Consider the following 69,375-nt stretch of genomic DNA (forward strand, 5'->3'; position numbering starts at 1 on the left):
TTCCCTTTTATATAGTGGTCACGTAACAGGAGTTAAGAGTGGCCATCAACCCCATTTTGTTTGTCTTCGTCACCTTTATAGTAATTGCGTGTATTTTATGATGACCGTGGCCTGGAGTGCTGATTTTGACGCGAAGCAGACCGGAACGGCAGCTATATATAGTTTATGAAGTAGTGCTGAGGCCAACGGTCTCCCATCCGCGCAGGCCATGGTTGTGCGTGGTCGCAGTCATGGGCTATGTGTTGTAATCCTTCAAATAAGCTTTTCAGTGCTTCACTTGCTCTATATTGTCACTCCATGCGGTGTGACACACAGCATTACACATTGGCTTGCTTAATGTGAAAGTGCTAAAATAACATGAAGAAAAACTATCAAATAATTTTGAAAACTATGTGTTTGTAGAGAGCCCATCATTCGTCATGTAATTTTCATTCCTAACTGGGATTATTGAAATATTAATTATATTTTTTTAGGATTGCCTTGAAGAGTCATACTGAGTGGCCCTTGTAACTTGAAGTGAAAGTGCTTGCTGATGTAGTGTGGCTGGTGAGCTCGACCAATAATGATGACTAAGCTGGTTGATCGATAACAACGGACGGTATGTCCCTAATTCAAAGTGAATTAAAGGCAATTAAAGTCTATTCAAAAGAGTGGTTACAATCCCACGTACTCATGAGGCGGGATAATTATAACTCGAACTTTTAATCAATTATTGGACGCACGATAGTTGTGGCATGCCTGCTTTCTTCAGGCAATAGCTCTATGCCCATTCTTTTATATATAAAGAACTTTGAGAGATCTCTAAATACATTTTCACTTTACTCAATATAGCTCTCTCATACATCTATTGTTCTCCAAAAACTTAGGCCTCACTTAAGTATCAGAAAGTTCATTATCGGTTCAAGTTTGGCAACCCTTGGTTTTTCTCCTTTTTTGTTCATAGGTTGGATTCTCTACTTTGAGCAAACCTTTCGATCTAAGCAGACAAGCCAACCAATTCTTCTTTCTGTTTGTAGCTTGGACTTCGACATCATCTTTGTCAGGTCAGATTTTGGCGGTAAGTTTCTGACTAAGTAAGTACAAAATTGCCGAGAGAGATATACATAGTCTGTGCTTTTTTAAAAATTATAGTGGAGACTTAATTATCGGAATTCAAACCTTAGATAGCTCTCTCAAGAAGAAGAATTCAAAGCAGTCAACTAGCTAAGCAAAGATTGATTGGTACATGCATGCCTTATTATAACAAGAATATAAGCATATAAAGGCCAAGCCGCAAATTGAAATTTCAAAATGTGATTATAAACAGCTAGACCTGGAGCTTTTATGCGAAGTTGTATTTTTCGCACATTTCTTTTAAATGATATTGTATGCTTACAAAATGAAGTTGTGTTAGATTGGAGGTAGGCTGAAACATGGAACGGTCCAACGAGTGACATTGCAAGTAGATCAACCCACAAATCCTACCCGATCCAAATTAACAAAGCACATGAGCATTTTTCTTTCAAAGTATAGATAGGCATGAACTGAAATCTCTTAATTTTTTTCAAAGAATTGGTTGATAATCTCATAGATGATGATTATTAGTAAGTTTCGTTCGTGTTTTGAAAGGCCGACGGTGTGTTGGGTGGTTATCAAAGTTTGAGGAATTAGCAAGGTGATCTTTTTGGTAAGAAGAGTCAACAAGCAGGTTAGGTAACTAATCAAAGCCGCTAGTAACCTAGATTAGCTCGGTTATTGCTTAAGCCTACAAGTCCTGTAGAATATAAAGTCTGCCCAAACCAAACCTGACCCCTGCAATTCTTTTACCATGTCTATTTATCAACCTTACTTCTGTTCCACTAAGAAAAGCTTCATCATCCGAATGGAGGTAAGGATCAGGCCACTTCCAATTCTTTCCACGCTGAGTCATGCTGGCTCAAATTTATTTTTGGCCTGGATATGAAAGACGGAAGCTAGCTTGTTTCTAACACAACAGCCTAATTTTGATGTAGAACCTCTTCCCTCGATCAATTTGATAATGTACCTTTCAGCACCTTATACATCGAATATTATACATGGCCACCAGCTGTTCCCACTTCTTTGATGCTGAAAAACCCGAAAAATATGCAATATGCTGTACCTGTCCAACAGTTATTTCAGCCCCTAATACTACGAATATGCTGTACTTGTCCTTCTAAAGAATGGACATCTCCAAAGTTATATATTCTTCACATTCTAAATCTAAAAATTTAGAATCAGGACAGAAGTAGCTGCAATTTGCACTGTGGACTCCTTTGAACCGACAAGCTCTTATGGAAGAAGTTCTAACAGTTATTACGTCAGAATTCACTATATTAAATCTAATTAAAAGATAATTCAGATTCGGAATTATTTTAATATAATAACATAAATTAAGAATTTTATTAAAAGAGTGATATTCTCTCTTATCATTAACACATAATGTACAATTCCAGCGAACTCCTTATTTGACTGGAAGCTAAACAAAGTGTCTAGATGTTGCGTATCACGGCCTACACGTAATAATGGTGTGACCACAGCTGACACGTAGTTTGTTTTCTCCATGTCAAGTCCATTGATTTGAAGGCGATTTGCTCAGTATATCTTGTTTTCTAATATTTGTCTCGCCTGTCTCGAGGGAGGAATATGCTAGCCAGACATGCACGGCCCAGAGATCAAGCCTAGATATAATACCATTATCAACAGCCCTTCTTCCAGATTATTTTTTGGCGATAGAAAGGGACTCGTTGGCTATCCCAATATTTCAACACCACAACCGAAGTCCAGAAACAGTGTTCTGATGCAAAACTATGGACCTGACGTATGCCATCGAACAGCTGAACCAAGCAACCATGCTTTGTACCTTTCAGAAGTTCAGGCTTTAAGAAAAAAAAATACTGACATGGCTTCTCAAATATATTGCTTTAAAAAACAACCACTTGGGAGTAAAGTGCTTCTGTTGTTCTTCTTCTCGCACCTGACAATATTGCTGGTGGCCTGTGCGGCACCAGGCCCCACCTTTTGTCCGGTATAGCAGCCATGCAGGGTATGGCTAGGCTTTGCAAGTCTAACTCAGATCCACCGAGGACCAAAACGAGTTACAGAATCCAAGCAGGGTGTTCGTTTACTTCTTTATTTATTAGACCATGACTTGCTGCTGTCTGTGCAGCAACAGCAGTCCCCACAGGAGTCAGTATATCATAGCTTTACATAGACAAGGTATTCCTCTGGAGCGTTCCAGATTAGCTATAGATAAGGCCTTGAAGCAGATGAAGAGGTGGGATAGCATGGCTGTCTCGTCTTTATCCCAGAATAGATGACAAGCATGCTATTTTGACTTGGGAATCGCCAGCTCTTCACAGGCTCGGACAGATTGGGATAAACTTCGATGAATCTGGATCCTTCGGTTCTCCAATCATGGCTGTTCATAAGATGGGGCAGCATGTGACTGGGACCCATCCAATCGCAGTCGTCAAGGGAGAATCTGAGCTGCTGGTAGACAGTAAAAAACCAAAGCTAGAATAGAGAATGAGAGCTTTGATCCAGCAAACGATCAGGAAAGACATGGAGTCCATGGGATTCAAGCAGGGCTCGAGGGATCACTTTTAGCAAAACGTTTCATCACCTTCTTCCAATTAAATATCCAATACGAATGTCCTAACATTAAAATTTTCCTAGTGTTGTACAATCAAGTTATAAACGTTGTAAAGGAAAATGTACAGTCCTACCAAAGTCTGTAGTAATACAAGCCCAACTCCAGGAGTTGCCTTTAACCACAGAATCGCTCTAACATACCATATTTAATAAATTTCTCACTTGTCAAATCTGTTTGCTCATTTTATGTCAAGGTGTAGCGATCCCGGTTGTAACTCATCCTTTCTTTACTGGCCTCTGCACATAGGATTTGTTTGGATCTTCTGTTTTGAGCTTCGGGGGCCGAATCTCTCCTTTTTTACCCTAGGGAACAAGATGCAAGATTTGTTTTTTCAAGAATTCCACCATGGCAGTCGCAAATTTATCCAGAGGTACTATGCATTTATCTTTCTTACCTTCTTTCCAGTCTTCATGAAATCTCTCCAGCTGGAAACCTGTGAATACAGGTAAATCTGGTAAATGAGAAGAATATGAAAGAGCAGGGTAAAGCACTAGTTCCACAATATACCATGATTACTAGATTTGTTGTATTCAAATTTAAATACAGCTTTTATCAAAGATCCATGGAAAACAGTTACATGACAATGAACAAGCTTTATGCAATACATCCAATATGCGGATTTGGTTAATATAATCTTTTAGGGAGCTGGGGGAGCTATGATGACACCATCATCTAAGCTTAAAAACTGCAACACTTCATTACCAACCACTCAGAACAAGAGAACTTATTGGTAGGAAAGCAAAAGCACTTCATGAAAAAAAAATTGTAATGCAAATTTCCCAAGTTCACCAATACTCCTAATTCTAACAAAACCTTCACCATGCGACCTGGCAATCTAAGTTTCTGCATGTTCCAAGTCATTCTTTGTTAAAAAAAATGAAGGTACATTATAAGAAGATATACATCAGAATTTAGTCAATTAGAACTTTAGAGGTTATGTTGATCTCATCATGCCCATGTTATCATCATGCGCATGAGCAACTTTGCGTACCCACTGACCGTGAGTGTGCTACATTATTTTCAGAAATATCTATCAACTTAAAAGGTTAATCTGAGAAGATAGGCTGCATAATCTATGGTAAAGTATAATATATGGTACTGTGTTAGGACTAAAAGCCAAAAAAAGAAAAGAAATTATTCTATGTACTGAAAACTTAGTTCTGTTCCAGATGATGCAACCTGTAACATATTTCTTCCCCAACTTTGCATCACAACCATTCTTCAATTGTCATTAAGCATCATTATCCATGCCCCTCACAGAATGCCTCCTTTAGCTTGGGTTGCACATGTCCATGCCATCTCAAGCAATGTTCATTAATACTGGTCAAATCCATAACCTTTGTTTATGCTCTGATTGCTATTGAAACTGTTCTTGCCCAAACAGCTAATTACTTTTGTACGTGCTCCAACTCTCTGATTCAATTTGCGAAAAACAGGTGAATGTCATATTCATAAACTATTGACTCCATTTACCTTTTCAATCAATCAATCAGCACAACTCCTCCCCTCTTTGTGACATTTCTTTGTGATGCTTGTGCAGTGCTTTGCAACTCCATGATCAAATCTTATCAACAAAACAATCTCTTGTAGCACATATCTATACATGGTCTATGGATGACCCCTTGGGTACTCCTAGCGTTTAACCTTTTATAGATGGAAAATTGACCATTACAGATCCTACCGCTCCTGATCCATCTCCCATTTAGTGCAACTAACAACTCAACAGATGCAAGACTAACAATCCTTTTACAAGAAAATTTATATTGATCAGTTATGCTTTATCAGGGGAGTCAGCTGTCATGTCAGTGCCTAATGAGGTGTCTATAAAACTCTCGGTAGGGAATGCATTATTCTTGGAAGAATTCTTAATATTTTTTATTCACAGTTAAATGCTTTTGTATCATTTTATTTATGAAATGGACCGTTGGTGTCAATCCCTTTAATAAGTGGATAGGAGATATGTTATTCAAGGATTGCATGTCTCAAAGACAAACAAAAATATCCATAAAGGACCCACATCCATTTAAAAGTCATACTTTTTAGGATTTTCTCATGCTCTACAACATCGTTCTTTTAATATTCACCCATTATCACATACTGAGACCAACATACTGAACAATTTTTAGCCCACATGAATGATATACAGCTCATGGTTTTTAAAACCCCGCATATTTCTGTCCTATATTTGCTACAGGTTTCACCTCCAAACATGGATACTTTATATTGAGGAAAAAGCTTGTCAAGTAACAGCTCTTGGGACTCCTACCGATTCCAAATTATGTTGCTTCCTGTAAGTACTTTTCATAAATCCTCCAAGTGCCAAAGTTACATCCCTTGAAAATTAAAAGAAGAGAGATGTGAATAAGCATTTAACAGAATATTCAACTCTATATTTTTTATGTTATTTCCCATTGAAGGCATCTCTCATATTGCTAAGCACAATTTTAATAAAAATAACCATATTTTCAGCACCCATGAAAGCTAGAATGTTCAGGAATAAGTAACATCCTACATGTTCAAGATGTAGAATAGTTTTATTAAAAGGTGAACAAGTGAGATCTCAGACATGGTAAGACGTAGAGTTCACCTCTAATTTTGTAGACTGTAGCTTTAACAATTAACAAAATAAGCAAGATCTAATATATTATTATAATTAACAACTGATATTGATCAATAGAAGAAGGTATAGGTAGCATGTAAGCTGACATAGGTTTACTTCTAACAGTACCAGATGCAGCTGAACAAAAAATAGGACAGAAGACATAGACCCTCTTAAAAGAGATCATAGAGGCAGTTCCTATAAAAGATTTCTTTATAATTAGACTGAATGAAAAAAGTAAACATATTATACATACAAAATATTTAAATAATTATGTATGTGCTTGAAAGCAAGACAAGATAAACTAGCCTAGTCAAGGTTAGCATGAACTCTGTTGTAGTGGTACTCAGCTATAACTTGGGTTTTAATTGCTCGACGACTATAACAAACATGAAAGTTTAGACTACATCTAGAATGGTAAATTTGCAAGCTCCAGATTTCTACTGATTGCAAGTCAGTTTAATAAACTTGTTTACAAGAAGAATCCTGTTAAAGTTAAAAAATAGAAAGCAAACATACTCGCTTATCTCTTGTTTCTTCCCACTGTTCCTCATGCTCACGCTTCCTTTTCCACATCTCCTTAGTCTCTTCTTCTTCCTTCTTCAGTCTTCCTTCCTCTTCCGATATCTGCTCAATGTAAAATTGCATTTTGAAGATGTTTAACGATCCATTAACTATTGTTAATTGTTAATGAAATGAGGACAAGGAACACTGAGATAAGGTTCTAGCAGACCCTCATTTGCATTTTTCTCCGACGCCACTCTTGCTGAGTTAAAATTTCACGCACTTTCATTTTCAATCGCTGCTGGAACTCTTCTGATTTCTCATACTGCTGCTCAAATTTTCCCTACATATAGCAGTCAGAAACTTCTTTTGGTCAGAGTTCACGTACTAATCTCATTCTCTCATTCAACCTTTCTACAGTAATACAGGAAAAGAATATGCAAGCTCAAATGTTAACTGTCAGAAACATGTTTTATTTATTCATATCCTCTGCATATAAAAATTTCAATTTAATTCAGATATATGCAGGCATGAAGGGAAAAAAATCACAGTAAAAAAGAATGGGGATTAAACAACATTAGCAAAATGGAAATGACATAAAGAACACCATTAAATTTATATAAGAAAAAAAATTACATTACCCAGTTATGGTCCCAACAATCTAGGGTCTTGGGAGGGGCAAATAGGGACAAACCTAACATGTGGCTTTTTTTTTTTTTTGCATAAAGTGGCTGCCCTAGGACTCAAATCCACACCATTGCGCTTGTCAGTCCTCTACCTTTTTAACATTGTACCAAGTAATGACCCATATTAGACTTGACACTTCCAACAATCCAACACTAATTAATTCTCCTACTTGAGCAACTTAATGGCATTGATTTTCTTTTAATATGTTGTATATTCAATTAATCATAGCTTAATATAGTAAACACTCTAATGTAACATAAGAATTAAAACTTGAATAAATAATGCATGCAAGACAAGAGAATGCATGTAACTTATATATTACAGGAATGCCATATATAGCATACAGAACTGTTCCTAAGTGCTAATGATATGAACACTTTGAATAAATAGACTTGTTGATGATGATGACTTTGTGGAAGCAATGTACATGCTGCAACGATAGAGCTAGTTCTGAATGTGTTCAGATCAAACCAAAAAATGCGGAACCGAGCCGAACCGGTGGCTCACTGGTACAGTTCAACCATTGAAAACGGCTTGTTGCCGGAGCCGAAAAAGGAGAAGAGAAAGAGAGTAAGCGGGGGAGGGTGAATAAGGGGCAGCAGACGGCAGCGGAATGCCACGGGGGGGCGATGCAGGCTAAGGCAGCATCCCCCATTTCTTTCGAAACAGTGGACGCGGCTGCGGATAAAAAAATGTAGAATTTCTTAAGTGAAGTCGGCAAACCGATTGCCGCCTTCACTTAAAAATTTTCAAATTAAAAAAATTTGCAATTTTTAAGTGAGTCGGCAAGCGATTTGCCGACTTTACTTAAAAAATATCAAATTTTTTTAGCCGCGGTCGCGTCTCTTTTTCGAAAGAAACAGGAGATGCAGTTGCGGCCTTGGCCTCAGTCCATCCCCCGCGGCCCTCCGCCGGCGTCCGTCGCCGCTCATTCTCCCTCTCTCCCCCGCTCTCTTTTTCTCGTCTCCTTCTCTAGCTCCGACGTTTTTCTCCATTAGTACGAGCCGTGCCGGGCCCGTACCGACTCGTGCTGCCGGAGAACCGGTACGGTGCCCAGTACTGATTCCTCCGAACTTGGTTCAGACAAAACTCAATTGCATCCACTAAATGGTAGTCAAATATCTCAAGCAATCTTAGGCAATAGTCCTGAGCAGTTGCCTAGACCACTAGGTGATAGACTTGATACAATGTCATTCAATCAGTTTTTGTCAAGCAATTCACTGATACTATCAGATTTTCGTACTACCCTCAAAATTAAGAATTTCAAAAATCTTAACACATACACAGCATTTTAGCTCTAGTGATAGATTGCTGAGTTTGCTTAGTCATCCATCTTGCTGGAAGCTCAAGCACGAATAAAGTTTTGAATGAAATATCTATTGCAGTTGCTGAATCAACACTTAAATTTGTTTCAAGTACAAGCTGGTTGCACCTCTGGCTGAGGTAGACTCTTTCGAAAATGTGAAAATATAACTTCATATTCAATCCTGCAAAGCTAACTAAATTAAAAAAATTTAATCCTCAAAGAAGGAAACCATAGACAAAGAAACAAAGGTTCTCAAAAATCATAAAGCATGTGTCTCTTAGGTTCATACAATAATAAATTTCAAATATAGAGTACTCCCAAGACAAAACAATGAACAAATGGCTTTATTCTATACTCAATTCTAAATATCAAGGGTGTTAGTTAAAAACTAAGTACCATGACATTCAAAAAACAAAGGGGTCAAAACCTTTTGATGCCTGAGGGCTAATATTCAATCAACCTATAAGAAGAAGCAAAATTTTCAAGCTTGAACATCAGATACATCGACAATAAAGTAAAAAATATGTTTACAAAAAATTGCTCCATATAAATGCCCAAGCTCAAAAGATATAGCAGAAAATGAATGAAACACCTCACTTTACCTCATCAACCAGTGCTTTAATTTTGGAAGCGCTATCTTTCTTCAACTGTTTCATCCTCTGCATTCTTAGTTCTTCTGCAGTTCATAATGAAAAAGTATACATTGTTCTATCTGATAGGACAGCATGCAAATACAGTTGTTCCAGTGGTATAGAAGAAAAGAAACAGGGGACTCCTAATATCATCAAAAACAGTAATGAAAAGCAAAAATTTAATGGCAACAATACTTAATCACTTGCTGCTAAAGCATAGCAGTACTTGACAAAAATGATAAGGGGCATGTCTAAAAGGTAAATATAAACCCACTAATCTGAGGGACACAATATTATAAGCATGAAAGAAAATGTTCTCCAATAGGGATAAGTTGCCTCCGTATGCCAAGCATACCAAGTATAGCACAGACATTGTACAAGATAATGAAACAACACCACCTTAAAGACAAACATTTTACCATGGTTGTGTGAAACTGTGGATGGAAATTTAGCACATCAGCAGGGTCACCACTGAAATAAAAACTTTACCTTTCAAAAGAAGCATGGCAATTCCAAAAAATTATTTAATGTCTAGACTATCTTTGAACAACATACCGAAATTGCTAGTAGAAAAGATAACAGATAATCAAAGGAGAAGGAAGCACAAGCATAGAGATCTCTGTGCAAACCTTTTGCAGCATTTATTTGACTAAGAAGATATTCCCTTTCCTGTGGATCGAGTAGTAACTGCTGGGCTTTTGCCAATGCTGTTGGAAGCAAAAAATTTAATCGTAAATAACACTTTAAAACAAGATAAGTGAAAAGGAACTGAACAGCAGTGGCCAAAAAAAGCTTTTTTCAAACTATATAGGGAGAGAAAAATAACACATTAGCCATCACATATTTGCATATTAGAGTCATATAATTTGGAGCAAGATGCTGTGTGACTAAGAAAGCTGAAAAATGCTGATACTGTAGCCACAGATTTTCTACTCTTTCATTAAAATGCACCAAACTTCAGTGGAAGGAGAAGAAATGATTGCACGCTTCGTGCTTTCAAAAGAAAACATGAACAAGCTTCAAGCAAAATGCCATCAATATGCAATATAGATTTATTACGCTTTTCAGTTTACTCAATCAACAGTTGACTGCAAATATGAAGGTAGATGAAGAGAGAATCTAGTAGTCGACCAATAGATATTAAGTTAGTATTGGTTGAGGAAAATATGGGTGTGTTTAGCGATTGTTCATGACAAGTAGGATTGGAGGAAAGAAGTAGCATCTCTCAGAACAGATCCACAAACTGATGATTGTTTGCGATTTTCCATAAACAGGCAATCACAAAACATGATTATATGCAAGGTTTTAAAAAGTGGCCACAGTATGATGGCAGCTGGGGCACCACATAATACATAGGTTGTATGTGGGTGCATATGCAGGCAATATATGCAGTCAGTAATTCCCAAAAAAAAAACCTTTACACTTATTCAAGATCCTATGTCAGAAGAAACTAACATGTTAAGCTAAAGAAGTAACATGCCCCGATGAACCATGTTCAAATATCAAGTCGCCAAAACAATGAAGAAATTGACCTATTACTAAATGATGAAAATCCAAATACAAGCTACAAAGATGCAAGGCTTATAACCAAGTTTGGAGTACCATATAATAAACAAACAAACAGTATATAACCTATTAGTCTTCAAAAAGACACTTAAAAGTAAATGTGGAAGTGACTCATCATAAAATGATTGATCATCACCAAAACCCATAAATATTTGGGTGGCATGTGCATGATGCCTTGACCGGTTGACCTATGAGGGTGTCTAGCAGTGCATTGTGCCATGTGATCACCAGAACAATCAGGATATGCATGAATATATGCGGCCGCATGAACTTTACCAAAAATAGGTTAGGACCTGCTTTTCTGTAATGTTCATGTTTTAGGTATGCTGATCAGTGAGGATTTCCAGAACAGGTCCAAGCAAATCGACCAAGCATACAATTTTATAAAACTCATAATTTCAGGTTCTGCATAGATCAATCTGACAAAAGTCCAAATAGTCCTTAAAAGGAAAAAAGAATATTTACACCTTGTGACTTAAATATCGTGCTGGGATAACCTAAAGAGAACATTAGAAGGTGGATGGTGAATATGGGTTTGGAGACAGGAACACTGTGGACGATTCAATATTTTAGTTCCTACAGACCTATTATCTAGCTATGTCGAATATTTCTAAAAATCTGCTCACTCTATTGAGTGGATTGAGTGCATCAAATAAACTATTTTCTTCATCAGAAAAGAGAGACAACATGAAAAGTTTTTAAGGTGATATCTGGATAACAGCTAGCCACACAATATGAAATAGTAGTTCGAAATGCATATGTTTGGATCAAAAGGGAGAGAGATGAAACCACAAAATGACCTAGCATAAGACGGAGAAATAAAATAGAAAGGGAAAATGCATTATTTATTAGCACATAAGTATTGAAACAAGGGAATAAAGCTGACAATTGAAACATGAATTTTATCTTCGTAAGATGCGAAGTAGCTAGGAGATCGAGAAGCCTCAAAGGTAGCTCACTCTGCAAGTAAAAGGGTAGAAGACCATAAAAGAGGGCAAGAGCCAAGCTGGAAAAAGGAGAAGAAAGAAAGAAATCAAAAGAAGAGCAAGGGGTGTCTGACTTGATGCAGTTATTTAGTTCATTCCATGCACTTAAACACTAATTTCTATGATTTTCCATGGATAGACAACCCAATTTGTTGACAATTATTGTACTTCACATCCCTGTGCATTGTATTTGTTTGACTGAGAAGTGAGCATAAATGTGTGATTTCGGGCTGTCTGTATTCTTCTCTTCAAGTGGTCATGTGACAAATTCACAACTTAAGTGAGTCCACTGAATTGGTATTTAAAACACTCACTCTAGCGTAGGAATTACAAAGGTTATTCGAAGGATTGAATTGAAACAAATACTCAATTGAAATAACATCCAAAGGCTGAGATAAAATCATGGATCTACCTTCTAGATTCATCTATTTCACACCACAAAGATATGTGCAGTAGTCCTAGGAAAGCATGAGCAGGAAACAAAGCATATACAAAGTTACAAACAACACATCTCATGATAAGAGCTTAAGAGGAAATCTTTGATGTTAAGCTTTACACTAACACAATTATCTGAAAGACAAACAACAGCAAAAACAGCTTGAGGATAGCAAAAACAGTGGTCAGACATAAGAAGGGAAAAAGTCTATGGAAAACAACAGGTTGAAGAATTGAGTGGTTTGAAAAAAATAAACAGAGGATGAAAGGGAGGAGAAAAGATCGACAAGAATGCTTACCAATAAAAAAGATTACGGACATCAAACTTAATTGTTATCCAGTTGAAAAGAGACATAGAAAGACGGATAAACCTCAAAGTTTGCTCAAGATGTCATATCATAGAGTTTAAGTCTTATTATAGTTTAAGTTCTAATAAATTAATCTTGGACCTAAGAAAAGTATAGACTTTAACTCGAAGAAATTTCTCTAATATCTACAACAGGCTCATATTTATGTTGCACAAAACCACTGAGCCTTACTTGTCCTATGTCCATTCCATGCCCATTTAAGTGATGGACTTGGGCAAACCTCACATCATAGCCTTACATTCACATCACATATAATAAAGAAGTACATGGCTGTGTTACCTGGAAGACTGAATGAAGGGTGTGACTGTGCTGGAGAGCTTGCTAACTTGTACTTTCTGAGCAAGACTGTCCAAATTTTAAGCACAAATATCTTTTCATATCATAAAGAATGTTTTAGGCCAAAAGACAAAGGGTTTGGGCAAGAATGATTTTTCATAAAGAAGCATGAGTAGTTAACACAAAGGCTTGACTCATACGTGAATCACAAGTGGCCATTGATATCATAGTTGGTGCACGTGTATTGACTGTCAAGCATCAAGGAGCATGCCTACATGGGAAAACACCATATCAACATCTGAGAAGATGGTTTTAATGGAGCAGGTGGCAAGAGGGTGGACATAATTAGGATATTGTCTGGGTCTGTTGATGAAGTTGAGGTTCAGACATGGGGCTGCCTAAGAATTGAAGTGGGAAGGAACCTTGGATCACATTCCATGATATCCACATGGATTAAATGAAAGGAGTCATGTCAAGTTGCTAGGTAAAGCTTAACATTTTCTGATAACATGGTGACAACCAATAAAGATGTCATGGGTGAATAGGCAAGATGTGCAAGTGGCAATAAGCACAATCAAGGCATGATAAATCCATGAGCATAAGAAACAAGGTTCAATTCTAAGAGAAAGTGAAGGGAAAAACTGAGACTATTAAGATCTCAGATTCACAAATTGATTGATTTAATTAGACATGGCACAAGTGGTAGCACCAAGCAAAGCTCTACATAAATGGGGCTTTGGAGACAAGGTGTCATGGGAATGACAGGATACCAACAAGTTAGAAAACTTGCTTGGCAAGAGGACCAGTACCAAAATGTACTAGTTTCCAATATAAAGCAATTCCTAAGCCTTCTAAACCATTTTTCAAACAAATAAAACTTATAATTCTTCAGATAAACCTAAAATGAGAAAAATCTAATAACAAATAATTTTGAATTAAAAGACTGAGTGATAATTTTCTTGTTTAAAACTCTAGAAACTTCGGCAATCAGAACTTTATCTTATCAAAATCATTACTACTGATCTCTGATTCATAACAATTCTCGTTTATTGTCATACTAAAATCAAGAAACTATAGAAAAATATTATTGACAAAGGGAGCGATGAAACAGCACATCATTAAACACAACAAAGACAAAACTATGTTTCAATTCACTCCACTATCCAATATAGAAGAAGCATATTTAATTTGGAGCACCTGCAAAAGCCTCCTTTGCTTGTGGATGCTTGCACTTGTCAGGGTGAACCAGCAGGGATAACTACAAAATTAAGCAAACTTAGAAAATATCAGACACCAAAAGGATTCCCAATAGTAGATAGAGAGAGGCAATCTGTTTATCAAATTCAAATATGTAATTTTACCCTTCGATATTGCTTCTTCACATCATCGGCTGCTGAATCAAAAGATAACTTTAGATGCTCAAAAGGATTTAACTTGAAGCATGAAAGTATCCTGAGGAGGGAAATCATTGTTCAGAAAGTTAAAAACAAAAATACAGCAGCAAGATAAGATCATAATAATTAATCACCCACTAGACACCACTTTAGAGTTGTGCCATCTTGTTGGCATAAGGTGATTGTCAGAAAGCAAAAACATTGGGTGAAATGTATTGGAAGATTGAGATTCTCCAAATCATGAATCTCTGTCTGGTCTGCTAGTTCGCTAGATTAGTTTGCACCGAGTTATTCAATATGAACTCACAGATTATCTGCAAAGTGCATATTGTATTTGGGCCAAGTTGCAAATTTACTGAGGCAACATGTAAAAGCTTATATACAGATGGTCATATGTGTAAAAGATCATATGTGACCCCTCTACCATCTGGTATACATATTATTTATAAGCTGAATTAACCAAAGACAAGAATGGATAATACATCAAATGTATAAAACTAAAAATACTTTAGTGGGACTTAGAGCATGATTTACTCTGCACACCCCGCTTCCCTTACCTCCTCCTGCTCCTACAAAGGAGAGGGTAGAAAAATCCAAAATTTCATGTATGCCCAACCTAAATCAACATAAATAAGGCCATGGGCTGCCCATTTCCAGCCATTCTTTTAAGGCTCCTAATTCGTGTGTCAATCTTGAGTATGCCAATTTAAGGCATCTTATATGAAGAATGCCCATTGACAAAAAGTTTAAGTAGTTATTGGGAATCAAATGGGAATAAATGCTATGAGTTGGGGATTTGGGGTGTTCTCCAAGTTATTCAGCAAAAGGCTATTTTCTATCTTCTTATTTCTAATTTTGGAGGAGACTCTGCTTATGCTGCTTCTGAAGTAGCTAGGCTCTAGTTCGTCCAAAAGTGATAGATTGCTTGGTACCACATTGCTCTTAAAAAAGAACAGCCTAGAAGATTGGGAGTTCCAGTCTCAAACAATGTGATGGAAATCTGGAAATTTCAAAGCACACACAAAAAAAAATCCTGAATTGGAGAATATTTAAGTTAATATGAACAATAGCGGTTGCATGTCCTTTAGAAGTGGATACTCCAATTTTTCAAGGCTTGCAGTTTTTTGAGGTGTAACTGATTCTTTGTTGTTGGAGACAATTTTCTCGGACTACTCTTAGACATTTTCCTAAAAATTCTCTTTTCCAATCATCTTGGAATGGAAAGCTAATTTCTTTAATTATATTAATAATCTTCCATTTAGTTGTGCATTGTCTTGTCCACTACCATCCTATGATTCCAGGAAAATTCAGGAAAAGAAAAGATGGCCAGCTACTATATGCTAAGAAACGCCTACTTATATTCTCTTAATTTGCAGGTTTTCTCATCCTATTGTTTTGCTTCGTTCAATCTTGTGTTAAGAGTATTTATAGACCCGTCTATCCTAAAACTTCACAAAATTCTCAAAGTTGACGCTTGACAATATTAATTACTTAATACAGACAAATATAAGGGGAAAGGAAAATCCTAACCATCACCTAGTAGACCAGACTCAACTCTCCCTATGAAACGGCTGAACAATCAAAGAATGCTCAGTCCACGATCATTTCTCCCTCAGCTATTCTAACCTTTCAATTATCGGATTCTCAGTTTCTCCGACCTACCAAATTGTTTCTTGGAAAAAGAAAAAAAATCAATCCGAAGAAATAATTCTCATGTGATCGATAAAAACTTCAAGGAGATATCTTACGTTCGAACTCTCACCAACGAAAATTTCGTTTATATTTCCTTTAAAAATTTCCACTCGAAAACTGCAATCCTAATTTCTCAACAGTCATTCCGGGTCTACAATAACAAGGCATAAAACTTAAATCAAATCAGTATCAATTTTCGATTGAGCTAAACCAGCGGTAATTTAGACAGCAAACAAGAAAGAACTAGGGAGAGAGAAGGGGGTCGGATTGAGACCTGATGACCTCATTGTCTCTCTCGACTTCGCTGACCTCGGCGAGAAAGGTCTTGAGAAGCAGATCCTCCTCCGTCTCGGCGGCGGCCATCAGAATCGCGAGCTCGCGCTTGGCTTTCTCGCCTCGTGCTCCGATGGGAACCAAGCGACCTCCGGTCCGGGGAGAGGGGTTTTCTTAGTGGTGAAAGAAACGAAACGGGTTACTCGGAAGGCCTGAGGGGGACAGCGGACGGACGGAGGATTTGGTTTCGGTCCCATCCGCCACTCGATGTTGCTTTGAGTTTCGCGCACCGACGATTGGCACAAAAGAATATGTGCTTGGGAATTGCCCGTCTGCATCAACCGTCACTTTTTTAAAAAATATATATATATTTTAAGAAAAAAGGAACCCCCCCTAAATTTTCACTATCCAAATTTAAATATTTAAGCACCATCAAATATTTGAATTAAAAAAAAAATTATCACCAAATTCAGAGATATGTTCACCAGGACAATCCCTAATTTATTTAACCATCGAATTTTTAAGATTTATGGGTTTTTTTTTATAAAACGCACAAGTTTGGACACACCACTTCGCATACAGATAGCCAACTATATATCTATGTCAAGAATCCTAAATCCAGAATTTGTTATATTCTATTATTGGGGTCTCCAGATGATGAGAAATGAAGGAAAAGATAAAATAGATAAATAAATAAAAATCGCATTAATGTCACATGCTATAAATTTTTCTAAACTCTCGTTTTTTTTTTGTGTTAAAATGGATGATTTATACCGTTCTAGTACGGACACATTCAAAAAGATCGAAAAACAATATATTCCGGAGCGTTCTAGGCATCTCCCTCCCTCCGACCCACAGAGCACCTCCAGAGTAATTGGCCATATACGAGGTCATCCAGTCCGCGGTTTCGTTGACCTCTCTGTACACATGTTTAGTCTAGAAAACTACGGCTTCCCTAACCATGACTCGGATGTCATTCCCAGAAAATAAGCTCCCTGCAACTGCAGGATGATTCTTTTGTTTCTTGGAAGAACAAAACTAGTGGTTGATTAGGTCGGTTGATCAGGAGATAGGGTTCAGCTATTGAATAAGTTTATTGAATAAGTTGGGTTGATCAGGAGATAGGGTTCAGCTATGATGAGATAAAAATAAAATAAAGGAAGAAAGCATTAAGAAAAGAAATTTCTTAAATTAAAGGCCTCTTTGGATGGTGAATCTATTATCCCCGGTCAAATCATTCTTAGTCGAAAACCATATATATATAAGGAAAGTAAGATGACAAAAGATCTCAGATATTCAAGGAGACAATGGAGGCCATTATCATGATTTTTCAAATATATAATAAATAAACTTTTTATCGAAATGGTTTATTTGGGATTATACATTCTTGGGGTGATCATGATTCCTTGGACTCTCCTTTGGATATGGTAATCAAATGTCCAAACAAGCTCTAAAAGTTTGAACTAGTCCCGGAACTCAATGATAAAAACTTGTGCTAAAATTCCTACAAAATGGCAAAGTCATGATAGTCCTTATTCACGGCCTAAGTTAGTCGAACATTGGAAGGGCGGAGTTGAAGCTAGAATTTTTTTGCATGTAAGGTACCATAAGTCTTTAAAAAGTAATTTACATTAGACATGGCTAGTACTATAATGTTCGGCTTGATTCGCCAAGGCCATTGGATTTGACCATAGCTCATTGTGTACTCCGCAGGAACATGTTATATTGTTACTACAAATGTATCAGAAGATAGGGCTTTCATTCCATAATTAAATAAATAATATTTTTTTCTGGACTCTGACATTTACCATTTTTTATGCCAAGTTACAGCATATTATAACCAAGTCCTCCATATGTACAACGTTCTTACTAACTACTTTTACAAGAATGGATGCCAAGTTGAACTGCAGTGGAGCCAGCAAGGTCTTTATATTCAACATTTAGAACATACATCATACAATCAAATATGTTTTCTAAATTATCGGTTTTAATTAATATAAGAATTAGATGTTTTTAATAAACTCATAATATGGTTATGCTCTCGTACTCTTCCAGTGCATGAAAAGCAAATTATCCTCGGCTAGCTTGCCTGAAATATATTACTCGAGTATTTCTTATGAATAAGGTATATGCTACTTTTTCCTCCAAAGATAGCACAAGTTATATCCTTTCTTTTAAACATATCATAATCTTTATTTTAATTTGATATCCATACGTTATATGTACCCTCCAATCATGTAATGATTTCATCAACTTAATAAAATCCAGTGCTTTTCAGCCATTCTTTTTCTTATAAAAAAAAAGAATTTATTAAAGCCACCATAAGTGCCCAACGAATTTTTGTGAGCTTGGGTCGACCTACACTTAATCCAGTGAAGCCCTCGATTACTTCAAATATTAAAGCCACCATATGCTGCGTGACTTGATAAAATTTAGGTTAGACTTCATAAGACTCATTCATGTGAGACTTGTAGCAGATTCTGCACGGGAACATCAAATTACCAACCAGAGCAAAAATTCATTGGAAAATTATAGACCTATAAGAAACCATAACATCACGGGACTTACGGGTTGAACTTGATATGGCAGTCACTTGAGAACCAGGCTACCGTGGTTCGGTACAGCAAGACAACGAGACATCACTGGCAAGATACTTTCAAGGTGCCCATAAAGTGAGACGGGTAAACATTTGGGATAACCAGCACAAAAAGACCCTGCAAAGTTGCAAAAGATTGTCCTATATGCATCGATATCAAATTGCTATTCTAATTCACAGGACAGCTTTGCAAAATTGCTTCAACATCCCATGGGGGGTTGTTCTTGACCTAAAAAGAAAAAGAAAACAGAAAAGCCATTTGGATCATAAGAATCTTCAGTTCCTTACTAGGAAGGCAGATATTAAGCCCCCATTAGATTGGACAGCATCATCATTGTTTTACAAATACAAAAAACAAAAAGGAAAAGCCATTTAGTGACTATAATTTTAGATCTAGCGCATAAGTCAAAACGTATTTACATGGAAAGAAAAGTAATTGGAACAGTTGTCATGAATTTCATCAGCCACCTAAATGCTTTCATCAGATATTACAAGCAAGTTTAAGCTGCATGGATGCATCATTCAGCAATGAGTTGGATTGAAGATCATTTTCCAATGTTTAAATATATATGATATAAGGGGGAACACACACACACAGCTGTAAACAAAGTTAAACCTGTACAATTCTATCTTCTTTTGACAGGTTAGTCAAGCTTATACGTCGTATACAGGCATGCGTTCCTCAATGGAGACACGGCATATAGGGCATTTCTTACATTTCTCAGAGCAATGCCTGCACGATATCAACAAAATATGACTCAGGATTCAAATAGCACAGCCAAATTCATTCCTCAATATGTAAATCCCAGTTCAATCACTGCATGACACATGACAATGGGTCCTAATTTTCCTAATTTTTGGTGACAAATTTGGTCCAAAAAGCATTTGTCTTCTTTAACATAGTTCTTTAAAGTACCTAGAATACCTTTTGAATGCCAGCAAGATAAGGGAGACAGGTTCTTTTTTCTTGTTTGGTTTCTTTACCTTGTTCTTTTTCCTTTTGTAATCAATGCTTACATTTTAGTGGTAGATATGATAGTTGATTTTAAAGTTTGTGGTGTTGATGTTATCCTATGGAATATGGACAATCAATAGAATTGAAGTTGATGACTGCCCAACCATGCTGTTCCAAAATCATTTTTTTTTAAAAAAAATCCTGGAATATTCTTTGAAATACCTGGAACACTTTGAATTCCTCCAAGATAAGGGAGAGATTCTTTTTTCTCCTTGTTCTTTTCCTTTTTTCGGTGAATCATGATAATTTAATGGTAGACATGATGAAAGGTTTTAAGGTTTGTGGTGTTATGTTATTCTATGGAGCATGGATTGAAATCTATAGGTTTGAAGTTGACTGGATAAGCAAGGATGTGGATAGTCCCCTTATCCATGTCCAAGATGGCAAACCCAACAACTCAAAATCAAAGGACCGTCCAAATTTAGGATCCAATCCGTGAACGTAATTTACACTATAAAAAATGTTATGTTTTTAGTAGTCTCTAACCTAATCATGGGGTAGATATCAAAATGGATGGTTTTAATTAAAATGGTGTATATTTATTTAATCATCAGAACCTAGTGAATTTAAATCTACCTATGTTTTTAAGATGTGTATATCATGGTCCATAAAACGATTTTTCAATTCACTGTATTAATACAATTGGTACTGTTCATTTTTGTACCATCTTGATGCATAAGTTAGAGACCACCAAAATATATGAATTTTGGTTTCTAGGAATTTTCTATAGTGTACATAATATTTAACACTTTGGATCTTCAATTTGGATGGGACTATCATTAACTTTAAAATTGTTACTTCATTTTTCAAAGAGTTCATGTAAAGTGTGTCTATGTATATATGTACATAAAGAGAGGGAAAGAGAGAAGGGGGATTGTCGGGCATGGGTTGTAGAGGAGAGGGCAATCAAAGCTCATTCGTAGGTGGATTGTCAAGGTTGTTGGAATTGCCGAGGCAAGATCTAAGAAGACCATAAAGGTTAGCGTAGGTAGAAATCTACCAAAGCTATCACAAGAATATGGTCTCTCAAGGCCATAAAGGTTTTTAGGTCAGCGCTAGAGCAAGATTTACTAAAGTCGCAAGGGTTGCTAGATAGCACAAGGGAAGAGGAGAAGAGTGGCAAGAACAGAGGAGAAGGCCAGTGTATGGTAAAAAAGGGAAAGGAAAATGATAAAAATGGGAGTGCAGGAGGTGGATGTAGGGATTTTATTTTAGATAATTGAAACTAGCTTATATGGGAGCATAATATTACCAATTTATTTAACTAGGCAGGGCACACCACAACCAGTCCATAGCCTAGCTCCATTTATTTCCAGCAATAAATCCTAAACCAAAGGCTAGTTGTAGTCAGCTCGCCTATCTTGTATAAGGCCCGACCTAATAGGCCTCGAGCCAGACCCGGCCCATTTCTACACCTAAAGACAATAGGCAGATGCTAGAAGAAACATGATGTCTGACAGATTAAAGCACATGAATATACTTGCAAAGAGTGCGGTGCCGGCAAGGAAGGAGGACCGTGCATATTTCCCCCTCAAAGCAAACCCTACATAGGATCTTTTCCTGGCAACAAGCAACAAGAAATTCATAAGCACCATATCTTCAAAGACAATTCTAGGAATTAGCAGAGAAGATTATTTGTAATAAGTAGAAACAGTTGATTTCAGCAACACAATGCAAAGTAGCCAAGGGGACATGAACAATCGCTTAAAAAGAAATAAAGGATATTTGCAATAGGAAAAATTCAACATAATGTGAAAAGATTAAAAAAAAAAAAATCAATATCAACATTTTTGTTGATTACATGAAAATAAGAATCAGAAAGCTCAATTAATCACAGCCACTCCTAGTGGCACTGTCGCACTATCTTACACTGAACTATAATCACCTAGTTATTTAAATGATATGGATATTTCTGCGAGATTGTAAGTGCAAGTTGACAAGATCCAAAACATAGGCCATGGACCATGGGGGGAATCCTATACAATTTACTTGAAATACATTAAACTGTACATGTAGATCATATCTCATTCATAAAAGACCGAATTACATTATTATGCCAGATATTGTCCCGTATACTGAAGCTAAGTTAATCAGAAGTATTATATCCTTGTAGTAATGGACCTAAACAAAAGTAACATAAATTATTGGTTCAATATGTGATTGGCCATGAAAACATGGCATGCAACTTTTTCCAGGAATTATATACTACGATTGGACCAGCATATATTGCAGTTGTACTTAAACAATAAACATATAAAGTGGCATTATGGTAGAAAACATATTAAACACAGAAGTTTCAAATTGACCAACACAAGCAGCAGAAGATCCATACTGGCACTGTTATGAGATGAGAATTTATGCTATTATCTTCTATAGAAACATGTTGTGCATGCCTTATACAGAAACGGCCTTTACCAAATTCAAACATTCTATTAATGATACAAACATTTCAATATTTGTCGTGGCATAGCATTTTATAATAGGAAGCAGAAGTATTTGACAGATAATATTTCATTTTGTTAACAAGCAAATCGTGAAATTATCTTTACTTATGTTGACTGATTAAAACAATCAGACTCTTGGCCAATGCACCTCACTTGATTCTCTTTTCCAGCACTACTTTGAAGGGGCTTAAGGGTGTATTTATTTTAAAAAGAAATTGTGTCTTTGTGAAGGTACTTAACAGTTATACTTTTAAAATTTCTCACTGTACACCTTGTGTTTATCTCTAAGTGTCACAATCTTCTACTTAAGGTATTCCTCTTGCTTTATAATATTTATGAAATTATACACTCAATATGCTTGGAATTCCAAGTATCCTCAAGAGATATGACCTGATACCGGAATCAACTTATGCACATATTCCCATTTCAAGTGGTTGTGGTTTATCTGTACTCATACTAGTGTACTCTTGTTTTCATGGAGTGGATTTACATAGTTTCAGGGTGAACACCACAGATACCAGACCCAAGCCCAAACAGAAAAGGTGGAGGTTTGGCATTAGATCAACAAGTGGTCATAAGAGGCATGTCAAACTACAAAAAGAAAAGAGAAAAACGAAAAGAAGTACCCTTGATGGTTACGGCAGTCATTGTTTTCAGGATGTTTCTAAATACTATATGCAATTTCTCAGTCCTTTTGACTTATCTATGTCCTGAGATTTTAGGGTTGAATGGATCTAACCCCTAGGTAGGGTTGTCAAATAAGCAAGCTGTTCCTGAGATACTCATGCTGTGCTCGAAATTAAGCTCAAGATGAACTCGATCAGTGCACAAGTGAGCCGAACATGCAAGAAGTGTTCGAGTCAATGTTTCTCGCACCACCTCAAACCGCTTGGTTCAAGACATACCGACTGTACAGGGTTGGAACTAACACGAAAACACTACTTGGATCGGTACATGACCCATACCATCTTGTACCGCCCAAAATCGAGGTGCGCAATGTATTGTACCAATCCATAGCACCTAGTTTCAAGCGATATCATGATAAAAAAATGAGAAAAAAGAAAAAAAGCTCGAGAGCTGCCTCGGTACAGATTACATACCAACCTATAGTATATAGGTAATGTACAAGTACAATTTCCAGTACCAAGATTGCGGTCTTGATTCGAGTCAATAATATAAATAAGCTGAACATGAGCTAAATGCAGCTTGCTCATGTTAGGCTGAAAATAGCTTGAAATACCTTATAGATAAAACAAATAAGCATAAATAGATATTAATAAGAGAAGGACAATGCTAGGAAAGAGTATCTACTTAAGTCGAAAGTCAATATTGAGGTACCCAAGTCAAAGATTCACACCCTTAATCATGATCTATACCATTGAAAATGCCTAGAACCAAAAATCAAATATTTGATGATCTCTAACTATACATCAAGTAGGTGCAAAAATTGTATGGTTAAAATAATATAAGACCATATCTTGCTATGATCTAAGCATTAAAATCTATTGATTTTCAATAAACATGTTTTAATATGTATAAATCATGATGAATAAAGTGTATTCTCAATTTAAATGCTTTATCATGTGCAAGCTCCACCATACCGACGTATCGGTGGGCACCGGTACCATACCAAATCGAACCGGTACTATACCGGTTCGGCTGGGAAAGAAAAAAAAACTGACTGTGTCCGTGTTAAAGCCACAAAGTGGCATTAAATGCCACTATGGCATTAAATGGCCCACGCGGACTGCCCTGCGTGGCCTCGCTGCCCCGCTCAAGGAACCGCGCGCGAGCGCGGTTCCCTGCGCGTGGAATCGTGCGCGGGGGCGAGCTGGGCACGCGATTCCCCACTCGCGCTCGTGCGCAGACGCTCTCTTTTTTTTCTTTTCTTTTTTCTCTTCTTCCTTCCCGAATGTTCTCTCCTTATCCTTTCTTCCCCTCTCTCCTCTCTTCTCTTTCTCCCCTTCTCCCGCGAGCAAGGACGGAAAAGAAACCGCGAGCAAGGGGGGTGATCCTCGTCGGGGTGCTCAGGAGAGAGTCGGCCCGAGGCCCGATGCAAACTGGTACTCTTCTTCTCTTCTCTCTTCTTCTTCCTCTTCTTTTTTCCTATTTCTTCCTCTTCTTTCCTCTTCTTTCTCTTCTTCCCTACCGGTGCGAATCGTTTTCAAAGGTTGTACCGTACCAGTCTTGAGCGGTACCGGTACGGTACGGGCTGACCCGGCCGGTACGAGCAGGTTCAGCAGATCCTGATCATGCGCTTTAGCACACTAGCACAATGGAAACCATTCATTTTTTTGTCATTTTAATGTATTGGCTAGAAACCACCCAACACATGATTTTTGGTTTCTATGCACTTTTAACGGTACATATCATTATCAATGTTGTAGATCTTCAATTTGGATGCCCCCTAATTAATTTTAGACTTGAGAGTAGATACCTTCTCTTGAGAGAAGCATAGTCCATCCCTATTACTAATGCAATATTTATATGTAAAAATATTTTTAACCTTCTTAAACCTATTTATTATAAATTTTAATGTTTATGTAACTTAATAAATGCACTCGTACCTTGGCTATCATAATTTTGTCATTTCTTTTTTAAAACTAAAACCAAGAGATGTGGATTTAACTAAAAAAAAGGAGCGTCCATAGATAAAGAACTTAGTTGTAAAATAGCCTAGGCAATGTTAGGTGATAGACCCTCCTAAAGCCTAGGCAATAGCCAGGCAATTAGGCGACCCCTATGCAAATATTTTTTTTCAAAATTTATCAAATGATAATATCTTTCAATTGTTAAATTAAATATGCATTATGCTTAATAAATTATCCATATTGTTTGAACCAAAGACACATTGATAGCAATTAATGCATGAGTTCTACTTAAAATACAATAAATTAATAAAATATTTTTTGATTTAAGCTTAAAGAACACAAGTATACAATATTTGTTTCCTTAGCTCAAATAGTAGAGCGCACATTCTCTATTGGATGTGGATGTGGGTTCACTGGGGAAAAAGCTAGATGATTTTAATTGTGATGAAGTCAATCAAGCAATGTAAACTCAATAAGGGCATATAAAGAATATGGATATTGTAAGAAGAAAATGTTTAATATGCCATATGCTTAATCTGCCAAACAAGCTAACATTTAAACAATGACAAAAGAAATAATAAAGGCATGTAGTAAACAAATAAACAAAAAGAAAACATGTCTAACATACAAGTAGTAAACTTAAAATATATATTAGTAAGACATCATTTGATCTAAAGTTAAAGAAAACAAGTATACACAGATGAGCACCTTGTTATTAGTAACTTGCTACTATGATAATATTAATGGCACTATAATGTTAAATATAATATTAAAAAAAGAAAACATAGATTAATACAAGGAAAAAATTGGAAAGTGAAAAAAGTATGTTCTCATTTTCCTAAAACAGAGAGTCCTAAAACCAAAAATCCCTAATCCATTTACTTAATTCAAGCACATTTTTAACTTACCAATCTAACTCGACATAAAAAACAAATAGAATCCATGATAAGAATTAATACATCATCACTCTGTAGATCATAATTTATTAGCAAAATCTAGCAGTGTGATTGCATAAAAAAATACAAGAAATATCATCTATAAAACATCAGTTATAATTTCTGATTATTTTTAATCAAAGAGAGGGAAAGAGGTGAGGAGGAAGTATTATTATTAATCAGAGAGAGCCTGTTTTCTAGAAAACAGAGGGTGGGGAAAAATAGCATTTAGATATACCCACAGGCATCCAACCTAACCTTAACAAAAAAGGGGAAAAAAACCATAGGCAGTCAGACCTTCAACAGATTTAAAAAATGAATCCCCAACCCATAGTATGCTGAGTGGAGAACCTCTTATTAATTAAGCATTTCATGGGGGGAAGTGGAAGAAATAATGAGAGAGACATGGACTTACCCTAAGGCCTCTCAAATCTCAATTCACCTCAGATCCCTGCAGATCACCGTTGATTGCACACCCTCAACTACCATCATCACCAAGAAGGTAGTGGAAACCAAGGTTTACTGCACCGATCGATATCGATGCATACCAACCAAACTATACTATACCACATACCGGAAACATACCAACCAAACCATATTGTACCAACACCAAACTGGTTCAAGGGCCAACCGATACTCGATACACCGAACCAACCTCCCTACCGAGTATACTAACACTGTAATAGAATAGTACTGGTACGGAGTCCAGTACTGAGACGGCGAATCTTGGGTGGAACAAAGCCCCATTTGATGCCCTGGGTAGAGAGCCGGAAGAGGAAAGGAATGCGATAAGGCAAATTGTAAAGAGATCAAAGAATCTTGACTCTTCTTTTCTTAAGCTGAGCTCACTCAATTGGGTCAAGCCCGGCTCCCTCATCGGGTTGGATTCTGTCACGAGGCTAGGGCCACCATACTAGGCAAGCCTAAGGAATTTGGGTGACCAGGAACATGCCTAGGCTAGTGGAGTAGTGGGCAATCAGGCAAGCAACCAAAGGATTTAGGGTAGAGGAAAGCAAGAGTCGTCCGGACAAGCCTCGCCTAGGAGGACCCAGGCTTGGCTAAGCGACCAGGCAAGCCTCAATGACAACTATGATGAGGAAAAGAGTTGAATCATCTTAGTCATTAGATCAAGGAAATGACATAATTACCTAAGGCTTTTGGGTAGAGGAGACCAAAGCTTGGCCCTGATTCTCCACAACGAGTGGATTACTTCTCAACTCTCTTCTTCGTCCGTCCTCTCTCACTGATGGTGGCAATTTCAAGATCTAGAAAAGTCGGACCTCTTCCTTACCTCTCTCTCTCTCTCTCTCTCTCTCTCTCTCTCTCAGCATGTACTTCCAGATTTAGCAGCAATGGCAGCCCTCTTTTTTACCTTCTTATTCAAACTGAACCGTCTACTCTTTTGATGGATCCCTTGCAACCACCTTTGCTGAGAAGCCCACATCTCTTGGAGCCACCTTTGCTAAGAAGCCCATCCCTCTGGCCATTTCTCATTTGAGCTTAATCTAGCCAAGCTCAAGCTCGTTCAGTAGGAATTAACTAAGCTTGAGTTGGATTTCATAGCTCAAGCTTGGCTTAAGCTAAGCATTAGCAATTTTTGAGCCGAGCCAAGCTGAGTCTATCTAACTTATATTCATCTTGTTTACCCCCCTTCTCCTAGCCTTAGGCACAAAACCACATTTAACACTAACGACCAAGGTTCATTGTCTCAGTATCAAACCCCGTACCGGTGCCACGCTAGCATAGTGCTGATACAGTACGAAATTTCTTTGGCGTATCGAGTATCAGTACGCCACACATACTCGCACCAAACTGAAATGGTATCGTACGCTCCATACCGTTCGGTTCGGGCCGGTACGGCATACCATGTAACGACCAAAGTTATCTGACGCTTGTAAAGAATATTTGAACCTTCACCATAAAGAGTAGACATCATCTTCTAAACCATCTTGGTGATCCTTCCTATTGAAATTTGTTTCCCCATTTGATCCCTTTCTACTTGACATCCCTCTTCTCCCCCCTTTTCACCCAAATTCTCTTCTTCCTTTCTTTATCTTTACCTTCTTTACTTTCTTTCCTTCTCTATTCCCTCTTGCCCCAAACCACCATGTCCTTTTATTCTCCTCCTACTCCCTCCTCTTTCTTCTTTTTTTCTTTGCCTTCTCATCCTCCTCTACTATATCACTTCCCTCTTTCTCTTTATTCTTTTATTCTTTCTCTGATTGTTTTGGTCTTCTCTTCCTAAAATATGAATCCACCTTTGCAAAATTGAATTTGAGTGAAAACCTGCATTGGACACATCTATTCAAACTGACAATATCTAGAAGGCAGCCTACAGACAGTACAAATTCGTAGCTCTCTTGGAGTGTTTGAGGTCTGTGCACATCATAAGACACCCATATCTTGGAGGCAAATCTAACAGCCACATAGTGCATTGGAGTTTGAAGTGCTCCAATCAGCCAACCAAATCATATAAGTTCAATCACATTGGAGAACCAAGGCGTTGCTGTACTTCTAGAATAAAAATTCTATCAACCTGTGATTTATGATGATAGATTTAGCTTCAAGTTAAAATAACAATCAACTCCTAGTAAGCATCTGCAAGTTAAATTTGAGTGAAATTAAGTAATAACTAACAATAGTCCAAGTCTTATGTTGTAAGTATTAAAAAAACTTTGGTGTTAATGAACCAATGCTTAGGAACCACAGCTAAGAGTTCTAGGTCAAACATATTTGCTAGTATTTTTTTTAGCTTTGTAAAGGACTCCATGGAAACCCTCCTCTTCTTGCAATGGACTTCATAAAAACCACTCTATCAAGTCCTTTTTAATCTTCTTCCTCTTTAAAGCCAGTCCATCACTTGACATCTACAAGCATCTTATTCTAGACTTGAAAACTAGAAATCCTTTATTAAATTTGGAAGAAAAAAGGCAGAATAACTTAATAAACTCCTTATAGTAGATTCCACCTAAGAAATGCGCATCGAAATTTATAATTGCACTATTTCTTGGTTCCACAGCTCGAATTACAGTGATATTGATTTCATCGTAGCATAAATGTGGGCAATTTCAATTAATTCCATATATTTTGACAAATCTCAATTCACCTCAGATCCCTGCAGATCACCGTTGATTGCACACCCTCAACTACCATCATCACCAAGAAGGTAGTGGAAACCAAGGTTTACTGCACCGATCGATATCGATGCATACCAACCAAACTATACTATACCACATACCGGAAACATACCAACCAAACCATATTGTACCAACACCAAACTGGTTCAAGGGCCAACCGATACTCGATACACCGAACCAACCTCCCTACCGAGTATACTAACACTGTAATAGAATAGTACTGGTACGGAGTCCAGTACTGAGACGGCGAATCTTGGGTGGAACAAAGCCCCATTTGATGCCCTGGGTAGAGAGCCGGAAGAGGAAAGGAATGCGATAAGGCAAATTGTAAAGAGATCAAAGAATCTTGACTCTTCTTTTCTTAAGCTGAGCTCACTCAATTGGGTCAAGCCCGGCTCCCTCATCGGGTTGGATTCTGTCACGAGGCTAGGGCCACCATACTAGGCAAGCCTAAGGAATTTGGGTGACCAGGAACATGCCTAGGCTAGTGGAGTAGTGGGCAATCAGGCAAGCAACCAAAGGATTTAGGGTAGAGGAGAGCAAGAGTCGTCCGGACAAGCCTCGCCTAGGAGGACCCAGGCTTGGCTAAGCGACCAGGCAAGCCTCAATGACAACTATGATGAGGAAAAGAGTTGAATCATCTTAGTCATTAGATCAAGGAAATGACATAATTACCTAAGGCTTTTGGGTAGAGGAGACCAATGCTTGGCCCTGATTCTCCACAACGAGTGGATTACTTCTCAACTCTCTTCTTCGTCCGTCCTCTCTCACTGATGGTGGCAATTTCAAGATCTAGAAAAGTCGGACCTCTTCCTTACCTCTCTCTCTCTCTCTCTCTCTCTCTCTCTCTCAGCATGTACTTCCAGATTTAGCAGCAATGGCAGCCCTCTTTTTTACCTTCTTATTCAAACTGAACCGTCTACTCTTTTGATGGATCCCTTGCAACCACCTTTGCTGAGAAGCCCACATCTCTTGGAGCCACCTTTGCTAAGAAGCCCATCCCTCTGGCCATTTCTCATTTGAGCTTAATCTAGCCAAGCTCAAGCTCGTTCAGTAGGAATTAACTAAGCTTGAGTTGGATTTCATAGCTCAAGCTTGGCTTAAGCTAAGCATTAGCAATTTTTGAGCCGAGCCAAGCTGAGTCTATCTAACTTATATTCATCTTGTTTACCCCCCTTCTCCTAGCCTTAGGCACAAAACCACATTTAACACTAACGACCAAGGTTCATTGTCTCAGTATCAAACCCCGTACCGGTGCCACGCTAGCATAGTGCTGATACAGTACGAAATTTCTTTGGCGTATCGAGTATCAGTACGCCACACATACTCGCACCAAACTGAAATGGTATCGTACGCTCCATACCGTTCGGTTCGGGCCGGTACGGCATACCATGTAACGACCAAAGTTATCTGACGCTTGTAAAGAATATTTGAACCTTCACCATAAAGAGTAGACATCATCTTCTAAACCATCTTGGTGATCCTTCCTATTGAAATTTGTTTCCCCATTTGATCCCTTTCTACTTGACATCCCTCTTCTCCCCCCTTTTCCCCCAAATTCTCTTCTTCCTTTCTTTATCTTTACCTTCTTTACTTTCTTTCCTTCTCTATTCCCTCTTGCCCCAAACCACCATGTCCTTTTATTCTCCTCCTACTCCCTCCTCTTTCTTCTTTTTTTCTTTGCCTTCTCATCCTCCTCTACTATATCACTTCCCTCTTTCTCTTTATTCTTTTATTCTTTCTCTGATTGTTTTGGTCTTCTCTTCCTAAAATATGAATCCACCTTTGCAAAATTGAATTTGAGTGAAAACCTGCATTGGACACATCTATTCAAACTGACAATATCTAGAAGGCAGCCTACAGACAGTACAAATTCGTAGCTCTCTTGGAGTGTTTGAGGTCTGTGCACATCATAAGACACCCATATCTTGGAGGCAAATCTAACAGCCACATAGTGCATTGGAGTTTGAAGTGCTCCAATCAGCCAACCAAATCATATAAGTTCAATCACATTGGAGAACCAAGGCGTTGCTGTACTTCTAGAATAAAAATTCTATCAACCTGTGATTTATGATGATAGATTTAGCTTCAAGTTAAAATAACAATCAACTCCTAGTAAGCATCTGCAAGTTAAATTTGAGTGAAATTAAGTAATAACTAACAATAGTCCAAGTCTTATGTTGTAAGTATTAAAAAAACTTTGGTGTTAATGAACCAATGCTTAGGAACCACAGCTAAGAGTTCTAGGTCAAACATATTTGCTAGTATTTTTTTTAGCTTTGTAAAGGACTCCATGGAAACCCTCCTCTTCTTGCAATGGACTTCATAAAAACCACTCTATCAAGTCCTTTTTAATCTTCTTCCTCTTTAAAGCCAGTCCATCACTTGACATCTACAAGCATCTTATTCTAGACTTGAAAACTAGAAATCCTTTATTAAATTTGGAAGAAAAAAGGCAGAATAACTTAATAAACTCCTTATAGTAGATTCCACCTAAGAAATGCGCATCGAAATTTATAATTGCACTATTTCTTGGTTCCACAGCTCGAATTACAGTGATATTGATTTCATCGTAGCATAAATGTGGGCAATTTCAATTAATTCCATATATTTTGACAAATTTGGGAATTAGATGTGCCCCCCCCCCCCCCCCCCCCCCCGCGCCCAACTTCCCAATTATGATTCAACATTCTAGATAGCTTAAGTCAAGCAACAAGTGACTATGACTTCCTAATGAAGAAACTTAAAGAGGCATCCCTTCCCCTCTAAGAGCATGAATTTTAATTCAGGTACATCAAGAGATAATTGATCATACAATTAAGTTGAAATTACAACATCATTAGATAATCATGTGGCATGATTGGGTGGTGTACATTTTATACATTACTCCGGTGGCATACGTCATGTAGACAAATTGTCACCAGTCGCCACTATATAATTAAGCTAAAGGAAATCCCTTTGAACTGATCTGTAGCCTTCTCTTCAACTACACTAACAGCTATGCCATAATAACGAGGGGATGGACCACCTTCTCAATATTGCCCTTTATAACCATTCTTCGCATATTTTGTTGAATGCTTAAGCCTCCAATGGGGGGTTGTCAAGTTGGTAGATTTAATGCGCGCTATGAGATATGCAGCCATTAACAACCAAATGAATTAATCATAAGTAAAGAAACTCTGGAATCACTGAATCAGGTGCATTTAAGTGTTCTGATAGTAACAGATGATTTATGGTTGGCATTGGGACTGGCAAACATTTTCAAGCACATCACTTGATATATGTGGGGAGGATAAGAGGATTTTTTTAATGCTATGCATTTGCAGGCCAGATCTAACATTAAATTTGTAGCGCTTCTGTTATCAACTCACAAATTTCTTCACTTGATTTTTCACCTCAAAAAAAGGATATAAAAATAGCAGCTTGAGGCATTCCTAAAAAGGGTTAAGATTATACCCACGAACAGAAAAACATGGCCTGCTTACAAATGAAATTATGAAAGTTTGAATTTTAGAAAACTAAACTCTTAGACAGATTCACAAATCAAAACTAATAACATAAAAACCTGATCCAAGCAATTAATATATATTTTATGTTCCTTTGGGTGGAAGGTAATTTTGTAGAGCTCTTGCAAATATACAACCAGAACAATCAGGCCAAGCTGATTCTTGAAATCGAAGAGGGAAATTCTTTCTTATTCAGAAAATTCCTAAGTAGTTAATTTTGAGTTAATGTAGAGTATACAAAATTATGAGTCATTAAAACTTAAATATATAACATCAATTATTATAATAGAATTACTAAGTAGTTAATGAAGTTAATGTAGAGTATACAAAATTATGAGTGAATAAAACTTAAAAATCTAATCAATTATCATAGTATAATTTATCTATGGAGGAGGAGAAGAAGCAGAAGAAGAAGGAGAAGGAGAAGGAGAAGAGGAGGAGGAAGGGGGGAGAAGGAGAAGTGATGGACCAAAACTCGTTAGCATTTAGGTTTGAATTACGGATCTGATCCAGCGAATGTATTGGTTTTATTACCGCATTTGAATCCATGAGAATTAACCTTTTTCAGTTATTTCCCAAGGATTTGTCTTGAATCTGACAATTCTAAGCCCATATCATGACTAGTATCTTAAGTTGAGTGCTAAAAGTGGTATTAGGACCTCAACTTAAATAGATTCGCTTAACAGAGGAAAGTTACGATCAAATGCAACAAGATCGATGCATGGAAGTAGTTCATTGAAAAGTAAACAAGATTATAGAGCACTCAAAAAAAATAGACAGTATGCTAACAAACATATACTAACAAAAAGCATCGAACATCTAGATGTAATGTTTTCAGGGGCTGTTTAATAATCAGCCAGTTCCATTAAACAACAACTACATAACCTGATTTTCTGCAGAACAAGTTTTGTGACAAAGCAGGAGGAGACCAGCTTTTTGTAATTCATATTTAAAATTTATGACTTGTCAGTTTTCTCCAAATAGGTTTTAAATTAAAGCAACTGAATATATGTTTTCGTAAAACTCATTAACTTTTGGTTTTATTTCAACTTGTTGAAGTTAAACCTGGCAATAAAATATCTTTCCAAACCTATAATAAAAGGGAAGTACAGCAGCCTGATCCCCAAGCAATGAATAGCAATTAATTCATTAAACTTTTAGTCAGGCTTAGAAGCATTACATTTTGAAGCCTTTCATACTCTTGCTGGCTGAACTTTGTGATTTCAGTTTGTTCTCCCAAAGCTGCTTGTAGCCTCCAAACCTGACATTTAAGGAAATAGTGGAAATGGAAATAAAATAAGTTTTTGTAAATATTGTAGCATATCATAACAACACAGCACAAAGCTGTGGAAATGCACCTCTTCAGCAAGATCCTTCTTAGGCATTTTCTTCACCACCTCAGGTGGGTAACCACAAAAAGTGTTATACCTGCATACCACATTAAATAAACATCAGAGAGAAATTAGCTATAGCTTTGGACTTAGCTTGGAACACCTTGAGCCCCATCTATCATAGTACTATCCTTCTTCTCTACCCTTTCCCGCATCACCAACCTACACATCAAATACATCTAATATAAGGCCAACCACTACTTTTTCATGGCTTAGTTTTCCTTCGATGTCCACCCAACCCCCACCCAAAAAAAAGAAAGAAAAATACTCCTCTAAAATTATAATATCAGATCAAATTCTGCATTATTTCATAAAGAAATCACAAGAAATATCCAGCAAACTTGCTAAAAGTCTGTAAGCATGTCTGTCTCGCTAAGACAGGATGGATCAAAGAAAAAGGAAGCTTGACAAAAATTAAAAAGTAATTAAACTATTAAAGGATTTTCCAATGAGCCAATATTTTTCTCATCAAGGATGAGAATGACATTATCAGTCGCCAATTTATGATTAAACCTTGAAAAATAAATAGGCAACTGGTCTATATAATTCTGTTTGCTCAAAGATCACATTGTCGGGTGCATCTAGGTAAGCAGACATGAAAATGCTCTGGAAGCACATGTCACCCAAGGCAATTTCAGCATTCTAGCTGGCAGGCCACAAAAAAGTTACATTCAAGTACGTTTGGAATTATGCTGTCAACTACTATCTGTTCACTTCCAATCCCGATATAAATTAGTAACTACCTTCCATCTAGTGAGAAATTAAAATTTATGGCTATAGATGCAGTGATGCATACCCAGTGGATTCAGCATGAAATAAGCGAGCTTGCTCTTCTTTGCTACCTTCATCAATAGACCACCAACCCAGCAATCTGTGTTTTAGAGCACAAGATATGGCAAGCATGCAACAGTAAACTGTTATGATAATTCCATTTCAATATGTTTCCTGACAATGCATGTCAAGTATAAGAGAGTAATCCTCAACTAACACATGAAGCAACACTACCTTGAACCATGATGCAAGAATGCAAAGCAATCATAAGTTCTTGATGAAATTGTCTGATATCTATTACTAATTGATCCACTGCGTAGTAAAAGAACAAGCTTCTCCACCAATCTTGATATAGCAAATAGGACGCCGGCACCTTGTAAAAGAAATATTGGCAGGAAAAGAACCAAAATTGGAATATGTTGGGCACTAGGTGGTGTTCCCTGTAACCATGAACAGACTAATCATGATTTGGCTACTAGTATCATGTAAATACACATTTATGTGAGAGTAGAGTTGGGTGTGGTGTGCACTCAGTATTGAAGTGACAGCATAATGGAATCTAGTGAGTTCAATTAAATAGTCCACTGCTACAGAGGAGAGATAAGGAGTGTATAATTAGTATTTTGATTAGTACAAAGTTATTTGTCTGCATATTTTAATTTGCAGAATGATGGCCCATTCTAGCTCCTTATGTTGACCTATTGTTCGCCTTAATTTTATGGTGGTGTTATATGATTTCTTTACTTATTCCAAATCACATGATACCAAAGGGACCAATCAATTCTAAAACCTCTTTTCACCTGCTTCAAAGGCATATATTTGAATGGTCAGTTCTTTGTTGGAGATTCTAACTATTAGAACAAACATTGTGGACTGCAGAGCACTCTTAAGGTTCAACATCGTCCCAACGTCTACATCAGACATTTATCAGAACTGGGCAATGACCAAACAATGACCAAAAAAACAAGCAACAACCATTCTATGGAAATTGAATCCAACTCAACAAGGTCCAAAGTACTTGTCTGTATTGTAGGAAAGGATGTTTTGTGGAGCAAAGTTCGCCGGACCGACCGTACCGGCATACCGGTGAGCACCGGCACCGGTACGGTTCCGGTTCGGTACTGGCTTGGAACCGATACCGAACCAGAGCTGCGCGCACGGACATCAAAAAAAAAAAGCAAAAAAAAAAAACAATGCATTCGCACACGTCCGCGGACGCGTCAAATGCCACTGCGGAGAATCGCGCGCGGGCGCGCATTCTCCGCCGCGCGTCCGCACGCAATTCCCAAAAAAAAAAATCACCGCGTCCGTAGCATGGACGCGTTAAATGCCACAGAGTGGTTTTAAATGCCACTCTATGGCATTAAGAGGCCCACGCGGGCTCCAGACGCGCGGGCGCTCTTCCCCGCATGCCCACGCTGGGGAAATTATGCTTGGACCGGTGCGAACCGGGCGCGCGAGAAAATTGTGCTTGGACCGATGCAAACCAGCCCAGTTCGCACCGGTACAAGTACGGAACCAATCGATTCCGACCCAGTTTGGGTCGGAACCGTTTTTATACGCTGTACCGTACCGGTGCCTGTCGGCACCGGTTCGGTACAGGCTGAACCGACTGGAACCCAGTTCCGGTCGGTTCAACATACCTTGTTGTGGAGTATGCTTCTTGTTTACCTTTTCGAGTTATTTTTTTTATCTTCCTCATCTTTCATGACAGTGGGAGAATATCAATTAATGGAAATGAGAGCAGATGCAAAAGCAGGAAAGTGATAGTCTTAAATTTATGGTATGAAAACACCTAAAGAACATTATACTATAATATAATAATGTAAAGATACTGAAAATTACTAAATCACAGCAATTTGCCAGCACCTCCCTTCCTCATTCCTTATCACTGACAACTAGCTGCAAGTTCTCTATTCATGGCAACCTGCACATACCATCATTTTGCCCATAAAAAACTTCCAGACATGGGCAATCAACCAATAAGAGTAAGCAATTTGGTGTTTCTGGTTGATCAGCCTGTCTCCTATTACCAAATATTGTAATATGTAGGTCAGCTTGAAGAGCAAATTCTATACTCCAGTCATTAACAAAATCTGGCATAAATAATGAGGCTACCAGTCCTCAATATGCTCGTCCACTCTTGCTTTCTAAATGACATCAGTTTAAGAGATAATTATATAATGGACACCGTGAAATCATCATTCAGAATTTATTCTTCAATATCGTACTTCGAGAGGGCTCATGAGATACGAGCATATCAACCTGGTCATATGTCTAATTAAGTGGAACCCATAATTGTTAGTTGCTCAACTGTCAATTTGAGTAAAAGGGTAAACAGCAAATCCTGAAGATTCACTATGGCATCAAATTACTAGCAACACAATATTTCCCCATTTTGCACGCCTGACTACCAAAGAAACAATGACAACATGTTGCAATGCATCCATAACATGAGTTGAACTACTTCAGAGTGATCAACTTCATTTGCGTTGCTTGCGAGTCGCCACTAACTACTTTATTAAATAAATATGAAGAAATTTTTGCATGATGATTCTGGGGTCTGCATGCACCACCTCCTCATATTTGCAACCGTCTCCCAGAATTAAATGCCACCACTTTGCCACATATAGGCTCAAATAAGGCCATGTTCCGTAATAAATCTACTGAAACATCATGCCTAAGCTCCATTGCACAACCTTTTTCCACATAGCCTCATGTTACAACATGCTTCTGGCTTATTAATGGACATTTTCTATCATCAGCCTAAAGTATGAAAAGAATAACTAAATTACTTTTTACCTATGGAAATTTAAAAGTGCACAACACACAACGGAAACATCTAGCATAGACAGAGAAAAATATATTTCAAAAGTTTTCCAAGTAACAACTCCCCAAGATGACATCACATTTCACCGACTGAAAACAAGTTTTGACTTCATGAATTTTCTTCAACTATAAATCTATATTGATGTAAATACAATACATAATCAAGAATGGGACTTTGCAGTTTAATTTGGCTTTTCGCTTCCATTTTGTGCTTCAAGTTGACTGCAGTTTCCTAGCAAACATTGTCTACTTTTACACTTCCCAATCTAGGGGAACCTTGAAAAGCCGCTCCCTTGTTGCACAACCTTAAACCTCTAGAACAAAGGAGCTAGGCCCCCCAACCAAACAACTAGCATTCTAGGTTTAATGCCAAACCCACTCTTGTCGCTAGTTGCGTTCACCAGGTTTATGCCATGTGACTTAAGGCTGACAACAGATTGAGGACTAGTAACAGAATTTTCTCAAATTCCAACTAATAATCACTCAGAAAGCCAGATATAGATAGCATAAGACTTTTCAGTAAAGACAAGATAAAGCTGTAGAAATGTTTAATATTTTAATGACTTCCTTTAGTAATTTTTTCTCATGTCTGAATAAATATTTTGAAGTGATTTTTATCATATAGTGGTAATTTTACCGCTAAAAAATATACTAGAAGAAAATTTCATAAAACAAGAGTAGTTTTCTAGATAGACAGCCATAATGGGACCTAGTTGATGAAAGCAAGCCCAAATCAATGACATAAAAGAAAATAATATCATCATTCTGCATGTGATGCTCAGGTCCTATCTGTGAATATTTAATATAAAAAAGGAATAACTTCCACAGCTCCCCTTAAAGTACATACCTCTAAGCGCATACATAGCAAAACCTGGAAAGCTACAAGTGGAATTTTCATTATATGGCCTCCTATGTCTTGCAGACCACATAATCTATCCTGGTCATGATCCTCGATCGAAGGAAGCACAAGGCCACTATTCCAGTCACGATATCTAATTGCTGTGGAGGATGAGCTTGCTTCTCCATGATGAGGCTGTCTATGAATCATTGGATTAGACCACTTTGTGCAAACGAGAAAAGCAAAGCACTCTGCAATTCTGTACAGGGGGCTATGTCAAAGAGTTGCACCGGACCCAATAAAGAAACAATAAATGTATAGGAAAGCAAATGAATGCTACCCAAAATTTACAAATAGATCCCACCAGCCCAAAGCACCTACGTCACCTGCAGTGCATTATAATTAAAAAATAAATTTCCTGCTTCATAAATTTTAAGCCAATGGAGCAATCTACTTTATACCCTATACAGCTTCCACAAATCATTAAATCAGTAAAGCAACAATTGATGCTTGATTATAATAATCATATCATGGAGATTATCAGCAGCCAAGTCGATCTGGTTATGGTTGCAATTGCATCCTGGTGATGTCATTATGGTTTTCAAGTTTCAACAACAAAATTTTTGGTGAGCCGATATCTGCATTAGTCTAATGGGGTGTTGTATGACCTATAGATGTTTGGGTTAGCAAGCCGCTCATGAAGAGGGCTTTGCTGGTGCACTAGAACTAGTGAATAATTACAAGTTCCATGAGACATGAAAGAGTGGATCTTATCGTGCCTACCATACTTTACTGGTCTTCATTACCATAGTCTTTCCGACTCAATTTTGGATAAAATGAAGAAACCAAAGCACTAGGATGATCACAGGACTGGAAAGCTGGGGAGCATAGGCATCACCAATCAAGAACAAAATTAAATCTGTCACGAGATTTGATGACTCATTTCTGTTCCAGCAACGTGTCAAGTTCAAGATGGGCAATTTCTAGCGGACATGCACTAATTATAATGGCCAGCTTCAGTCCACTTGCCATCAATGAGCTCCAGGCTGTCACTGCATCACTGTGAGGCTTGTTTAGCTTCAGAAGGTCATCATCGCAGTGGACTTGGTCATTAATCCAATAAATTTTAGAAGTATTCCTCCTTGCAGCACTAGCACAATACCTTCATGTGGAGATGTTGGGGAGGTGACTAATTTTCAGCACGACATCGATGGGTCAAACAGTCAAAGAATCAAAACTTAGCTATGGTTGGGGGAAGATGAGCAGGGTTCCCCTCCCCTCTTTTTTCTCCAATCATCATTACTAATCACCATGGGGAAAGCTGGCACCGACAGTCATCTTGAATGGAACATCCTTGGAAGAGACCAATAACGAACATTATAGTGGAGCAACGGTGAGAAGAGCAGGTGGTAATGACAAGGCGGTTGGAAACGACAAGGATCATGCAGCGCACCACTAGGTGGAGGTCATGCGGAGAGCAGGGAACAGGCAGAGGGGCGGGTGGTGGTTCTCTACCACGTTGCCTTCTCTGACCTCGATGTCAACCATCGCAAGGCCACAATTACAACCTTCCAGCACCCCTCTCTATACAGTTTGGCCCATTGATTCAATGGTTCTAACGAAAGGTCACTTGCCCGATCAACATTATCGAGATTGGACAATCAAATATTTTGTGCTATTATTTTATTAATAATAAATGATAATTCTAGTGGACTGAGCTTAGGTATTGTGTCTCAATGAATGTGCTCAGATTGGGTAACTTATAAATTGGTTTAGGCTGTGGGCCGGGCCAAAGCCCGCCTTGGCCGAATAATTTCAGTCCTATGCAAGCCTGAAGGGACATTAAATCAAATGGACCAGGTCTGAACCTAAGGCAGGCCAACCAAAGCCCGATCCATTAGCATCTCAAACGAAACACAATAGCAGGATAACTAGTCATTTTTTTCCGCAAGTTGACTCCATTATAAAGGAGACGCATGAGAAAGGGCCACAAGTAAATGAATATTTTCAAAGTTCTTGAAAATACAACATATCAAAGTTATGATTCGAAATTGAAAATGCTTAGTAGTAGGAGAAATATTAATTAAAGCATCCAAATTAGTTGCATGTCATACAATGTCCAAAACTGCAGTGAAGATAAAAAATTTACCACTTAGCTTAAGAAGTGTGAATGTTGTAGCAGCTATCAGGAACACCATGGAGATTGCAACCCAAAAGTGCTGAGAGACAGAGTGTTGATTGATCAGCTTCAGAAAGTATACAAACAGCAAGTGATGCAGCATAAATATACTAGCATCATAAACATTCTATAACTGAAAGTTAGTATGTATCAGTAGCATATTAAGTTTAAAAGTTAAGTTGAGATATGATTGTCCAAGAAAACATTATTCTTAGTCATGGAGAACAAATCTATCATATGCGGGGAAAAAAAATCAGTAGTGTATGTGGTTTAAACAGCACAATTTTCTTCAATTGAAAATTGTATCCATTAAAAATTTGTCAGATATCCATTGCTAGGGATAAATTTATATGAAGTTTATACATTTCCACAAGAACCATATTTTCCTAGGGATTTTTTTTGAAAATATTTAGACTTAATACTATGCCACGGAAAGTATGGATAGGAATCACATGATGGTAAATAAAGTAATTCCATATGGCATTAAGTATATCGCATGTCAAAGAAACTCTAACAACTCTCATATTTGTGTTGAAGTATTTCAACAGTAACTTGTTTCAGATGCAGTGAATGTTGATATTCAAATCCTAAATGCATATTATTTACTGTTAACATGTGGTTGGCTGAGATGAAAGGACTGGCACAGGTGTAAATATGAAAGACAGTTCATGTAATTGGTTTTATAAAAAAAAAAAAGTTGAACAACAACCGCAAGATTTGAGGAGTTATGCATACGTATAACTGCCCCAGTCAATACCATTCTAGCCTAGAAACTAGAATCTGGATGTTTCAACTTTTAAAGGAGGAACTGCATATGCCTAGCCAAAATTGGTACGATTAGGCTGGTTCCAGCTGAGTCCGGGCAACTGGGAAAATTCTAACTGCTTCAGGTTAACACGTGCTAAAAGGGAATGTTCACTTTTCATAAAGTAACTTTTTAAAATATTCTTGAGAATGGACTGATTCAATTTGTCTCCTTAGATTACTGTGCCATGGAGTTGACGGCAGTTACATACATCAAACCTTGCTATCTTCTCTCTTCATCTAGACTCTTTCCAAGTATATAGCAATTTCAGAGAGGCCCTTCGCAGTCTTGTGAGCATAAACCACAAAGCATAAGGTAATTTTACCACATACCAGTTGGACATCCAGGTTTTAAATCAGGTTCTTTCTTGCTGAAAGTTGCCTTGGCTAGGAATTTTACACCAATGCTAAGAATCGACATCAAGTTGGCAGAAAATCATACAAAAATCTACTCAATCCTTCCATCAAGTCTTCTCTACTTTAAGCTTTCTCCTCTTTGGACTCCGTTTGCATGAGAAAAGGCTTGAATTATGAAGATGATGATGATGATAATGATGATGACGAGCTTAAGACTTTAAAGAGAAGAGATTACAGAATATAGGAGAAAACAGGAGGAGAAAAATGACAGGCATTTCAGAGATCTTCACTTTTGGGGGGTAAGTTATCAATCACAATTCCAGATATATGGAGTACATCAACAGAGAAATCAATATATGATATCATAATGCATTTTTTCTAGAATGATATTCTTCATGGACTATTGCTTAAATCACAAGTATAAAGTTCTGCAAAATCAAAATAAGCATCTTATAAGTTGTATGCACATTGCAAATTTCAAATTTTCTTTTTGTTCCAGAAATGCTTTTCTCATGTCAAAGATGATGATTTTTCAACTTGAATAATGAATTTCAAAAGGGACTTTTCTCCCATACTGGAGTACACATGGAATCAACAAATTGTTAGTCTACATAAAAGAAGTATTTTCTCACCTTTTTCTATGTCCATATGTACTCTAACAAAAATATGCATAAATTATAAATTAATTAGTATTTATTAAACAAAATTGCAATTTAAGAAATAGTAATCCTCAATTAATACGTTTTGAGAGTCATTTGATTTTCCAATCTATACCAGATAACGTTGCATAAATTTCACCTAATTAAGTTTGTTCTGCTATGCTCAGATCCAACTCGCAACGTGTTGGCAAGTACATAGCCACCAGAAGTGCCAACCTAGGTTGACATCAAGCTCGGTATCAATGTTTAATCAAATTAATTCTAAAGCAAATATAGGAGTCATGTAGTACTGTTTAAGAGTCAAGAAAACCACTTTTCATATCCAGGGGTTTATTTTACAATAAAATAAAGAGGCAGATAACTTCTCTAATCAAAAGGAGCAAAATAATTGAATCGAACATACTTGTGAATTGACATGCATTTGTGAATTACACCAATAGAACATCTACTTCATCATAATTTCTTGGTTTTTAAATATAATAGATACAGAAAAGATATTTGGAAGTAGAACATTAACTACAAAAGGACAAGACATGGCCATGAAATGCATCACATGCATACTGATAGCTTATCCTTTCAAAGTTGTTAGCATAATATAATGTATAAGCAATGCTAAGATGACCTTGTGCATTTGGTTGGGCTTATTTGTTCAAAAGCAATGGAATTGATTTACAGCAACTTTAGGTTTTTTCACAATTTTCAGTGTTAAAGTATGTATAAATGAAAATAATGCTCTGTATTTTTAAGATTAAATCACAGTGTAAAGATCTCCTTAAAAGAGCTTACTTTTTAATTTATTGCAGGGATAGATTAGTCTGTATATGGCTTGCTTCGTTAAATTAGGTAACATGGTGATATGAGAGTCATGATTTAGTGACTCTAGTCATCTATATTATTTTTCATCCCTTGTCATTTTCAATCTTCACATTAAATTCTTATGCGCTCATCAAAATTTGTCATATGTTCGATCTAACTTATGTTAATCTCTGAATCGACCCTTCAATGAAATAGGGCAACCATCCATTCCCTTGGAGACAAATATAACGGATTGAGATACTAACTGCACCAAAATCTAGGAGACGAACAATGATGCATCTTCTTTGCTAGAGAGTTTTGGATAGGTGCAAGTTAGCAAACCAATAGAAAAACAGAGGATCACGATGCATGAATGCTAAGAAAATAGGGAAATAGGGAAAAACAAAGCAAACTTAATAAAGACAGTCAAGAACATCAAAACAAGGAATGAGTAAATGAAGATATGCAATGGTAAAGAACGATGCAGCTAGCAAGAAAGAGAGACCAAAGGGAAATGCCTTCATCATCTGATTGTTTGCACTTTATCTTGCAGGATCAACCACGCAATAACAATGTTTAGGACATTGTTATGCTGGCATTAAAAGACAAAATGATCATGATGGAATGCATGTATAGCAAAAATGAAAAGGTCCCCTTCCTTTCCCATCTTAGCTCCCATATCCTTCTGCCACACGTTAATAAAAACAAAATATGTAACAAAAAAATGGGAAAAGTGGGAAATGACAAAATGGCTTGTAGTGTTCACAGAAATGGAGCATCATGACTAGGTCCAGTCTAGCTGCATAGAAATGGAAATGCTAACTGGCATGGAATCGCAACATCATAAAATCCTTTTCTTCATTAGATTTTAGATCTCCTGAAAACATGAGTTTAGACTTTAGAGCATGCCATACGTTATGAAGTATTTGAATCCAAAATAAACAAAATGTCATATGTTATGAAGTATTTGAATCAAGGAATGCAGAACCATCCCGAACCGGACGGTTCCGTCCGTTACGAACCGTACCGATGGCCTACCGATATATTTCCGGCTTTGAAACCGGTTCGCGACCAGAGCCGGAAAAGACAGAGAAAGAAAGATCGAGCAGAGGGAGGGAGAAGGAGCGCCAAGCGTCCGCAGCACTCCTCCCTCCCTCCCCCGCTCGCTCGCTCTCTCTTCGTCTTCTCCGGCTCTAGGTAGTGTTCTCTTGGTATAGGCCCCGTTCCAAACTGGACTGAGCGCCGACTAGTACGGCACCCAGTACTAGTTCAGAAATCCTTGATTTGAATCCAAAATAAACTTAGGTTAAGACCAGAGAAAGGTTTTCAAACTGCTTTTTAGCCCCTAATAGGCTCCATGACACCTAAAATTCTATATTTTAGAATCTGTAAAAAGAACTATGGAGCATCAGGAATTTCTAGCTGCCTTAGCTACTTAGATGCTTATAAACCAAGCCTAATCAATTATACAATTAAATCATGTCAGCTCAAGGCCAAGAATTTAAACCAAGAACAAATCACAAGTATGATTAAGAAGATGCATACTTTAAAATCACAGCCCGTGTTAAAATTTTATTGAGAAGAACATTTTGCAAGCTTATGTACGAGCCAATTGAACATATTTGTCATGCTCGAGCGAATACTAAATATTATCTAATATACGTTGCTGTTATAATAAAAGCACTGAAAGAAGCGAAGAAACAATAATAAAATGAGTAAGGCAAGATCATGGCATCGACAAAATCTATATAAAAAGATATTATCATGACAAGTTTATCTATGTCAACAACCAACAAAGTTAACGTACAGGAAGTGTCTCCCATATAGCTTCGTCACTCATGCCTTCCTCATCTCCTGGCATTAAGGCCCTACACATTCTGTATATAGGGTAAAGGACAATTCCAGAACAAGAAGAAAATCAATTAATTTCAGTCCAATAAAGAAAATCAACTAATAACTGTAAAAGTGCCAACTAAATTAATGCTGAAAAGAATTAGCATCTCTTGTTTGAGTGCAAGAATGGGTTTAGGATCTAAAATTAGGACAGCTTTTTTTGCTGGAGTGACTGCTTTTAAAGGGCTGATTCCTTGCAGGATTGTTATGACATGGGATACTCTTCATTTGTTTTAAATCAAGGTTTTTAGCTTACTAGTATCATTTTCATATTGATTATTTCCTATTTAAGTTTCATAGCAGATGTAGTCAGTCCTAAGATACTCTCTATAAGCAAAACCCCAACTGCGAACCATCTAGTTTCTCAAAGATAGCATCCATCTCTTAACCTCATGAGTCAATTTTAAATCAGGCTCAAAATGTATTGGATATGTGCAGACACTGGTATATACATATCCATGACCATTTTATTCAGCAGATATGGATACCAGACAGAGACAGCTGTTAAGACTTATGGCAATTTTGAAATTGACAATGAACAAACTTTGAGTCTAAACCTAAAGATGTTAAGATATAACCACATTAATTGATGTGAAGTGTTGATATTCTGGTTATTTTGCTAGGTAACTTCTCTCTCTCTTATTCATCGTGTGTATGCATGCAGAAGTTGAGCTGCCAATAGGTCGGGCAAGTCAACAATTTTAACAATATTAGTCTTCATTCATCATGTGTGTGCATGCAGAAGATGTTTTACCAATGGATTGAGCCAGGTCAACAACATATACCAACAAGATTAATCTTGGGCATGATCTGTACCCACAATCTTCTTTTCCTTTTTTGCTGTAAGGTAGGCAGTTACATGGGACACTCAAACACAATCAACCCTGTCTGTAGCTACATTGTGTACCAGGTCTGGTGGGTCCAACCAATTATTTAATCAAAGCCAAATGCCCAAACTCCTCCTTCATAACGCAAACCAATTATTCATACCAGAAATTTCATATCCAATCTAACCTGACCCTTTGAGTCAACATGACTATCCTAAAACTCAAAAATTGAAAGAGGAAGAGAAGTAAGATGCAACACATAAGGAAATGACAAGGGAATGAACTTAAAAAATATATCTTCTGAAGAAAATACAGCAAATAAAATTATAGAAAACAAGAGTTTCTATCAAAACCCAATTCATGTCAAGTTTGGCCAGCAAAAGCCATCTAGTCTTCTCCATGTTCAGGTCACCATCACAAATTCACAACTCATTGTCAGTGCTGTAGCTGTAGGTCATCAACAAGCGTTCATTGGAGAATCACATGTGGTACGTTAAGGGGCAGAGGGCTCAGTGATGGCAAAAGAGAGTTTTTCAGGAGCTGAAGGATGACATCACAGAACCATACATAAAGATATGCAATGCAGAGCCAAGAGATTCTAGAAATCAGATTGTCAGATACTAGGATAAAAATACTTTATTTATTATATAGTAGGCCCCTAAGCATTACCAAATCTAGGGAAATAACCCTCAATAAAACGAGTGAAGTGAGGCTTTCAAAGCCGGACGAAACGACTACTTTCTTTTAGGCGCCCCTATAACCACTCGACCGACTCCAAAGGCTTTCACACTTGTTAAAAATCCTTGGCTAACAATGCAATTCTCAAGACCCATAACTAGTCAAAATCCTAACCTAAGAGGCCAAGGCGATGAAGCTTATATATTACATTTTTGGGCGTGTTAACAACCTCTAGTTGGTAGTACCAATTGTCACAAGCCAAAACAAGTCGAAGCTTTAACCTCTCCTCTCCACAACCTATCCCACGTAAATTTTGGGTCAAGCTGTCTGACATGATTCCTATGCTAATTGTTCTGCATGATCCAAACCCAGCCCACAATGAGATGAGCCAAACATTGACACCCTTACATGCAAGTATTTACATGTGCATGCTTTCTGAGGCAGTGGACTAGGTCCCTCACTATTCAACAACCACAAGTGCTAGGAATTCTAGGATTCCCTCACTATTCAACAACCACAAGTGCTAGGAATTCTAGGATGAATGTTAGCATGAAGGCCTTGGCAACAAGTTGACACTTAGTTGCAAAATTCTACCCTTTTGTGGATCCTTAATTAGATTTATGCTCCATAACCAATGCGACATTGGTGGGATGATTTAGCATCTCTGATGAATGGGCCAAAATGAAGCAAAGCTTAAAATGCAAATAACAGATGAATATACATGTAGGTTTCCCATCAAGCTGGAATTATTTACCTGAAATTGTCAACAAGAATGATTACTTCAAAGGCCAAAAGGGGAATAAAAACAATCTTCAAGTTAATAGCCGGATCCGTGTGAGCTGCATATAACACCTTTATTAAAAAATGAGATAAAGGTAAAAGAATGAAAATTAACTTTGAAAAGTTAATGATTAATGCATGTTTTGAAATGGAATATATATGGTTTAATATGCTGAATGCTACTATTGTCTAGTTTATCACATGTTTATATCACTTACTGCTGATGTTCTGGAGGTAAATACAAAGAAGGAGCTCAAATGCAATTAACAATGGTGTCGCAACGATAGAATGGCAAGGTGCCCACTGTACAGTAAGAGGAAGACTGCTTTTATTAGTGCATGATACAAGTTTATCAGCTAATTGCACTTCAGAACAGTAATCCATCTTCCAGCAAGAACTTGTTAGCAAACCATACATGACGATCATAAGGTAGTGATGGAGCAGGTAAGGAGAACCTTCCACGCGCAACACCAGCATGAAACAACCAAAGAGGGACAAAAACTATCCTGCATACTTAAAGAGAGAGAGAGATTTGGGGATTAACATCCATAAAAACTACATTCTGCACTTCTCTGAAACAAAAGGATGTCAAATAAATTCAAGAACTAACAGCACATTGAAACTCAAACAAGAATAAGAAACAATAAATCTCAAGATGTTCTGGTCAATAAATGTTGAAAGCGGTGATGGAGGTAGTAAGATGAAAATGCTACTGAATAATTCATGACTATGTCTACATAGCATTTTTAGAATGAAGTGATGCTTATATGCCTATGACTATGATACAGATATAAGAATGATTTGAAGTGAAAGATATCTATGTACCCAACACTATCACAGGATAAGGAACTTCAACTAAATACCAGAAAACCTAATAGATGTAAAGCCTTGGAACACTAGGAAAAGTCCCCATTTACAATAAATTCACTCTGTGATTCTTCTTCTTCATCTAATATTTTAGAAAGAGATACCAACAATAAATGACCAAGTGTGGTTCTCCCAATTATGAGTATAGCATGACTTATTATTTAGGTTAAACCCTAATTTCTCTTTGTTGCACCTCCTATCTATCCTCTTCCTCCCATCGTCCTTTCTCCTTTAATTTTTCTCCTTCTCCTCCTCCTCCTCCTCCCTTATCCTCTTCCACCTCCACCTGCCCCTTTGTGTTCGCCCTCTTCCTCCTCCACAATGTCTAGCTATCCATACTTCCCTGAAGACCTTTATTGTTGGCCTGTTGCCCTACATCGACCCTCGCCATTGCCCTCGATTGACCTTCTATATTGTTAGATGACAGAAAAAATGAATACTATAATAAAGTCATGCAGAAACCCTTTAGATGATTAAGGTATAAATATCAGTCCATCAAAAAACAAAGTGCATATATATATAATGTAAGTTTAAAAAAAAAAAATCGGATGCAGATCCAACAAATAATGATGGCCACGAGATATCCCGAAGCAATGTAATTATCTTGACTTTCAATACAAAATATAATGGAGAGATATGACAACGTTCCAAAAAAAAATTAATGGGCTTTGGGAGTGAAGATCTAATTTTTAAGTAATATAGCTAATTGTGTTGGTTAAAATTTTGGGACATGCACATCTGTGTAGTCTTGGGCAATGAAGGGATTGCAATCCTTGAATGTATATACATGGATAAATAACAAAACGCAAGAAATGAGTAGACTGAACAAAAATGGCAAAAGAACTTATAATTCGCAAGGAAAAAAAATCAAATTAGAACTAATAAGCATAACTAATGAGTACACAGAATAAAATATGAGCAGAAGAATGTCAGTAAAACAGAAAGGGGAACTACAACATCATGACTTAAACTGTGGTGGGGGAAATAGGACGGCGGAACAATGAATTCGTTCCTCAATAAGAACTAATAGCATGCCAATATCGCAAGTACTACACCCAAGAAACAGATACTGCAAGGCCTGCAGCTATAAATTCCTTCATATACTAAGTATGACCTAACAAACACTAAAGCACTCTATCCTAAACCTAAAATTCCTGTACAACCAACACCAGACTGAACGCAAAGAACCCAACTCCGAGACATCCAATCCAACTGACCTATCACTAAATTGAGGGCTTACAGAGCACATGGTACTCATCAGAGACAATATTCGCAAACAAGAAACCAACTCCTATCATCCCCCACCCGCAACCGTCCTTTATCGGCGAATTCCTAACCCGAGTCTTCTTTCAAGAATACTAGCAATTCAAAATCACAACTTCCCCACGAATTAAAATAATTTGTCCTCCAAAATCAACCAAAACAAAAGTTAACTCCGAACAATTAGAAACGAACTAAGAAGGGGGGGACAAGGGAAGAGAGGACGGCGAACCGACCACCAAGAATAGGAGATGCGACCGTCGATCTTGAGGGCGAGGAAAAGAGTGAAGCAGAAGAGCAGCCCGTGCGCCGCCACCGCCTGCGCCGATTTCCCCACCCTCGCCCATGTCATCGCCTTCCGGCGTTCCATCGCCTCCAACCCCCTCCTCTCGCTCTCCACCACCGCGCTTTCTCTCCTTCCTTCTCTTTCCTCTCTCTCTCTCTCTCTCTCTCTCTCTCTCTCTATCTCTATCTTTCTATCGGGCAAAAGGCAGTTCGCGGAACGGCCGTGAGGAAGCGATCCTTCTTCTCGGCTCCGTACGGTAATTCGGGCGACGGGATTTTTTTTTTATATGTTGAAGCTTATCTGAGAGAGAGGTATTGCTTCAGCTTTCACGCCAACGGCGGGCAACAGCTAGCTTTTGAGTTGGGGCCAGCTGTGGGGTCCAGTGATCCCGCCGAGCGTTTCGTGGCGGCATCTCGGAAGAAGTACCCCACGAGGCGGATGATAGCATTTGGCTGCTGCTCCGCAGATACCATCGAGCCTTGTATCGGCTGCGTGGTTATTAACAGCAATATGCGGCGTTTCTTTTGACGCGGACTGCTGCTCCCGCAGTTTTGCCAGCGGGGGTTTTGACAGATCTCGGCCGTCGGAGTGGTTCGCGTCCGAGAGAAGGCGGCGGAGAGGCGGACATGATGTGGAGGGGTATTTTGGGAATGCTACAAAAAATAGATAATTCAATTATTTTACAATTAATTAGATATACGTTTAATTTATTTTTTTAATAATTTATCAGATCAAAGTAGGTTTTCTTACCAGATTTTTTGTGGAATCAGCTTGAATTTAGTTATATTTGTTATAACAGGAATATAAAAAAGGTTAGTTATTTGGCTTGTTTTGATTCTCTTTCTTGTTGGATTTGTATTTTCATCTTATGCATACTTTTCGTAACTCTATTCGTTGTCATGTCAATTTCAAAATTCTAAATAATTCTTAGTAATTCTAAGATTTTGATCATTTTTCAATCTATAAAATAGTAATATGTATTTACATTTGTTTTTAAAATAGCTTGATTTTTTTCAAAGTCAATCATTTACTTCGCATATCATGTTCTTTTCCTCATCATAGATTTGATATTAATTATCCATTTTACTATAGATTTGATATATATAAAGGACTATTGTGGTAAGAGTCCTTTCAAATTTCGAAAGTATTAATCACTGGCCTAAAAAGACTCAAATATGATTTTTAATCAATTTTGGATGCAGGTTTGAAAATTGCTCATTTTATAGATCCGATACATTTATAGTCTTTGCCACACAATCAGCAACATGGAAAATACTAAATCAAGTACCGAATCTTAGTCATGTTTGATGCTCATAGAGTGATAGATACGCTAACAAGGATGACAACCTAATTGTATAATATCCTAAAGAGTTGTTGCATCTGGTATAGACCAAGCAAGGTACACTTAAAAAGTTGAAACCCCATTTGTACATGTCCATATTGGCTTCTATATTTAGTAGTTCTTTTCTCATTTGCTAATTCAAATGAGATGTAATTTTTATATCTTTTTTGTCTTGGAAGCATATTATGATTTTTTTCGCTTCCTCTTATAATGAAGGAAATGATAACAGAAATGTTGATGTTGGAGAAATGGGCAAACAAGGTAACAATGAGGTATGGTGACTTTTTATTATCTCTATGCACTTGCTTCTCCCTCTTAGTCTTGTTTTACCCCACTTCACATACAAGATGGGACCAAAATAGCCAAACAAATACCTAATAAACATCAAAAACCAAGCCAAGACTTTTTTTTTTCTTGTTTTATTACATATATATTCTTGCAAATATAACATATTATATTTTTATCTTCCAAAAATTATCATATATATTCCTCAAATATCTTGTTTTGCATGAATTCCTTGGACAGCGAACGAGATGAAAATAATATATGGTGACTCTCTATTATCTCCATGCACTTGCTTTTTTATTATCTAGCTTCTCATCTTGCTATTTTAGCCCACTTCACATACAAAATAGGACTAAAATAGTATAGCAAATATCTAATAAGCATCAAAAACCAGCCTAAGACTTTTTCCTTTTGGATTTATTGCATATATGTTCTTGCAAATATAGCTTGTTACATATTTACCTTCCAAAAAGTACTATATATCTCTCTCAAAATCATCTTGTTTTTGCACGGATTCCTTTTCATTAAATTTTTTATCAACAATATTAATAAATAATTATTTAAATAAAAAATTATTATTTTTTATATTTAATATCCAAACAGATTATATAAAAACATAGTTCTTTTTAATACAAACCATTTTTGTGGGAATATTAAGCTAGAAAAATAATATCGAGTGAAATTGAAATAGTTATTCATTAGTGCCGCCAATAAAAAATCTAGCAGGAGGAGTATCCATGTAAAACAAGATGATCTGAGTGTGCATATACAAAAGGTAATTTTTCAAAAATAAATATGCAGCAAGCCATTATTTGCAAGAATATACAAGCTAAAACAAATCTTTTTCTTTTTATTTTTTAGACTATTTTTGGATAATGGGTGCATTATTAAAAATTGAGTTTGTGTTTATGTTTAGGTATGGGAATATATAGATAGATCTGTCTCGAGCCTAATTTACTTGATGTTTATATTTAAATAGATAAAATAGATATGTTATTTATATGCATTTGAAAAAAAATAACTGTATCGGAATATATAGGTAGGTGGTGTAAATAAAATACAATATGTTTACACATAAATAAAAGAAAAAACAAAGGATGTTTACACATAAATAATCTTGACATTCTAATTTTATAGAGTTATCATGGATTATTTATGACCTAAGTGCAAAAGTTGCATGAAAAATGAATAATTTGATTAATTGGTTAATTGGTTAGTTGATTATTTGGTCAAGCATCCAATGATCCTCCGATTGAATTCTAATTTTCTCGGATTCATAATTCTTACGAGCCTTAGTTTCATTCAATCTATATCGCATCATTTCGATATCTATCCTCTCTTGACATGGCGCATTATTTTTTTTACATGCACTTATCACTAAGATGTGAGGCTCCTGTAAAAGTTAAGATGGTTTCATTCAAATGATATGCCGAAGATTAACACACATGCAACTAATAGATATTGTGCGCATAATGTCCTCTTTTTGCAACACATCAATCTTATTAGACATGGGCTTCATGTGTTTGGTTTGCCAAGAAGATGATGTTGATACCAACCTAAAGTAAGAGACGCATCACAAAATTTTGTAGACATGATAACCGGCACTTGGGAATCCGAGAATACGGCATTCGCACCACCACTCATCCCGCCCTCACGGATAGGCCGATAGGGGCTGGATCTTTCGCATGGAAGAATAATTCATCTTCCTTCATCCAAATCCACCGTTGGATTGCTTATCTTCGCTTTGCGATCTGTGCACGGACGATCCAACGGCTCTATAGCAAAAAAAAAGATCAATCATTCTTTTGGGCGAAAGATACACCCTGAACCCGGCTCCCGCTGCCTCTTGTAACGTTTCTCAAAGCCCCTGCGCATTGAACGCGTTACGGTAAAGAATTCGTGAAGGGGGAGGGAAGAGGAGGCGATGGTCGTTGCCTTCCCATGTCGACGGATTTGGTCTCCGAAGGCCGGAATCTCTCGATCCCCTCTCAGCGTCTCCACCTTCTCCTTCACCTCTTTCACCTTCCGCGAGATTAGGGGAAGAGGAGGTAGAGATCGCGGAATTCCAAGATCTTCGTTGCAAGACTCCCCTTCGCCTTCCTTGGGCGAGCCTGCCGAAAAGAAGTCCAATTCCAGGCTCCCCTTTGATATCGGTGGATTGGATGGGGATGGCTTCGTCCGAGAGGGGAGCGAGGCCAAGGCCTCGTCGACGGGGGCGGAGATTTTTGCTCCCCTTAGCCGGAGGCCGATGTTTAGGCTGAGGTCGAAGTCTTTCCGCCGGCGTCCTTTGTGGAAGCGGATCTTCTTTGCTTCGAAGAAGGTTAGGAGCATCATCTTGCTCAACGTCCTCGCCGTCATCTACGGTACTTTTTCTTCTCATTAGTGTCTTTTCCTTTCTTTATTTTGTTTTATGTGATTGATTGACTAAATAAATTGCCGATACACTTGAGCTGAAGCCAAATTAGTATCTTACCCATGCTCGATAATGCCAATTTGGATGCCAGTTAGGATTCTAAGAGTGATCATGGTTGTTCTGAACAAAATTGAACTGCTATGTATCTAGTGTAAATGATTGGTAAAAATTTGATGCATGAGAAAATTCTTTTTGGGTAGGGTTCTGCGTTTGGTACGGAAGAGAATTTATTAATCTATACGAAGGAAAGGTTTGATAAGGAGCATGACTGAAAACTAGCAGGCAGTTTGTATATTGGACTTGCTGTAGTCTATGATATTATTATGGAGTGTTCATGCTGGACACCGATATTAAACCTAGGATTGTACGGATTGTGTGAGGGGGATGAGGTCAAAAATATGAACATCTAAACATGCAAGCTTGTGTCGCAAAAGGCTCAAATACAAAGAGAAGAAATAACTGAATTTAATATTAATGTTCAATGGCATTGTACAACAATAAACTATTGTATGATAAAGAAATGGGACGAGTATTTAACCTTGGAGGATTTCTCATCATGTGGAATCAAGGTTTTTGGTATCGAAGCAGTTGCAGCCTGTCAAGAGACAAAACAAGACCTTTGACACAAAAAAAGAGAAAAATTCTGCAACCTTCACAAAGTTATTCTATGATGTAATAGAAATGTCAGCAAGTTGCCTCAACACAATTTTGTATTATTCTAGCACTGGCCATCAAGTTGTGCATACCACATATATTATGCTCCATGCAGCCTGGCTTCTTGACATGCCGACCAATATTCTGGACATATGCTAAGAAGCCTCTAAAAGAACCATTTGAAGCAGTCAACCTTGAAAATCTAGGAAAAACTGGAGAAATCTCAAGACATTTTGATAACTAGATAAATACAATCTATGAGTAATTAACTGTATCATGCAGCCTGGCTTCTTGCACCTTTCAAACTATGATATCTCTGAGTCATTAATGGCATCCTAAGATTAGTTTGACATAAATCTGAAGTTACTCGTTAGTATTGATGATGCTTATTTGTCCATGCTGGACAAAATTAAATTGCATGCCTGCTTGCAAAGATACATCTATATAGGTGTACATAGGGAATGCAAGAATCTATGTTATGATCCATAATATAATATCGTTCTATTTAATTGATCACTGCCACCACTACAATCCTGCAACTCCCCCCCCCCCCCCCCCCCCCCCCCAAAAAAAAAAAAACGAAGAAAAGAAAATAAAGAGTGCTGGATTGTGGGTTTTATTGTAGTTTTGCTGCTCTTGATCCTAACTAGCCAACAATTTTATCTAAACTTACAATCATATGGTGGCACATAGGGTATTTAGCTGTTGATCATAATGGTGTATGCTTCTTTTCTAATGTATCTTTTTCCTATTCTACCTCATCAAGATAAGAGGAGAAATAGTCGATTTTCATAAGGTAGGTTGGTTTAATACTTTGAAAGCAGTTAGTAAAAAGATGAAGAAACTAAATGAAGGAATATGATCTTTGTGGCTATCCTTACCCAACCTTAATTAGAAAATTGGGGAACGAACTAGCACCACCACCATGTTTTCGCTATCAGAATTTGCCCTATTGCTATGATCATCATCCTTGTTTTTGTCATCATCATTGTCATTGTCAGGATACTGACCACTATGACCAGTATTGCCTCTGTTTCATCATAATTTATTTAATTACTGTTAAAGCTGACTGATCATTAACCAAGCATAGATAGTTCTACCTTGACTAGTGCTACTTTCGCTTAGATGCTCTTCATTGATGTAAGTTATATACTTATTATTCTTCACATCTAATACTAGTTTCTTTGCCATTGTATTCTCTAAATGAGCAAGTTTTCGTCCTAGGAGATGGCAATTACTTCAAAGGCTTTATACTTTATAGTGTACACTTCTTGTCTTTCTTTGTTGTGTTCGAGCTTGCTGTTTTCTAGATGAATTTAGGGTCTCAAGAGTGATTTTTTTTTTTTTAACTTTTTCGATGGAACCTTGAGATGCAAGTGGTGGATTGACTGCTTTTTCTTATTAGAACAACTATCTGGCCTAATAAACAGAATTACGTTTTTCATATCCAATGAACACATAATTATACCAGGTTAGCATGTATGTAAACTATACATGTACAAACCACTTGCAGAATCATGCAAGAAAGTCATAGATGAATGGGAGCATAGTAGATGTGCTATAATCAACAGACAAACAACAATTCTGTGCTAACTAGTATTCTTCCATCCTTGTCAAACTTAAGGCAGATTAAACAGTAAGAGTTTGGACTATAAATGTAAGACCACCATGCAAGAACCATAGATTTGTCAATAGGAAAAAAGAAAAGTTTGGAAGGTTAGACATTAGTTAAGTAAAGAGCTCTGTGGCCTTATTAGTATTAGAAATGATCCGTATCACACTGCACTATGTTACATACCTTGCCGTAAGATTATTGGCATGATACATGAGTTTGTATCATCTGCTAGCCAATTATTGACCAGAAGAGATTTGTACCTTGCCATAAGCAGATTATAGCTTCTTATTATTCACTCCAATTGTGGCTTTTGCTTGTTTGCTGATTAGTTAATTAATTAATCAACTAACTAATTATTTATTTTAATCGTGTCATCTGCATCAGAATCTCTAGCACCTGCGCAGCTCTAGGTGTCCTCTCAACAAAATCTATATCATTCAAACTACATATACCTGTTAAGTGGGTTGAGTAGTGACTACCATATGTTCATATACCATGTATGACTATAACATGTGTGGGCTTATGGCACCTTCTAAGAGTATTGGTTGGGTTAGATTCTACTATCAGCGGGTTGTTGCATCACCACATTTTTTGAAGACCTGTTCTCAAACTTCATACTGCAAAGCGTACCTCGATCAAACATATTTATAGGTTATTTGTACATTACCTGAGTTTTTTTTTTTTTTGGAGGGTGGGTGGTATACTTTTCCTGAGAATTCTTGGGCAGTATGTTAGCTGCGACATTTTGACATGACTGTTTACTGTAAAATTACTTATTTGACTTGTATCACTAATTAGTCTCAGGTTATTTAGAAATTGTAACAACATCAGAATGCCAAGCTTATATGGAGTAATTTCTTTTAACTTCTCTCTAAAACATCATATTCTTTTATTACCATATTTTAATTACAATGATAGTTTCCTACAATAATGTTATAGAATATAAGTGTTTTATTTAATTCTACTCTATGTAACCATTAAAATAAAGTGACATATAAATTGTAATAGCAATGCCTTAGGGAAAGCTTAAGTGATATTTATGTCTCACTTCTTGCTCTTCTTTCTACCCTTTCAGCCAGCGATATTCCTGTTTTGAAAGAAGTTGAAGTGGTTATGGAGCCTTCGTTGTTTACCATGGTGCGGTTTGTTCTTTCAGCCATTCCTTTCCTACCATTTGTATTACAGGCGCGTGGGGATAGCAACATTCGCTCTGCAGGAATAGAATTAGGTCTCTGGGTAAGCTTAGGCTACCTGAGTCAGGCCCTTGGATTACTCACATCAGATGCAGGACGTGCATCCTTCATTTCTGCCTTTACAGTAAGACCCTCCCCCCATCGCTCAACCCCATCCAAATAATCTCTTCCCAGCATATAATGTTATTTGGAAGAATGAGAATTGTTAACCAAAATTCTAAATAAGCTCCATCATGTTGAGCAGGTAATTGTTGTGCCTTTAATTGATGGCATGTTTGGTGCAACAGTGCCAGCCTTTATCTGGTCTGGAGCATTTGCGTCTCTTGTTGGAGTTGCTATGCTAGAGTGTGGTGGTTCTCCTCCTTGTGTAAGTATCACCTCTTTTGTTTTCCTATGGCATTAATCTGTCAGTGTATTGCTTTATCCACGGTGATGAAATAGTTTACTAAATGCTAATCACCATAGTATCCCATATGGCATGATCTATATGACTTGTTTTGTGAAGTGTGTTTTCTTTCTTTCTTTCTTTCTTTTAAACCAATGCATCATATTTTGCAATTATCATATGCTAGTGCGTTTAATGCATGTTAATACACCAAGACACCCATTAGTCTCCAAACATGATTTGATACAAAATAAAGGGGTAGAATAAGGTATTTATTATGTCAGAGCAAACATCTTAGTTACTCTGGTTAGAATGGTATAACCCCACTGCCCTGCCCCGACACAAGAAAAAGAATAAAAATACATGTATGTGCCAAATAATTTTTTGGAGTTGCCTGGTGTAATCATCTTACTCTCTGCATCATTGTGACTGTATGTGAAGATTGGTGATGCTTTGAACATCTTGAGTGCGGTGTTCTTCGGGATCCATATGCTTAGAACTGAACAAATTTCAAGAAGTACAAAAAAAGAGAATTTCTTAGAACTTCTCGGCTATGAGGTACATTTTGCTGTTCTTAAGCCTGTATTTTGCACCATCTTGTGTCTTTTCTCAATGGTTTGCATCCCGATGTAAAAAATCTCCATCTCTCAAAATAATCTCTTTTGTTCAGGTCTGTGTCATGGCTTTGTCATCAGTGATGTGGTTTTTGGTTAGAAATATCTTTGGCAATGTGCATGATCTGAACTTAGGATCCTGTGCTTGGTCAATGTTGTGGGATTACATAATTTCATTTCCTTGGATACCAGCAATATACACAGGCATATTTTCAACTGGTTTATGCTTATGGGCAGAGGTGAATTTATCTTTATTATTATTATTATTATTTTGTTATTTCCTTCAAGTTTCATGTTAAATTTTTCTTATAATAGTGATTTACATGGAAATAAAAACCCAAATGCATATGCTTCTGCAGTTGGATGCCATGGGTGATGTTTCAGCAACTGAAGCTGCGATTATTTATGGTTTGGAACCAGTATGGGGTGCAGCCTTCGCATGGTTTTTACTTGGTGAAAGGTGGGGTACCACTGGATGGATTGGAGCTGCTCTTGTGTTATGTAAGAAGACATCTATCTACCAGCTTCTATCTATAATCAATCTTTCTTCTTCTTGCTTAGTGGCACCTTATTCACTGCAGTGAGCTAAATAATGTCAACTTCTTTGTATTAGCACTCAAATCTGGCAAAAGAATTAAGTAAAATATTTTTATTTGTAAAAAGACAACTACAACTTAATGCTAAATTAATTCTGTTGATTTTATACATTTGAATATTTCTCTTAAGTATTCTGGTAAGAATATGGTTATACTTTTGGAAGCTTTCTTATAGGAAGCTGGAGTGCATAAATTACAAGAACCTACTCATCTTGGAAATGGTTTTAATGAAATACAAAACCAAAATACCTTCTACTCCATAATGAAAAGCTAAAGCTGGTCTGTGATTCTTGTGGAAAAAATTGTCTGCAACAAAATATTTGGGGCCAAATTCTTGCTATAAGACATTTCTGTAGGAAAAAACTAAAGTTATGGTTGATTGGTGGGACATGGAGGTCCAGAGATGTTGGAAAATGGACAAGGACGCATTTCTTCTAGTATTCTGAGATCATTATAACTCCTTAAATGTTTAGCCCATTTCATCTTTTTTTAATATATCCTTACTTTTCTCAAATCTAACATCCTTTTCCCTTGCTTTCTTGTCCATGTTGCTTTGACTGCCTTGATTTAACCTTATTTCTCTATAGGTGGTAGCTTAACAGTCCAGATCCTTGGATCAACCACTGGAAAATCAAGGAAGGTTGAAGATAGCAGTAATTCCAATCACTTGGGAGCCTCAGACAAGCAAAATAATTTGTCTTTCTCAGCTGTTCTCATCAACTCCAGAAAGAACGTAGCAGATCCTTTCCAGAAGTAAGTGGCATCTCTACAGCCATCATCCAGGGCCAGAGCATGCATTTGTGAATTGGTTTCCTTTGCATGCAGACACAACAACTTTGCTAGCATTCTGATCCTATTGATATATCTTTTGTGAAGCAGGCAGGACAAACTATGATACAGGATACTTTAGCTTTATGGCAAATCTAAATTACAGAGGCTTCAAAGTCAGCTGAAGAATATAAGCTAGCTACCCTGTGCATCAATTTTTCAGCTGAGCATCTTGAAAGAAGCCTCTGAGCAAGTCAACCTAGTGTCTATGCAAGTAGATTTCTCCGCGCTGAAATCCACAGCATTTCAATCTCAAGCATAAGGGGCAAAGTCTCTCTGCAAGTAAACCTGATTTATATGCAAGAATGAAATTGGCATTCAGTGCGGGCAAATGAAAGCTGAAACTTTGAGATACAGTGGAGCAAGAATGACATGCTTTAGGCCCGTTTTGGACTAATCTAACTCTCAGGAATGCAGGTCTTTTCGATGAGGATGCATAACTTCTTTGGAAGGCTTGGATCCCTAAGCAGGAGCCTCACTTATAAATTCAATGTATCTGAGTATACAACTGGCTGACAAGATTGGATATTTGCTTGAAAGTGAAATATTTCAGATATACAGGTGTAAGCAACCATATCTATGAGTCAGGTTAAAAAGGGGGATATTAATTTAAATACATTTTTGGAATCTCTTGTTAATCTGAGAGGTGCATACTGTATAGCATGGTTCTACTCCTTGCTGAAACAAGTTTCTGCTGAAACTTTATTCCCTGAACCAAATGATGTCCGTTATTTGAGCACAGTGGTTCTTTTGAAGAGAGGCTGCTGACAGGAGGAGCAAGCAACGAGGGCTCGGGAATGTTCACCTTTCTGCGACGCACGCTTCCCTTTTGAAGAGATGCACGCCAAGGGGCTCGCCTGGCCGTTCCAACGTCATGCCATCAGTCTCCTGAAATTATTTTGACATCATTTCTTTTTACTTATATTTCTCTAATTATAGGCATTATAAGATAGTATTAATTTCGCTGCCTAACAAAAATTGATGCACTCTGTTTTCTGTAAATCGTTGCCTCCTCGGAAAACAAGTTTTAAAAACCTTTCCTATATAGATTTTGTTTTACTATGGCATGGCAGATTTAAAAAAAGAAATTTCAACTCCCTGGTTTTTACGAGTGTGTTAAAAATGTAAATTATAAATTTTTGTTTTCTCATAAACATTATGATTTTTTGATGACTGGAATTGCTTTTGTATCGATTACTGGATTCTGATACCGTGAAGGCGGAGCAACTCCTATATAAACATGTTCCGGGAATCAGTCTTTTGTTTGTCGTACAAATATTCTGGGAAAAAGTCTTAAGGTGGATCCCTCATTCTCATTCTTTGCCAGCATTATTGGCTAAGTTGATCATAAGAAGTCTGTCTTTAAGAAAGTGTTCCTTTAGTTTTTTATTGGGATGTTGATGGGTATCTCTAATTGGCTTAGACCAATTCATCCCTTAGTATCTGGACGTCTCACTAATAAGTAGGCTACGATTTCTACCGAAAAAAAAAGTTGACGACTATGATTTGACGTGTATTATTTACTCTAGATTTCGTATATGTTTAGCTAGCTCAAATCAACTAATGCTTTTAGCTGTCTTGATAAAAAAATGTTGCACAAAAAATAGTACAACCAAAAGAGTATTTGTTTATACGGTGATTTTCTTTTTTCAAAAGCCTTCATCAATTTCTAAGTTTTACCATCAAACCTTGCCAGTTATTTGTATAAATAAACAAATAAATAATAACAACTCGATTATTTTTTAATTTTCTAGGAGTCAATAGCGGAATGGACCCATAAACGTTTTTTTTAAACACACTATAGAAGGAGAGCCACCAACATTTCATGAAAAAAAAATGAAATGATGGTAGAATAGAGGGAGATGCAGCCCATAAACAAGTAACCAGAGAAGAGGAGAGGTGGTAGGAGGTATCAACAACAAAACTCATGCACCAAGTCTCTGACCAAACCAGTGTAATACCGCTGTCAGACACTGATGGATGCCCTACTCTCTTTCTAGACCAGGATTATATATGGACTTAATCTGATCTCATGACATCCTTAAAAAGAATGTGTCATGTCTTTGTAGACATATTCAGAGTCTGTTATTTATTATTTTTTATATCAAGATGCTGGGAAGAATCTGTATTTGATTTAAAATACAATTCACTCTTTAGGATATCTATTTTGATTTTTCTTTTTAATTTGATTTGTGTTATGTGTTCATTTGCTTATTAGATTGCTTATCTACCAAGTTCAAATGAAATGAAAGTATGAAGTGTCCCACTATCTTGAATAAAAATAAAGCAAATGAAAAGAAAAGAAGAAGAAAAAAAAGGCTGACAAAAATAAAAAGTAAAATAAAAAGAGTTTTTATTTATGCATCTTTATTAATTTCAAGTAGAGTGATTTAGGCTTCTGAAGAAAATAATATGAATATATGATAGCACCAGAAGGCTTAACTCAAGTTCTTCAATTCTGTAGGATAGAGATTAGAAGGCGGCTAGAAATAGTACATTTGGGCTTTCAGGAACATCATGTAGTAACAAGAAAAAGCCTTGCAAGTGAAAATTTGATAAAGGGTTCAGGTCATTTAGATCCCCAGTATTCAAAAACTTGATGCATTAAAAACAAAAAAGAATAAAAGCAGTAGCAACAATATCTTGATGGTTTTAAGTGGAATAGAGGGGATAAAAGAAAACATAGTCAAAGAAGGAATAAAGGGCAGGTGGACCAAGAGGAAGGGAGCACTTGCATTATGCCCATCTCTATATCATTGCCCTTTTGATTTCTCACTCTCTTGTCAAGTACCCTTCAGCCAGTACAAGGAAATGAAAACAAGTAATAAAAAAAAAAGATTCAGAGAGAAGGAATCGAAGTACTAAGGGGAACATGCATGGTTGCTCTAGCTTCTCTCAACCGCTGGTTTTGATAAGTAGAATGGATCCAGAAGGAAGTGCAATGAGGCGTTGGTGCGTTGGCCCCAAGAATACCACATCTTTGAATGGCTAGGTTCAGGTAGGCGTGCTGCTACGTCAGGTCAGATTCACGTACTTTTTAATCTGAACAAAGTATTCGTAAGGGATTCCAGGCCGCATTTTGATCAAAACCACATTCTTACTTTGGTATCGAATTAGGCCCCAATTAGGGTAGATATTAAATTGTAAGATATGTGGAATCTATAGATATAAGGAATCCTTTTGTCTTCGGAAGGCGGATTACTTTCAATAGTGGAAAAGATTGGATTACTTAATGTTGTTCTATCAGTGATGCCATGTTGCTATATATCAGTGTTTAGGCTTTTTTATGTGGGTATTGAAAGGAATTGTCGCTTAAAAAGACTAGTCGAAAGATATTATTTAAAAAAAAGTCTTTTTCAAAGAGAAGGATACTCTTAGCCGACTCCATTGTCTTGCAAACTAAGGAAACATTTTTAATGGAAAGGTTGGGGGTGGGTTAGGGATCAAAGATCGATGTTTAGATTATGAATCTATTTTCGCTTGCTAAATGGGCTTGAAACCGTCCAAGAATGAGGATGCGAATTTGAAGAAGTCGGTGTGGGCTGCCGACTGCACCAGAAAAGGCTTTGGTGTGAGAGTTTAGAAGGTAACCAAAGCTTCACGCCTTCACCACTTTGTAAAGATGCATGCGAAGTATTGGATGCTTTCTGGCTGTGTACTTCTTTCAAACTAGAGAACAGAAACAGTATCAGATTTTGAGAAGATATTTGGTTTGGCTCCTCGCCACTCTTTTCTCTGCTTCCTAATCTTTGCAACCAGACAGTTTAGCAGAATATTTTGGAGGCATCTCATTGGAACCGGAAAAGAAGAAAGAACCTGGTCAGTTAGGTGGCTGTCCCCTCGTCAATGGATCCAAGTTCTAAGCTCTCACAGTTAAGAAAATCTTCTTCTTCGCACCTAGCTGATCTCTAGAGTTGAAGACACTCCATCTTGGAAGCTTACATAATCCTCGATAATTCACCGTTAAGTCCAATTGTAGTTTTATTAACAAGGGAGGCCATGCGGCTAGCACTTAAAAAACAAGTTGCATATAGGAGAGATTTTAGCATGGAAATGATGGCCAGTAAATAAAGAAGACCATCCATTCTTTCAGGCTCTGGGAAAATCTATACGAAGGAAGAAAGACCAGCATCTACATGCGTCTTCAGAACTCCATTGTCCCATTGCTGCCAACTATTTCAACAACTTGATCTCTTTAGTATTGCATTTTGCTCTGCCTTTCATTTTCTTTGCAGTCACCTTCTTTCAAAAAAGAAATGGGGAAGTTTCTTCCTCCAATTTACGTTAAAAAAAAAATGGAGAAAGAGAGAGACTTCCTAGATTTTTTTCTAAAAAAAAAGGTTAACAAAATTCTGATGTAGTTATTTCTCATCCCTTTTACATCAAATTCCCTTTTTTTGGTAAATTACTTCAAATATCTTCCAAACGTTATTTCTAATAAGTGGTACTTAAGAAAACCATCATGCTCCTGCCAACCGGTGCTTTTCTTCTAGTTAAATCGGATGATTCAAATCAACCGACTATAAGTGCATCAAATATTAAAAAACTAAATAGAAACATTTGCCAAAGAACCCATAACATATATCTCATATGATTTGCCATATAAGATGCCATCCAATTAGCTATACTGTTAGCTTCTCTATAAATATGTGAAACTTTAGTCGATAGCATTGAGTGCATCATTCGCTAACAATCCTATAATAGTGGATGAAATCTTTTATCAGTAGAAGGTCAACTAGAAAGCCACTTGATATTGTCATAGAGCCTCCCTCTAAATAAATATATGAAGCTCTTTATGTGCATATAGCATAATTCCATCATCGAAACTGTAGTATGAAAAATCCTAACGCCGCGCATAGCCTATAAGTCCCACATGCATAACATTTTATGGCCCACTAGATACATATAGCACGTAGGATGTTCCCATCCCGCACCCAAGGGAAGCTGCGCTCCGCAAGATCGGTGCCATAATTTGCAATCCAATTGCTCGACGCAACTAAAGGTCATGGCCAGACACTGTGTTACTTGTAGTGTAATCATCAGCCATCCCTCTCCACATGAAAATCAAAGAGGTGCATGAGGGAAGTGGGCACAGCCTGGATTCCAGCCTTTGTTTGTTGGGACTTCAAATAGCAAAGTAGCCCATGATATCCAGGCCCTCTCCCTTTCTCCCCATGATATCAGCCACTAGGCTTCGCACTCATGGCAATACCTCAACCATGCAAAATATTTGCACTCAAATCATATATAATAACAGAACTGTTCCAAAAGTACCAACGCTAAAATATGATTAAATTTCATGAGGCAGGTGCTAAGCTTGCATGTAACCGTGGCAAATAGTGCTCACACGTCATCGAAATATGGATTTCTAGAAGGACTTTTCTAGCATACTAACATGACTTCTTTTTATCCCACAAATTAGATTAGCAGGGGGTCGTCAAAGCCAATAACTATGAGGATTACGTGGTACACAAAATATATTATTGGTTGTTAATCTTTCTTTCATGCATGGCACGATGCATTCCTGATATATAATAGTGATCATCAAATATATTGCTCCCTAGTCACGGTCCCACTAATCCAGTCTATTATAATCATAAGTCCAACCATTTACACATAGGAGAGAGATGGCATTGAATTGGAGTCATTAATCCAAGCTCTGCATCTTTTAGTTCTACATGGGCCCTAGAACTCTGCCTCACCCACCCACCCACCCCTCCTATTTCAACATGAGTGATAATGAAACTAGCAACCAAGCTTGTGTAAAGTAGATGGATAGATAGGAGTTGCTGCACATCTTATCCCGTAGATGGTGACGATAACCTACCCCTCCTCCCTAGGATTGGATAATGACATCGATAGGATAAGCGGCATATCCTCATTCCCAAAGTCCTAACAAAGATAACCTTGAGTGCTCTCTTCTGCTTTATATCCACTCGCCCTTGACCCCAAAAGATTGCTTCCCTTTGTTCGAGAAAAGAAGGTCTTTTACCTTTAGAAACTTTAGGAGTGGGTCTTGGAGGTGGTCGCTTAGCCCATTGAGAGCTGTGGCGTACTGACCTAGAGCTGTTCCAGTTTCTCCTTAAAGCCTAGGCATATTTTTATTCCTTAGAGGTGTGTGTGTGTGTGTGTGTGTGTAGAAAAAGCATGTGGTATGGTTATCAGGAACTTATGCATGAGATCGCTTTCCCATAGACGTTACTTATTTGTCGCACACGTGTTGCACATGAAAACCGATTGAAATGAACGTTGTCTTATGGTACTTGTACAGGATAACCTGGTGGAGGCTAATCTCATGTGCTCTGACGTTTACTTGTGCGGTGGAGACCAAGCAAGCAAGCATGATCCAATACCTACCATGCGTACACTATCGTTTTGCCGTTGCACCATTGAAGACCACCACTGGTGCAACAGGGCTGCAGGTTGATCTGTTGTTGCCTCCATCGAAATCCAAAATCTTTTGTCATGCTGCAGATCCAACATGCCGATTGGCTACGTGATACCGTGCTTTAGAGAATATGCAAGGTCTGAAAATCTATTACAATCTCAATATCATTGACTAATAATGATCTCAATTCATAACAATTAACAAAAGTGGGGTAAATACAAAATTTAATCATTCAATCAGTATCGGTGATGGTATGTCTACTCATTCTTGCACCCGTGATCCCTACTAAAGCTAAGTACCAAGCGATCTGCAACTCTGAAAGAAAAAGAGAAGAAATGGTATGAGCTTTACAGCTTAGTAAGAACCTCCATAAATCCACACCAATATAATAATTTTATAAGTTTGAAAATCGCAAAAAATCGTTGCATACAAAATGAAATCACAAAATGACTATCAATAATGCTCAAATAATTAGCATAAATATGTATATCAAATATTAATAAAAATTTAGTCATTCAAGAGTGATATATCATATGATATCTTATAAATCTTCAATAGTACTTTTAATACTTTTCATTCCATTCCTTTTTAACTTGATCCGGATTCAAGAACAATTATCTTTTCGACTTTGGGCCAAGTCCCGATCACGTTTTCCGCTCATGATGGGGTAATTAATCAATAGTATTACATTTTTTGCCTTTGATGGGGCACTTGATAGTATCACACTTTCAGCATGTGATGGGGTATTCGATAGTATCACATGCATTTTCAGCCTATGACGAGGCATTCAATGATAATGAGATCAACCCAAAGTCCTTATTCATTCAATCAAGTTTAAATCCACACATCAATTTTTTTTTTATTTTCGGCTTTAGACTCATCATGGTCATGTTTTTTTTGCTCGTGATGGGGTAATTGATAAGTGTCACATTTCTAGCTTGCCATTGGGCAATCAACATAACATGATTAGTCTAGAGCACCACATCCATTAGTTTGATTATGTAAATATAAATTATACTCATATATGCATCCATTATACTATCAATCACAAGCATACGTGATCAAAACATGGTTTAATACAAAAACCATTATAAAAGAATTCTTGCATCTTACTCATTTTGATCATTAGCATATCATATATATGTATACAAAATATCTATAATCATGTAGGCGAGTGTATAGTGATTTTTATCTCTTTGCTGATAATCCAAGTAGACTAATCACGTGCCCACACCATGATCTATGAACTAGGGTTCGTAGAACCCTGCTTGAAGTTCTTTTTCCTTGAAGATTGTTCTTCTACATAATTAAATAAACATAAAAAATCATCTGAGATATCTGATAATTCAGAACCCTCTAATGGTCCACTAAAGGATCCACCATCACGTAGTAATACAGAACTACCCACCAATCCCTTTTAACTAAGAATTTCTCTAGATCAACTAGAGAGAGAAAACACCAATATATAAAGAGAAGTCAACCTGAAAATCTGAGATCTCTTATACGGCTGCATAATGCCGACCTGGATCCCTTCTTATGGTTGCATAACGCTGACCCGAGACCAATACCAGCTCGAAGCTCCAGGTCATACAACACTGGCTGGGGCCCCTCTAAGGGTCAGCCCGACTTCACAAAGTACCTAGATCCACCATTGGTCTACTAAAATATGTAGAGAGAGAACGAGTAGAGAGAGAAAGAGTGATAAATAGAGAGGGAAGAAGAACTAAGAAGAGGAGAGAGAAAAAAGGGAAGAAGAAGAGAGTTGTAGGCCCTCTCTCCTTCTCTCTCTCTCTCCTTGAAACAGAGGAATGCCCTCGACAGTGCTTGTGGTCGGCGACCCCCAGTACCTGACGACCTATGGTGGTGTTGGCGGTATGCTACACTCGACGACGACTGTCAAAATGGAAGACAAGAAGTATCAAAATAGAAGAGACTTTGTCTGTGATCAATTTGGTGACTTGTCACCTAGACTTCAAGGAAGAGAATGATGGCTACAATGGTGTTTGGAGTCAAGGGAACCACGTTCGACCAACGGGCGGCCGATGGTGACTGGCGGCTGCCAACACTAATTTCACTTAAAAGAGGGATTTTCGACTCCTTTAAACTGAGGAATAAGCATCCCGATGGCCGGAACGTTAGCCATGGCCTCTTGCCACTGTGAGAAACTGGAGGAAGGCCTCAACGATGAGCACCGGCGGTGGATAATGATTGGAGAAAGAGAAGAAGGCTCAGGCTTTCGAAAATAGGGGAAAACAAGGCTTCCCTTCTTGGTCAAAATTTGGCGACCACAGAATAATCATCAGGATTCCAAAGACTCCAAAGAAAGGGAGAGATGGTATATTGAGGGAGGTGAGGTCCTTACCTAATTTTTCGACGAGAATTGGCCATGGCAATGATGAGATGGTGATCGGCGTTCGGAGAGAAAAATGAAAAAATCCCTGGCGGTGGGTTTCGATCATGGCTGCTGTGATGTCCGGGCCCAATACAAACTGGGCCCAATGCTTTAGGACCCAACTGAATAGTATTTGAGCCAGAGGGTTAGTGGGCCATACTGGCCCATGAAAAGCAGCCCATGGAGGACTGCCAACTCCCGCCTAAGGGCTGAAAGGATAGGACCACCAGCTGGCCAACGGAGAGAAGCCCACAACCATGCAAAACGGGAGCCCGCCACCTCTTCCCCCTCGGTAGCTGAGAACTGAGCTGGCCTGAAGAGGGGGGGGGGCAGCTGGTGGCTCTCGGAGCCGTGGTGAAGGAGAGGATGCCACCACTCTTTGGGGTCAAATCCTAAGGCAATATATATAACCCTTAAGATTGCTAATCCTCGGTTTTGATATACCTTCTTAAGCCTCTAATCCTCTGGATATACTGCACCAGAGAGCTGAGTGCCTTGGAGCTGAAGGCAGAAGGAACCATGCAGCCCTAGGAGAGGAAGGAGGGAGCTTGCTGAGGTGGTACTGCCCAACTTCGACCAGCCAAAGCAAGGTAAGGGCCACTGTGAGTAGGGTCTTAAGTAAGAAAAAAGGTGGAGAAACCCCTCTGTGGAGTGTTCTTCTCTCTGTTTCAACAATGAAACAGAGGGGAGGAGACCGGCACAGAGAAGAAGACCGGCACAGAGAAGAAGACCGGCATAGAGGAAGAAGACCAGCATTGGGGGAGCACAGGAGAAGGGCTACGGGCTGGACCCACAGGCTGCAGGTCGGAAACACAGGCCGCGGTTCAGCCTGAGGACGGCCCAGGCCTAGGCCCGACGTCCA

The 69,375-nt window shown here is 37.6% G+C and overlaps 3 protein-coding genes across 5 annotated transcripts; 1 reads left to right on the forward strand and 2 right to left on the reverse strand.

The window, feature by feature from the left end:
• Positions 1-3,600: 3,600 nt before the first annotated feature.
• On the reverse strand, positions 3,601-16,604 carry LOC103715259 (uncharacterized). The gene is made up of 9 exons (XM_008802831.5): positions 16,372-16,604; positions 14,373-14,463; positions 14,209-14,269; positions 10,010-10,087; positions 9,351-9,424; positions 6,985-7,098; positions 6,771-6,878; positions 4,047-4,085; positions 3,601-3,954 (listed from the first exon to the last, which is right to left on the reverse strand). Exons 1-9 carry the CDS (start codon positions 16,458-16,460, stop codon positions 3,868-3,870), a joined length of 741 nt encoding a protein of 246 aa, XP_008801053.1. The 5' UTR covers positions 16,461-16,604; the 3' UTR covers positions 3,601-3,867.
• Positions 16,605-19,323: 2,719 nt separating this feature from the next.
• LOC103721407 (uncharacterized) lies at positions 19,324-50,353 on the reverse strand. Of its 2 annotated transcripts, none has more exons than XR_015987195.2 (14): positions 49,759-50,353; positions 47,811-47,901; positions 47,614-47,698; positions 47,370-47,454; positions 45,025-45,094; positions 40,573-40,642; positions 38,764-38,809; positions 38,433-38,682; positions 34,991-35,196; positions 34,782-34,856; positions 33,953-34,147; positions 33,775-33,855; positions 21,462-21,541; positions 19,324-19,699 (listed from the first exon to the last, which is right to left on the reverse strand). XR_015987195.2 is itself a non-coding variant. In XM_039128818.3 (14 exons), exons 1-14 carry the CDS (start codon positions 49,890-49,892, stop codon positions 19,621-19,623), a joined length of 1,422 nt encoding a protein of 473 aa, XP_038984746.1. In that variant the 5' UTR covers positions 49,893-50,353; the 3' UTR covers positions 19,324-19,620. The 2 variants fall into 2 exon arrangements, 1 of the variants encoding a protein (XP_038984746.1); XM_039128818.3 differs by having other exon boundaries at positions 33,953-34,022.
• Positions 50,354-53,247: 2,894 nt separating this feature from the next.
• Positions 53,248-60,452, forward strand: LOC103721388 (uncharacterized). 2 transcript variants are annotated; one of them, XM_008811582.5, is made up of 8 exons: positions 53,248-53,798; positions 57,193-57,434; positions 57,555-57,677; positions 58,137-58,253; positions 58,366-58,548; positions 58,669-58,810; positions 59,493-59,658; positions 59,785-60,452. In XM_008811582.5, exons 1-8 carry the CDS (start codon positions 53,360-53,362, stop codon positions 59,798-59,800), a joined length of 1,428 nt encoding a protein of 475 aa, XP_008809804.4. In that variant the 5' UTR covers positions 53,248-53,359; the 3' UTR covers positions 59,801-60,452. The 2 variants fall into 2 exon arrangements, with proteins under 2 accessions (XP_008809804.4, XP_008809803.4); XM_008811581.5 differs by having other exon boundaries at positions 53,268-53,798; positions 59,782-60,452.
• Positions 60,453-69,375: the final 8,923 nt, after the last annotated feature.

This window comes from Phoenix dactylifera, chromosome 5 (assembly GCF_051530095.1).
Source record: "Phoenix dactylifera cultivar Ajwa chromosome 5, Ajwa_hap1_PhDact_Kaust_v1.1, whole genome shotgun sequence".
Taxonomy (NCBI): Eukaryota; Viridiplantae; Streptophyta; class Magnoliopsida; order Arecales; family Arecaceae; genus Phoenix; species Phoenix dactylifera.

What these genes read in the sequence shown, in the direction of transcription:
- LOC103721388 (XM_008811581.5), top strand. Translation starts at nt 53,360, where the DNA reads ATGGTCGTTGCCTTCCCATGTCGACGGATTTGGTCTCCGAAGGCCGGA. An exon ending in GTTTATGCTTATGGGCAGAG is followed by an intron (nt 58,549 to 58,668) that starts GTGAATTTATCT and finishes ATGCTTCTGCAG; the next exon opens with TTGGATGCCATGGGTGATGT. An exon ending in TGGAGCTGCTCTTGTGTTAT is followed by an intron (nt 58,811 to 59,492) that starts GTAAGAAGACAT and finishes ATTTCTCTATAG; the next exon opens with GTGGTAGCTTAACAGTCCAG.
- LOC103721407 (XM_039128818.3), bottom strand. Translation starts at nt 49,892, where the DNA reads ATGGAACGCCGGAAGGCGATGACATGGGCGAGGGTGGGGAAATCGGCG. An exon ending in CTATATGGGAGACACTTCCT is followed by an intron (nt 40,643 to 45,024) that starts GTACGTTAACTT and finishes TCTGTCTCTCAG; the next exon opens with CACTTTTGGGTTGCAATCTC. An exon ending in CGGCACCGCACTCTTTGCAA is followed by an intron (nt 19,700 to 21,461) that starts GTATATTCATGT and finishes GATATCGTGCAG; the next exon opens with GCATTGCTCTGAGAAATGTA.
- LOC103715259 (XM_008802831.5), bottom strand. Translation starts at nt 16,460, where the DNA reads ATGGCCGCCGCCGAGACGGAGGAGGATCTGCTTCTCAAGACCTTTCTC. An exon ending in AGAGACAATGAGGTCATCAG is followed by an intron (nt 14,464 to 16,371) that starts GTCTCAATCCGA and finishes TTCCCTCCTCAG; the next exon opens with GATACTTTCATGCTTCAAGT. An exon ending in TCAAATAAATGCTGCAAAAG is followed by an intron (nt 9,425 to 10,009) that starts GTTTGCACAGAG and finishes TATGAACTGCAG; the next exon opens with AAGAACTAAGAATGCAGAGG.